Source organism: Nicotiana tabacum, chromosome 19 (assembly GCF_000715075.1).
Source record: "Nicotiana tabacum cultivar K326 chromosome 19, ASM71507v2, whole genome shotgun sequence".
Lineage (NCBI taxonomy): Eukaryota > Viridiplantae > Streptophyta > Magnoliopsida > Solanales > Solanaceae > Nicotiana > Nicotiana tabacum.
The window spans coordinates 135,605,612-135,677,700 of NC_134098.1; the positions used below are offsets into that span (position 1 = coordinate 135,605,612).

Consider the following 72,089-nt stretch of genomic DNA (forward strand, 5'->3'; position numbering starts at 1 on the left):
CTAACGTGAAAGGGTAAGTATACAAACTTAAAATCCCTTTCACATGAGTAGTAATGTCTTCTTCGGGAGACGGGATTACCACTTCTTTGTTCTATCAGTTGCAATCTTTCCTTATCTGTTCGAGATGCCCCTCGGTTATCGAAGACAGATACCTCGATACTGGCTTGCATCGACCGGGAACCGATGAGCCTTTATCGACCTTAAAATCGGAGGTAAGAACACACGCCCTGGGAACACACTCCTCAGGCCGTGACTCCACCAGTGTTTTGTCGGCGGCAGGCTGTGAAGAAGAAGATTTTTCTTTTTGAGGAACGTTTTTTGATGTTCTTACCATTTTGGCTTTGAAGATCGAGAATAGAAATAGATGACAAAGATGTGATGTTTTGAAGAAAGGTTTTGCAGTGAAGACCACAGAAGAAAGATTTTGCAATAAAAATCACAGGCTTGCAGATAAACTCAGAAGATGCGAGAAAGAGCTTAGAAAATTTGAAAACTAGAGATGTAAAAGTGATAAATGGTAAAAAGAGAAGTTATTTATAGATTGGGTAATGACGGTTCAATATCAGCAGTGGCAGACCACCGTCTGACACGCATTTAATGCCTTGGCAAACGGAACCGACGGGACAACTATCACGTATGTCATGGTCGGGTTCGATGCAAACGTTAGTGTATATCTAGACGAGCCATTGGGAAATCATATCGTTTCTCGCCACATCCTTTTCGAGAAACGGGGGGACTATCTGTATACGGTCGAAACCGATTTTGGCCTTCGTACGACTGGTCGAGATGGAAACAAAATGGATCGAAGAGCGTCTTCATAATGTCGGGATAAGATCCGAAGCCGAGTTACCTAGCTTCGAGTTTCAAGTACCGATCAATACCGAGCTCGAAGTCATTATCGAGCTCGAATCCAAATCGAACCATAATGCGAAGCAAAGACCGACCAATGCTGAGCCCGAATCAATATCGGGCCCCGAGTCAAAATCGAGCTCAAATCAATATCGAGCTCGATTCAGTATCGAGCTTAAGTCAATATCGAGCCTATAGACAAGAGCCGTTACAACCACACTAAAGGAGAGAATCTCGGCAGGAAAAAGGAAAAAGTTGATTTATCATAGTTCCCCACTATGTATTTTTAATTATATCTAAAGTAGGATCCCCCACTATAAGAGGGACGTCTATTATCTCTATAAGGGGCCATTGAGACATTAAGATACCATAACTCAGATACTGTGCATATGCTCCATATTGAGAGATTATCATTTTGATCTCTATACACTATTTTCATCTTACTTACTCATAAACCATCCTCCCTTGAACCTTATTTGTATTTTCATTTTTGATAATCAATATTCGATATTTTCGCTTATACAATTTACGTCAATTTATACCGCGTACCCTTAAAATTGCGTATAAAATCAACTTTATCCATTTTTTTGGTTAAATAATGACAACCACTTGAATAGCCACTTGTGATCCATGTATATGCGGTGAAGTTGTGTCCTCGAAGGTTGGACGAGAATGCCTGCCATGTTCATTACAATTAGGAATATTGTCCTATTGAAGATTATTGGAATTGGAATTAGGAAACATTAGTGTTGTGGGAATAGTGGTAGTAGTAATATTTATATTATTATTTGATGATTGGAGTAGTTTTCTGGTGGAGACGGCAGTGGAAGAAAAAGCTACTAGTATGATTAAAGGTAGTATTATGAGAAGAGAAGAGGGAATTATGGTTTTAGTTGCCATTATTTTGTTAGTTAACCCTAATATTTTCTATATAAGTACACTTAGTGTGTACACAAAAAAATACATTAAGCAGTATTTTTTTTCTACGCTTAGTCTTCTCCCACAATTAAAGTATTTGTTTCCTACGCTTAGTCTTCTCCCACAATTAAACTAGGGTTTAGACTGTGTAATTGGGAGTTGCTCTAACACATCGTGACAACCACAGCCGACCAGTAATTCCAGTCGCGATTCATCCATTTTCGCTTTTGCTTCACGAAGAACAAGTAAGTTCTCGTTTTACGATTTACGTGCTATCTAATGTGTTTAGATTATCGCGTATTCCTTCATTGGTATCAGAGCCATAGGCTGGTCCGGATACATATATATATAGAATAGTTCTAAATGTATGTGTAAATCTAGAACATCATATACATGTATTTTTTATTGTGCAATTGAGACAGTTAATATGTTTAACAATTTTTTTATCAGTAGAAATAAGTTTTCAGATCTGATAAATAAATAAATAAATCGTTAGTTGATTTTTTGTATGAATCAATTGCGTTTTTTATCTATGAAATTGTAAATCACGTTTAGACAGTGATTGAAACATGTTGAATCGATGTTGAATCACATCTGGAATTTTATTAAATAAGTTGTTTAAAACACATCTGGAACTTTGTGTTCCATAAGAGTGACGACCGGAACTTTCCAATCTATCTTACTACTGCCGCCACCAGCATTACACCGTCGCCGTTGGTGTTTTTTTTTTCATGCCAAAGAAAAAGTTGAGAGAAGAAAGTCTTCTCCTTTCACTGATAATTACAAATAAAAATGAAGCTTGGTGCTCCATAGCCATGGCAGAAGGAGTAGAAGAAATAAATAAAGTTTTTCTTTCATCCACAAAAGTGACGGCGGCGGTAATGAAAAAGGTGAAGAAGGGACTAGGGTTCTTTCATTTTTTTAAGATCCTAAATTTAAAAAATAAAAAAACAAAAAAAAAAAACAAAAAGGGAAAGTTTCTGAAGAAGTTGGCGGTAGGAAGGAGATGAGGTTCTCCTTTAAAACTTGGTCAATACATAATTTTTAAGAAATTAGGCTTAGAATTTAGAAGTTGTGGGCTTCTTTTTATTAAATGTAAGAGAAACTAATAGAATTGGGCTAAAGGCCCACTTAAATTGGTCTGCAAATTTTATTGGTGTTGGCAGTTTTCATTTTTTTTTGTTGAAACTGGGCTAAAGGCCCATTTTCCATGGCTGATGAAACTATAGGCTTCTCTTTTATGGCAGATACTTAAGACAATGGGCTGAATGCCCACTTTCATATGTCTTGTTTAATTTTATTTTGGGCTAATGGCCTAAATAAAATTTAAATTCAGTTCTGTTATTTTTATAAAATCCAACTTTCGAAAATTAGCCATAGGAGTTAATTTTCAGAATATAAATTTAGTATTTATATTCTTTTATGAAAATTAAAATAATTTTACCATTCCAATTGCTTAAAATATTAATTAGTTTAACATTAAACTTTATTTGTTAATTTATTTAACATGCTTGGAATATTAATTGTTTTAGCATCATTCTTGTTAAATAGTTCAACACATGCTTTATGTTAAATTGTTGAGCATGATATAAATATTAATTGATTTAATATAAGCATCACTTGTTAATTTGTTTAACATGTATGATATGTTAATTAGTTTAACATTAAAGTAAATTCTATGTGAATTTGTATAGCATACAATAAATGTTAATTAGTTTGACATTAGTTTTATGTGTATGCTAATAAAAGTTATTTGTTAAGTTATGATCCACATGGGATTATAGAATCATGGAAGATGATTATGTTGTCTTAAACATGATTAAGACACTTAGCTAGATAATTTAATAGGTTAATTTATATAATATTTTAATTCTTGGACGATGATTAGGAACGTAGTGAACTTTCGACTCCATAATTAATATATGTGTTTATTAACTTAATCAATTGATGCTTAGTGTCATAATATGTATGTATGTAGAACATCGTGCCTTGCGTTAGTTTTTTTATATGATCCTCATGTTATTTTTTTTATTTTGTTAAAGAATGACTACTGCTTCAAAAAAACATTGTTGTTGAGCTCAACAAAGGGTTGAAACTCAATGGTGACAACTATGAAACCTAGAGCTTGAAAGCCTAGTATGTGCTAGAGGAGCAAGAGGCTCTGGAGGCCATCAACAATGTCATGAATGAGCCTGAGGAAGGCAATACTGCTCAGCATAGGCGTGAGCGTGAAGCCTATGACAGTTGGAAGAAAAAGAACTCCATCACTCGCATTATGTTGTTGAGCACCTTAGATGATGGTATTCTAAGGGATTTTAAGGATCACCAAAGAGCTATGGATATTTGGAATGCTTTGAGGAAAAGGTTTGGTACTTGTTTCACTGCAAGGCTGCAATCCTTAACGATCAAATTTGATTCATATAAGAAATGCCCAGAACATTCAATGAAAATACATCTAAGGCAAATGACAAATATGATCGGGGAGTTGAAAGATACTAATCATGTGTTGACTGATGAACAACAAATCCAAGCTGTCATACGCTCTTTACGTAGTTCTTGGGATCATATGAAAATGCATTTGACCCATAATGAAAGAATCACAACTCTGGAAGATGTCCGGAGACACCTTGAGTTAGAGGAGGAACGACTTGAGGCTGCAAAGCCAATAGCTGAGTTGCACTTGGCAACAACCTCCAAAGCCAAGAGTGATTTAAAGAAAAAGAAATGGGGAAAGAAGAGAGGGCCACCTTAAGTTCAGCCTGCTAAAAGAGCTAAGACTGAAAAAGGCAAGAACAGACGTCCCAAACGTGTGAAAGTTGCTAAAGTAAAATGCTATAATTTGACAAGATGGGTCACTATGCCAGAGATTGCTCTGAACCTCCTAGAAAGGTATTTCACGATGCTCGAATTAGTGAACTTTGTGTTTCTAGTTATGTTTTTCTAACTGAATCTAATCTTTTGTGGATTGTAGACTCATGAGCAACGGACAACATAGCCTGGGAACGCAGTGCCTTTGTTGAATTTCGGCGAGTTCCACGTGGAGCAAAGTGGATATATGTAGGCAACAACAATAAAGTTGTTGTTGAAGGGATCGGTACAAGCAAGTTAGTCCTGCGTGGTAGTCGAGACCTAATACTACATGATGTTCTCTTTCACCAACAATTCGCCGGAATATTATTTCGGTTTCAGTTTTGCTTACGTTAGGATTTGACTTGTTTTGTCATGGCAATTTTGCCAAGTTGACTTTTGGTTACTTTATTTGGTTTTGGTCATATGACCGGAGGTTTAATTATTATGTATTTAGATTATGATTCATTTAATAATAATGCTAGTTTTTCTATGTTTGTTTCTTCAATAGTGATGTAAACATATGGTATGCTAGACTTGGTCATATTGGCCAACAAAGAATGCAAAGGTTAGCAAAACAAGGTTTGCTTTCTAGCATTGAACATGTGGAATTGTCCACTTGTGAAAATTGTCTAGCTGAAAAATCTGCAAGAAAACCTTTTGGTCAGGCGACTAGAGCTGAATATCCTTTGCAATTAGTCCATTCAGACATCTGTGGGCCTATGAATGTTAGGGCTAGTCATGGAGCAAGTTATTTCATCACATTTATTGATGACTTTACACGTTTCAGTTATGTCTATTTAATTTCTCACAAATCTGAAGCAATAAGTTATTTCAAACGCTATATGAGCTTAGTGGAAAATCAATTAGACAAGAAGATAAAAGCTCTTCGAACTGACCATGGTCGTGAATACTTATCAACCCAGTTTAATAATTTATGTGATGAAAAGGGAATAGTTCATCAGTTGACTATCTCAAATACTCCACAACAAAATGGTGTTGCGGAGAGAAGAAATAGAACGCTCCTAGAAATGGTTAAGTCAATGATGGCACAAGCTAACCTCCCAATTAGTTACTAGGGTGATGTGTTGCTTACTGCCACCTTTGTACTTAACCGAGTGCCTACAAAATCAGTTACTACTACTCCATATGAGTTATGGACTGGAAGACAACCCAACCTGAGTATATTAAGACCTTGGGGTTGTGCTGCCTATACACATGATTCCTCTCACAAATATGGTAAATTGGGCCCGAAGGGAAAGAAAAGTATCTTTATAAGATACTCTGAAACCTCAAAGGGTAATGTGTTTATAGGTCAGCAAGACAGTGGGAGTGTAACTAAGTTTGAATCACGGGATGTCACATTCTTAGAGGATGAGTTCCCTAAGAAGGGAGAGGTAGGTCAAGACCTAACCTTATTTGAGATAATGGATCAAGAAGTACAAGGATCACTTCATTCAAATGGAAAAATTTTAGCAGATGATGAATTAGTTTCTCATCAAAGACCTCCTTCATCATCAGATGCGAATAAAAGTGATCCTTCTACATTTAGCGGAAGTAACCAAATGGATCTTGTTCCAAGTAGGAGTGAGATGGTCACAGATCTTGTTCCAAGTGGGAGCAGGGTGAATGATCTTGATCCGAGTGGGAGCAATATTGATCCAAATGGGAACAATGATGAATCACAAATAAGACGTGGTTCTCGTAAAAAGATTCCCCGCCGACGATTTGATATTGAAGGCAGCGAACTATTTATGATGCTCCTACAAGAAGAAAACGGGCCTAAAAATGTAAAAGAGGCTCTCTCATGCCCTTCTAAGGATAAATGGACAAAAGCAATGGAAGATGAATTGGAGTCTATGAGAGTCAACAAAGTTTGGGAACTAGTTGACCTCCTTAAAAGACGCAAAGCAATTGGGAGCAAATGGATTCTCAAAATTAAGCTCAAGGCTGATGGTACAGTTGAGAGATATAAGGCTCGACTGGTGGCGAAAGGGTATACACAGCAGAAAGGAATAGACTACGAAGAGACATTCTCGCCTGTTGTACGATTTACCTCAGTTCGCCCGGTTCTAGCTATTGTTGCAAACTTGGATCTTAAATTACAACAGATGGATGTAAAGACTGCCTTTCTCAATGGAGAACTTGATGAAGAAATCTATATAGAACAACCTGAGTATTTCATTGAAAAGGTCCACGAACAAAAGGTTTGTAGACTTTTGAAGTCTACTTATGGCCTCAAACAATCTTCAAGGCAGTGGTATATACGCTTTCAGAATGTTCTTGTAATTAATGCTTTTACCATGATAGATGAAGATCATTGCGTTTATACCAAGAGATCAAGAAACAAACTTGTGATTTTAACATTATATGTAGATGACATACTTATAGCTGGAAATGATAAGGAGTTTATAACTGAGATAAAGTCATGGTTATCATCTCAATTTGAGATGAAAGATATGGGTGAAGCTGCATATATTCATGGAGTTAAGATTTCAAGAGATCGTCCAAAGAAACTATTGTATCTCTCACAATAGAATTACATTAGAAAAGTTCTTGAACGATTCAATATGCAAAATAGTAGCCCAGTTGAAACTCCTATGAGTAAAGGCCATCCCTTGGGAAGTCAAATGTGTCCTAAGACTCCTGAAGAGACAGAAAGAATGAGCCGAGTTCCTTATAGGAGCGCAGTCGGAAGTCTAATGTATGCTATGGTGTGCATTATACCTGATATCTGTCAAGCAGTTGGCTTGGTAAGTAGATATCAAACCGACCCAGGTTTAGCACATTGTCAAGCAGTAAAGAGGATCATGAGATATCTGAAGGGAACTACTGATTATGCCCTTTGTTATCAAGGCGGCAAGGATTTGCGATTAGTTGGATAAAGTGATGCTGATCATGGAGGAGATCTAGACGAGAGGAAGTCTACCTCAGGATATGTTTTCTTACTCAGTGATGGCGCCATATCATGGAGCAGTAAGAAGCAATCATGTGTATCACTATCTACGATGGAAGCCGAATACGTGGCTCTTGCATCAGCAGCACAAGAAGTTATTTGGTTGAAAAGGTTTTTGGAGCACTTGTTGGATATCACTGAAAATACTGAACCCGTATTAGTCTATTGTGACAGTGAGGCTGCAATATCCTCCACCAAGGACCCAAAGTTTCATTGTAAAACCAAACACATAGATATTAAGTATAACTATGCGAGAGACATGGTTAGACGCAAGGTAGTAAATGTGAAGTATGTGTCTACAAAAAATATGTTAGCAGATCCATTGACCAAGCCTTTGTCTAGAGATGTATTTGTGAGACACACTAGGTCTCAAGGCTTGCGTAGACTCTGCGTTACTTTATTTTGTTATTTATTTTCTCGTGTTCACAAAACTGATGTTCTTTGATTATCACTAAAGTTTTTACATACATACATATTTTTATCGTTGAATGTTATGTGCATTCTTTATTTTTTTTTATAAGTATGTCGGGTAGATAAGAGGTTGGCCTTCTCACAAAGAAAACCTCCTCCTTATCTTAGTGATGTGAGGAGATGAGACATGGTTTTATGCAAAATTATCATAAGGATAATTTGAGAGCTATTCGCTTAAAATTAGAATGTCGCTTAAATAATGACATGAGGTCATTAGGGTGAAAAACGTTCACCTAGTCTACTTTGTGAGCCAAATGTGAGTTAAAAATGATATTGTAGATCAAAGAACTCAAAATTAGATACTTATGGTGTCTAAATATCATCTGTACAACATTCTTTATGAGATAAAGACATATGCTCCTTGGGAAAAGGGATAAAATGCTGTAGCACATGTTTCATACCATGTGTGCTAATGTCGACCAATTGGGTTAACATAAGTCCATTCTCAACTTATTGTTGTGTGAGACTCAGAGCCTTTATCATGGCTCAAGAATTTGTACCCTCAGAGACTCCAATCAGATACTTGAGACTTACTGTGATGTTAGCTATCTTAGTGTGTTTCTAAAAGACCATGTACACATATTCGGTCTAGCGGAGCATATCTAGAAAAGCAGTCATACTAATGTTAAGGGAATCGTGAAAAGAGGAAGATCATTGATGGAATCTCATTTATTTGTATTCACTGGTGCACCAATTATAACTTATGAGTTATGATTGTGAATACAAGAAATAATGATATATGAGATTTTGAGACTATATCAAATGTGATTTATATGATCTAGGGTACTGCATACTTTATGATCTACTTGCAGGTTTGCACTCGACGAGAGGCTATATACTCCTAACAGATGTATAACACTTAGGTCTCACAGTATGCTGGTCGTACGGTTTACTTCCCTGTATGAAGGGTTGAGGAGATGAGTTAAGAATATGTTTCTCAGGCTAGATGAGCACTCCCATTATGTGTGAGTGGGAGATGTAGAAAATATTGGGTCCACCCATAAGGGGTACTCTAAAGCCCAATAGGGTTATTAGTTAACCCTAATATTCCCTATATAAGCATTCTTAGTGTGTACACTAAAAAATACACTGAGCAATATTTTTTCCTACGCTTAGTCTTCTCCCACAATTAAACTAGGGTTTAGACTATGTAATTGGGGGTTGCTCCAACACACCGTGACAACCACCGCCGACCAGTAATTCCAGTCGCGGTTCATCCATTTTCGCTTCCGCTTCACGAAGAACAAGTAAGTTTTCGTTTTACGATTTACGCACTATCTAATGTGTTTAGATTATCGCGTGTTCCTTATTTTTTGTTAGAAAAGAAGAGGGAGCTAATACTGTTGTAGCTGCCATTGTACGTTTGCGATTGTAAAAAAAATACATGTAGCTTTGCAGTTCACTAGAATCGTATTATACAGAGGAGACAACAATAGGCTTCCTTCTTTATTTTTTATTGTTTGTGTTGGATTAGGACTTGGTTCTCTCCCTTTTTCTTTCGTTTTCGGCTTCCTAAAATTAGTACTAATATGGTAATCTTAATACCACAAACCTACGGACTTCGATCACTAAATTCAAACAGGACCAAACCAGGTTGTAGACCTTTTAGCTCATATCAGTAATATATATAACAATTTAATTAGTGATACGCTAAATTTGTTAATAGTAGTTGCAGAATCAAATACTTTATTCTTTGATAGTTTTTCAAACATATTTAATTATTTTTAACTATATATTTTGGCATCGGCTTGTTAACAACAAAAAGAATTATTATTATTATTATGCTTCAATTTCAAACAAATTTCGGTTAGCTATATGAATCTTCAATGTCTATGCTACTTCATTCCGTCGAATATAACTTTGAGAATTCATATAATTATCCTAACATATTTAGGATTGAGGTAGTGGTTATTTTGTATAAGGGCTCGTTTGATGCGACGCATAAGGGATAATTAATTTCGATATTAAATTTGAGATGAGTTTATCCCGTGTTTGGTTGGGATAAAATCACGATATAAGTAATTCCGAGATTCTGGTGTTATTTTTATCTGTATGAAAGGATAGGGTAACAATCTCGGGATAATTAATCATGGGATAACTTATTTACAAATCAAACCACCCCTAAAAGTTCTCCTCGCTAGCTTTGTAAAAGAAGAAGAAGAAAGGAAAAACTTAGGCTAAGCCCAAGAACTACATTATGGGGCTCTACCGAGAGGAGAGAATGTCTTATAAAGAAGAGGGCCCAAATAAATGGCTCTTCGGTCAAGCGAATCAATGAGACGATAATCAATGTTTTTGTTCAAATTTGTTTTAAATCCAAATAAGAAGAAGAATTGATACTATATTGACGAAGTAAACATACTAGAGATGCTACTTTTGTCAAGACCCAATTTCACATATAGGTCGTGATAACGTCCAATACTATAGCTAGGCAAGCCAATTAATAAATTAAACACATATCGATGAAATTTCAATCCAAGAAAATAATAAGACACCAAATTCTACCAATGTGTGTGCCAAGACCTGGTGTCACAAGTGTATGAACATCTAGTAGATTATACAAAACTCCAAATACCGTCTAAAATAAAAATAGACAGAATAAAAATAATACAAGAAGAGGTACTGGTAGCTGCAGAACGGCTCAGAAAGGCAGCTCACCACTACGCCTCTGGATAATAAGGATGTGCGATGATAGGTCCTCCACTGGTATCTGTCTCAGATCCTACACAAAAAGTGCAGCAAGTGTAGCATGAGTACGTAAACAACGTATACCCAGTAAGTATCAAGCTTAATCTCGAAGTGGTAGAGACGAGATGACTGACTTTGACACTCATTAAGGGTCAACAATAATAAATGGAATAAATTATAATTATTCAAATCAGCATGATTCACAGAGTTAACAATAATTTTATTCAATTAGCAGAAATAATAAAAATCTTTCAAATGCAACAATTTCCAATCTATTAATTAAATCCTTCAATTTCAATAAAAATTTCCCATTTATCAAAAAGCTTTATAGGCTACAATTCAATCTCAATAACTTTTCAATTTATCAAATAGCTTTACAAGCTACAATAAATTGTCCAAGTATCGTGTAATTTTTATTATTATTAAGCACGATTTCTGTCGAGGTCGTACGACCCGATCCAGAATTTCGTATACACTACCGAGAGACGTGCGGCACGATCCATAGATGCATCTATCCTGCCGAGATATTCGTCTCGATCCACAAGACATGAGGACATTTTCTTATGTACCTCCGGAATAAGAGTATTTATTGTAAAATTTATTCGAGAAGATAACAATCTATTTCAACAATTAATTAATCTAAACAAAAATTTAGCATATGAGAATTTCATCTTTTAATATCCTTATCTAACAATTCACAATATATACATCAAATAATTTAATTAATAAGGAATACAATTTACACAAGTAATTCATGCTCTAAGTCCTAAACTACCCGGACTTTAGCATTTATAGTAGCAACGCACGAACTCTCGTCACCTCGTGCGTATGTAGCCCCCGCAATTAGCAATAATTATTTAATTTAATCCCTATGGGAAAAAATTTCCCTCACAAAATTAGACAAGAGACTTACTCTGTCTCAAATTCCACTTTCCGATTACCACGTCACGTAAAATTCTCGATTCAGCGCCGAAAAATTCGAAACTATCCAAATATTATACAAAATAATTAATATATGCTCAATAATTCGAAATTCATCTATTAAATAAATTACCCTATCCAAAATGGTAAAATCTCTAAAATTCATCCCGGGCCCACGTGCCCGGATTCCGAAAATATTTAGATGAAAACGTTACTCATAATCTCAAGAACTCAAACATATAACTTCTATCCAATTCCATAACCATTTTCGTGGTTAAAATCTCATTTTTATAAAAATCTAAGTTTTTCACCTAAACCCTTGATTTCTATGATTTATTAGTTATAATCTACCCATAATCTATGTATTTAACTCAAGGGGTGTAGAATTAACCTACCTCCGAATTGCTAGTTGAAATCTCCTCTTAAAGAGCTCTGAAATCGTTCAAACATGGAATAAAAATGAATAAAAATGGACTGAGCTTCGTCTATTTTAAGGTTCTGCCCAACAGTGATTTTCGCGTCTGCGAAAATGCCCTCGCAGATGCGGTTTTCCCTTAGCCGGCTTCGCTCGCACCTGCGGTCAGCGGCTCGCTTCTGCGAGTCCCACGTCGCACCTGTGCCATTACCGCACCTACGCTCCTCTTCTTCGCACCTACGCCTTCGCAGGTGCGGTCCTATTTCCGCTCCTGCGATTCTGACAGAGCTAGGGAGCTTCAGCTTGGCTCTAAATTTCTAACCTAGTTCGAGCCTCGTCCGATTAACGCTCCAGGCCCCGCCCGAATATACCAACAAGTTTGAAAATCATAAAACGGACTCGCTAGAACTCTCGAAACGTGTAAAACATCATCAAATCTAAAAATCATACCCCAAACCAAATTGATTCAAATTTAATAACTTCAAGTTCTTCAATTTACTACCAACGCGCCGAAACATACTTAGACTACTCGGAATGACACGAAACTTTGCGTGCAAGTCTTAAATTACTATACGGAACTATTCCCAAACTCGGAATTCCAAACAGACTTCAATTACTCAAAAACCTACTCCAAACCAAATTTAAAGAACTTTAAATCTTTAAATAATTAATTTTTCACTATTAAGCGCCAAAACGCGTCCGGGTTATCCAAAACCCGATTCTAACATACGTCCAAGTCCGAAATCATCATACGAACCTATTGGAACCGTCAAATCACGATTCTGGGGTCGTTTTCTCAAAATGTTGACCGAAGTCAAACTTAGCCTTTTAAGGCTAACTTAAGGAACCAAGTGTTTCGATTTCAACCCAAGCACTTCCAAATTCCGAACCAATTATCCCCGCAAGTCATAAATCAATAAAAGCACATAAGTGAAGTTTTATTTTAGGGAACGAGGTTCTAAAAGTCAAAATGACCGGTTGGGTCATTACAACTTTAAAAATAAAATGGCACATTTTTAAGAAAATAATATATTATATTAAATTTTTGTTTCCACTCGAGTTTATGGTGGAAGCAAGCAGGGACGAAGAGCTAGATTGACAAAAGGATGTTCATTGGATTCTCGTGTTGAAAAATTATAATGTGCAAGTAGAATAAAAAATATTTTATTATTATTATATTATGTCGAGTGTAATATGATGTGTTTTAAATTAATATATGTTATTATATAAAATAAATCTTTGAGTAAACAATTGTACATAAAGAATAACATACAAATTTCTGCGAATGATCTTAATGAATTGACATATAGTAACTTCTTTGCCGAGGTTAATGTAGAACATATAGTGCTTTTTCGTTAGAATGGAGTGTATAGCTAAACTACTCCAATTAATTCACCCTCACATCTAAACATGAGAACAATATTTAAATCGGCTACTAACCATGATTGTTTATAACAAGTGGCGGATGTAGCGCAGTATTAATGGGTTCAACTGAATCCATAACTTTTGATGCGGAGTAAATTTTTATATGTAAAAATTCACTAAAATTACAAAATAGTATGTATGAACCCATAACTTTAAAAATATAATGGGTTCAATGCTAAAAACTTTAAAAGTTGAACCCATAAAATTTAAATCTTGGATCCGCCTCTGTAAAATTATAACAGTAGTGTTCTATCATAAATTATGGTCTGAGTCCCTTAGATCATCATAAACCCTCATGTTCAAACCTCAAAGGGAGACGATATTTTTCACGCGCAAAACACTATTCCTTTTTTTAATTGTAAATTAATGATTATTATCTATTGATTCGGTATTCTTCTTTAAAATAAAAATAGTCTATCTTAATCGTCAATCTTCTTCCGAACCGTTTCCTGAGTATTAATGCTCTTCCATGAACCTGCAAATGTTGTTATTGAAGGCACTTCAAAAAATTGCATAATCATTCAACATAACAATATTAACCGAATAAATTTGTGCATGTCAATGGAGCTAAAAGGAGTATTTATTAGCACCTTCATAGAAAAAATATTAAATATAACAAATAAATTTTATTTTACCAACTTACATGAAACATCTTTACAAAATATAATGTGGCAATTGAAAATCCTAAGTGTATTGAACTGTAGGTGATTAGTACGTGACCATGTCCAACGGTAGTACCTAAAAATGTTAACTATTGCTGAAACAAAGTAAAGACAAATAACAAAGAATGAAAAATGACGTGGGTTTAGAGAATTACTCATTTATGAGACAATGTTTTAGTTGGATACAAATTATCAACAAAAAATAGACTTTACCATCTAGAATGGGAGTTGCATATTTTCTTCAAGAGAACTTCATTATGATGCTTTACATCCCATAATTGGAGCCTAATATAAGTGGTAAGAGTACTTTCTCTACCTCTGACTCTCTTTCTATCTTCATTAGGTGCCCTACCAGTGTTTTGTGAGGAAATGACTATGATAAATAATATTATTGTTGCTTTTGTTTTAAAAATATTCTTGTAGTTCTCCCGGAGAAGATACTCCGAGTCCAGCCAAATGTGAAGAAGCTCTACTTGCTAATTCAGCTAAAGAACGCTACAACAACTAGAGTAAATTACTTAAATGGTCACTCAACTATCTCAAATTATCCGCTAAAATTATTTTTTTAACAACAAAATCATTTAACTATGCCTATAGCACTCAGAAGGTCACTCAACTAGATTTTTCAAATTTTGGATTGCCAAATACCTATTTTACCCTCTAAATTATAAACGTTTATCTTTCTTTTTTTTTAAACTTTTTAATATTATGATTTTCCCTTTTTAATTTATATTACAGACTTACCTATATAATAAATAAATTTTATTTATAAATTAAAAAAATAAAAAGTATTTAAGCATATATAATGCTGGAATAACAAAATAATAAACAGAGTAAAAATTTTAATTAGAATAATTTGTTCGTAATAATTTTAGTGTTAACAACAAAAATTCAAAAAATTATTTACATAATTGAGAATGAAAGAAAATAAAGGTTGTAAAATATATATTCCATGCACGTAATATAAAAATAATTATTTAAATAAAGATATTTTTATAATATACATTATATATTCTTGAAAATTATGCTCAATTATATTATTATTTCGTCATTATATGAGCTGAAAACTAATTTTTTATTTTTTATTTTATAAATAAAATATATTTATTCTGTAGGTAACTCTACAATGTAGATTAAAAAGAGAAAAAAATTATAATATTTAAAAAGTTAAAAAAAAAGATAATTTAGAGGGTAAAATAGGTATTTGACAATCAAAAATTTAAAAATTCTAGTTGAGTGACCTTCTGAGTGCTATAGGCATAGTTAAGTGACTTTGTTGTTACAAACGAAAGAAAAGTAACTTTAGCACATAATTTAAGATAGTTGAGTGACTATTTAAGTAATGGACTCCAACAACGAGGTACATGATAATTCAAGATTATCATAGTTCACTGCTAGTTGTGATCAGTTAAAGAATAGTACTATGTATGTTTTAAGTGCAGGTTATAAAGACAAATCTATTTGGAGTTCTAAGGGACAAGTTGGGTGCCAACCTACATTCCCTTATAAAAGACAAGGTTTTCCCAGTTCCTGGTGATATTGATGGGTTCATCCCATGTGTGATATGACCATTACTTTGGCTTCTATAATAAATTTGTGGACCAAATTTTTATAACATTTGTCATGACATCATATCCACTATTAGACCAAGGATTTCTTGCTATAAATAGAAGAGCTTCTCCTCATTTGAAAACACACCAAAACAAAGAGAAGCAATAGAAGTTAGAGAGACTAATCCACATATTGTAGTCTGTGAGATAAGTAGTGAGTGTCAGTAATATTATAGTGAGGTATTTTAAATAAAGAGTGTTATTTCTTTCAAAATTATAGTAGTCTCTTGACACTACTAAGTTGTAATATTATAATAGTAATATTGCTCCGCTCGGGGTATTGTATTTATCTCATTAAAAAGAATTAATATTATTGTTACTCTCTTGTGTTATTATTATTTATCGTGGATATTATTTCTGTGCGGGATTATTATTTTTCCCAAAAACGTGGTATCAGAGCCATGGCAAATAATGGTACGCTGTCTTTTCAGTACCCTCGTCACACAAAAGATAATTATGACAAATGGTATCTATGTATGGAAGCCATTTTTGTCTCTCGGGATGTGTGGAAAATCGTAGATAGAGGGTATGCAAAATCCGATAATGAGGAAGCTCTGCCTCAAACTGAAAAAAATGTCTTGGCAAAGACAAGAATGATCAACAAGCCCTGACGCTCATTGATCTCGTCCAATTTCACCCCTCTATTTGAGGATATAAAAATGGTCGATGCAATAGTAATACCCAATAAGGAGTCGGGGTCAATTTTCCACAGGAAGCTATGAATGGGTCTTAGGGATATATATTATAGTGTATGAACTTGAATTATCTCAAATTGCACTTCCACAAAATTTGACCGTTTCTAGGTCTAATTTTAAAATTTTAAACTAAGAATTTAAACTAGGAAATTATTTTTGGTTATTTTTCAAATGATATAAAAGGCATAGGGTTATTGTAGCGACCCGATCGGTCATTTTGAGCTCTAGCACGCCATTCAGCGGTTTGAGACTCCGAGCAGCTTTACTTCAGGTATTATGACTTGTACGTATGGTCGGAATTGAATTTCGGAAAGTTCGGAGTTAGTTTGGGAAGAAAATTCTAATTTCGAAAGCTTTAAGTTGGAAGAATTGACTAAGGTTTGATTTTTGAGTAAACGACCTCGGAATCGGGATTGGAAGGTTCCAACATATTCGTATGATAATTTTGGACTTGAGCGTATGTCCGGATCGGGTTTTGGATGACCCGGGAGCGTTTCGACGCCTATTATGGAAGTTGGTATTTTTGGAAGAATTTTTTAAATTTGGGTTGAAGTGCATTTCAATGTTATTGATGTCCGTTTGGGATTCCTAGTCTGGGAATAGCTCCATAAGGCGATTCTGGTATTGGGAGCGCGCCTGGATGTGGATTTGGAGGTCCGTAGGTCATTTTGGGGTGATTTGGTGAAAGTAAGAAACTTAAAGGTTTTTGAGAAGTTTGACCGGGAGTGAACTTTTTGATATCGGGGTCGGATTCTGGTTTTGAAAGTTGGAATAGGTACGTATTGTCGAATGTGACTTGTGTGCAAAATTTGAGGTCAATCGGACGTGATTTGATAGGTTTCAGCATCGAATATAAAAGTTTGTAGTTCTAAAGTTCATTAAGTTTGAATAAGAGGGTGATTCATATTTTTAGCATTGTTTGATGTGACCTAAAGGCTCGACTAAGTTCGCATAATATTTTATGACTTGTTGGAATATTTGGTTGGGGTCCCAGGGCCTCAGGTGAGTTTCGAATGCTTAACGGATCGATTTTTAGACTAAGGAAAATGCTAAGGCAGCTGGTATCTGGTGTAACCGCACCTGCGAGGTTTTGGCTACAGGTGCGGAGCCGCAGAAGCAGCCAAGAGGGTCGTAGAAGCGGTTCTATCTGGGGAAGGCTGGGACCGCAGATGCAGTCAAGTTCTGCAGAAGCAGGATCGCACCTGCGCACGAAGAGCCGCAAAAGCGGAGGCGCAGAAGCGTTGCCGGGCCGCATATGCGGGAAATGTTAGGTTGAGCTTGAACCGCACCTGCGATGGAGTTTCCGCAGGTGCGGAGCCGCAGAAGCGGCTATTGGACCGCATGTGCGAAGATCGTGGCTGGGCAGTGTTTTCTTTAAAACGAGAGTTGGGTTTAATTTCACTTCATTTTGTCCATGGGAGCCGATTTTGGAGTAGGTTTGGAGTGCCATCTTTATCCTCTATCATGGGGGTAAGTGACTTCTTCTTATTTTGGGTTAAATACATGGTTTATATATGGATTTAAACATAGAAATTAGTAAAAATTTGGAATTTTGAAGAAAAATCTAGAAATTGGTATTCTTGGATTGTGATCACGATTTTGGGCATGAAATTGAGAATAAATTATATATTTGAGTTCGTAGTACTATGGGTAGTGTTTGTCTTCGAAAATTTTCAGAATTCGGGCACGTAGGTCTTAGGGTTGTTTTATTGATTTTTCGAACGGAGTTGGAAATTGTTATAAATTGATTAATTATGAGTATTAGAGTATATTTTGATTGGGTTGCATCTTATTTGACTAGTTTTGGATCGGCGGTCACCGGTTTGAGGTGCTAGGACGGTGTTGGAGCCGATTTTCGAACGTCGGAGTGAGGTAAGTCTCATGTCTAACTCTGTGAGGGGGAAACTACCCCTAGGTGGTATATTTGATGTGTACAACTTGTTGCAGGGACTACGTACGCACGAGGTGACGAGAGTTTGTACGTAGTTAGATTCATGTTATTGTCCGGGTAGACTTAGGTTTACACCATGTTGTACTTGTACTATAGGGATTATCCTTGCTTGTTTAATTCCTTATTTTATATTTCTACTTGAGACTAGACTTGCTATTGTAGAGACTTCACGATTTCATGATTAGTCACCGAATAACTTTACTCCTTCTACGGCATGTTTCCGTGATATATATATGTATATACTTCATTGAAAGGTTTTTGTTAAAGAAATTACAACTCACACGTTTATTCGTGAGTGGGTTCAAGGACCCTTCAAAGCTTCTTATTCTAATGGGATCGGTCCGTTCGCCTCGACAGGATTATATATTTCACTCTTATGGGATCGGGTCGTTCGCCTCGACAGGATATTGTATTTCACTCTTATGGGACCGGCCGATCATCTCGGCAGTATTTATGTACCACACTCTCATGGGAGTGGGCCGTTCCCCTCGGCAGTTTAATAGATGTATCTATGGTTTAGGCCATTCGACCCTCGGCAGTGCACAATTTAAATTTTTATGTTGGATAGGGTCGTACGCCTCGGCATTTCCTAAATCATATCCTCATGGATTCGTGCGTAATATTTGGCAAAAAGCTAGTATATCTGTGAGTTTTCCCGATTTGAGTTATGACGATATATCTGATGAGATCCACTATATATATATATATATATATATATATATATATATATATATATATATATATATATATATATATATGCGCTCCGGTTAAGGAGGGAATTTCTAATGGAGAGCTTGAGTTCCTCGTAAAGAGGGGAAATTGTACCACATGATTTATTACTTATTTACCTCATTTATTTACTCTGCCTCATATTTACTTATCTCTTTACTGTACCTGATGTTATTGGACTACTAGTGAGCATCAGAGATAACAAAGTGTAGCGATTTAAGTAAAAGTTTTCTATATGATGAAATGTTTATCCTATTAGTGGTTTAGGGGTTATTATGGAATTATGGTACTCTCATGTATTGGCATGTTAGGTATAGTGAGCGGCATGGGAAATTGGAAGCTGAGGATCAAGGTTGCGGTTCGGTGTTGACAAGAATGTCACGAGCTCGGATGATCACGGAAGAATTTAGATGTTTAGAGTAAGCTGGTATTGTCTTTTGCCTCACCCGAGCTTGGATGATCAGGGAAGAATTTGCTTTACAGCATTAGTGTGGCCGGTTGTATGGATGTGCAGACTTGTTACCTGGTGTGGAAAGTCGTGGGAGCGTATCCCACGGTAAGATTGCATAAGTGTGACATGTAGTCACTTGATTGATTACAGGTTAGAACCAAGTATGGAGATTTGGTACTATCGCTAATGTGAGAATTTATGCCTGAAGGGCGCTCGATTCATTTGGTTGTGGAATGTGAAAGTTTGTTTTGGATTTTACGGCTTTTCTTATGTGTCGTGAATAGGTCATTATGGGCCCTTGAGAGGCTATTCAGCCAAGCATGGTATGATCAGAATCGGTTTGAGGTCCGTGGATGGATCTAAATGTGAATGTGGGCTCTATATCAGGCCGGATGTGCTCATCTCAGCATAGCGTTATTTTCGAAAGGGTCTTCGGGCCTTGGATATTATTTCTATCGTCAACTATCCCGTGTAATCTATATTATACCAGGTAGGTTGTGAGGTGGTTTTATTATTCGCACTCGTATTTAGATCCCGTATAAGTTTGTGATATTATGTGAGCAGGATGGCTCTCGAGATGCAGATCATATAGCGCACCTTAGTTGTGATTGAGTTTTATAGCGCGTGACGCTACCCGTCTCTCAAGGATTTGTATTATGCACTTGGCATGCTTATAGTTGATATTCGGGCATTTTGTGAGTATAAGCGTTACGGCTCGATGTGTGTTTTCTTTAGATTATTATGTGTGGATCGGGTGACACGCCGCTACGGGTATATGGTTGGATCAGGTGGCACGCCACCACGAATATGTTGTTTTGATCGGGTGGCACGCTGCGACGGGTATCATGGTTGGATTGGGTTGCATGCCGCAACGGTATCATGTGTGGATCGGGTTGCATGCCACAACAGTGTGTTATTGAGTACAGTTTCCCATATCTATTATTGCGTGTTTTGCTTCTCATTTCCTGAGGAAAGTTAATAACATCCTTTCAGTTGTTTAATTATTTACGTGGGTTGAGTAGTTCTTTCCATAATTCATTTTTCTTATGTATCACATTCGAGTTTGTAGCTTGTTGGCACATTGTGGCATCAAACGAGATTTTGGCAGTGTCTGAGGTGGCTTATTGCCTGAGCAGCTTGTACTGGGTGAGACGAGATTATTGGACCTGGGATCAGTGCGATCAGATTTATATGAAGCATATTAAAGAGTAAGTATTGTTATTCAGTCCAGAATGAGGTAATGGTTCTTGTCGGGAGGAGAGACTCCATAAATTGTGATTCGGCGGGTGGTTATGAGTTCTATACATCTTCTCTGTCGTGGCAGTATTGCGAGAGTGAAAGCAAGGATTAATTGGTCATGAGGTACACCACGAGCTTCGGGTCAGTGGAAATTTAGCTGTTATGCCTTGGAAAGATTGCCTTAGGCAAATGAGTTACGCGGTGCATGGTAAGGATTCAGTAAGGGTATACAATCATGTGTTGGTACATCATGTAGTGATGGATACGGTGTTCGTATGTTAGAAACAGGCCTGGTAGAGAATTTTAGATGTTGGAATTTGGCTCTAAGGCTTATTTGACTAGATAAAAGGGAGAATTTTCAGGTTTGCTTGACCAAATGTGCTCAACTGGGTTGTGGTAGCACGGGTAGGTGCACGAGGTGTTAAACAATGATTTCGGACAACTCCAGAGCAGTTCTTAGCACGTTCGAGGACGAACGTATGTTTAAGTGGGAGAGAATGTAACGACCCGACCGGTCATTTTGAGCTCTAGCGCGTCATTCAGCGGTTTGAGACCCCGAGCAGCTTCACTTCAGGTATTATGACTTGTACGTATGGTCGGATTTAAATTTGGGGAAGTTCGGAGTTAGTTTGGGAAGAAAATTCTAATTTTGGAAGCTTTAAGCTGGAGGAATTGACCAAGGTTTGATTTTTTAGTAAACGACCTCGGAATCGGGATTGGAAGGTTCCAATAGGTTCGTATGATGATTTTGGACTTGGGCGTATGTCCGGATTAGGTTTTGGATGACCCGGGAGCGTTTCAGCGTCTATTATGGAAGTTGGCATTTTTGGAAGAATTTCCTAAATTTGGGTTGAAGTGCATTTCAATGTTATTGATGTCCATTTGGGATTGCGAGTCCGAGAATAGCTCCGTAAGGCGATTCTGGTATTGGGAGCGCGTCCGGATGTAAATTTGGAAGTGCGTAGGTCATTTTGGGATCATTTGGCGAAAGTTAGAAATTTGAAGGTTGTAGAAAATTGATATCGGGGTTAGATTCCGATTTCGAAAGTTGGAGTAGGTCCGTAATATCGAATGTGACTTGTGTGCAAAATTTAAGGTTAATCGGACGTGATTTGATAGGTTTCGGCATCGAATATAGAAGTTTGAAATTCTAAATTTCATTAAGTTGGAATTGGAGGGTGATTCGTGTTTTTAGCATTGTTTGATGTGACCTAAAGGCTCGAATAAGTTTGCATGATGTTTTAGGACTTGTTGGAATGTTTGGTTGGGGTCCCGGTTTCCTATGAACACAAGTCGTTCACAACCCACTTCGTCTAGCCAAGATCACAAGCCGATCTTGCACATTAATTCCTGCCTAGGGGTGGCTAGTGGGCCGGTTAGGACCGGGACCGGCCCAGGACCGCGAGCCCACATGGGCGGTGGTCCTAAACGGTCCTAACCGGATAGGACCGGGACCGTGGGGTGGTGGGCCGGTCTCATAGAGGAGGCCCGCAAGATCGGGACCGTTTAGGATCGGGACCGGCTCAGAAGTAGGCCGGTTCAAGCGGTCCTGAACGGTCCTAAACGGGCCCAACGGATAATTTTTTTTTAAAAAAAAATTTGACCGTTTGGCCATTTAAAAACTAGCAGTTTGGTCTGCCAAAATAGCCATTTAACCCCCCAAATTTTGTTTTAACCCCAAACTTTTTATAATTACACTTTTTCCCTATTTTTAACTATAAATACCCCCTCATTCTTTTATTTTTCTCACAAAATCATCAATCTCTCTCTAATATTCTTCTATAATTGCTTACTTAATTGTTACAATTTGTGCAAAATTGTGAAGTTGGTGAATTGAAGTCTTCAAGTCTTCAACGATAATTATTTTTCAACAAGTTGTTCGTCAATTCGGTAAACTCGTTCCAACTCTTAAGTTTTAATATTATAGTTTTGTTTGTTTTATTTACTTTGCTTGATTAATTAAGATGGCTTATTCCCTAAAAAAATATTTAGTAAAAATAAGGAAAAATCCAAGAGTGGTGAATCTAGTGGTCAATCTGTTCCTCCTCCACTTCCCCCGGCTCCCCGGCCGAAACCTGTTACCCGTCCTACACCTGCTATTCTTGATAGCGATAATAGTTTATTATAATTTATCGAGAGTTAATTTTGCTACAATATTGCACCCGGTGAACAATTAAACCATGAATATATGAATGGTCTTTATGGTAATCCAACTATTGATGAAAATGATGATGAAGAAGTAGATTTTGATGAAACGCAACCGGATGACGATACACCCACTAGTCCTGCTCCTGAAGTTAACCCAACTAATAATAATCCAAATGATCCCCCGTCTGACCCTCCTGTTACTGCCCCTACTTTTTCTAGACAACCTTCTAAACGGGCAGAAACATCTCTTGTTTGGCCATTTTTTACTCAACTAAGAGAAAAAAATAGGGCTAAGTGTAAAACTTGTGGCAAAGAGTTAGTTTTTAAATATGTTGGAAGTCGGGGGGGACGGGAAGTTTGACTAGACATATACTAGACATATATTGCTACACCCTCAAGATAAAGCTAGATATTTTCGTATGAAAGCTTTGGCCGAGGGGACAAGTGCACCTAGTATGGCTGACCTTAGTACCGGGTCAAATCAATTTCAACCGGGAATTAATACTGTTACCGTGGTATTTTATATTATTATCCAAAAAAAGATCGGGAAGAATTGGCAAAAATGGTTACTGTTATGTGCTTACCCTATAGTTTTCCTTCTAACCCTCACTTTGTGCATTATATTAGAAAAGTTTATAATCCTACTTATAAAGGTTTTCCTCTCACAACCGTAAAGAGTGATATTTATAAATATAAACATGAATATGAACAATATTTGCGCTATTTATTTACTCATATAAATTGTCGTGTTGCTATTACAACTGATATTGGTAGAAGTGGTAATGACTGTGATTACCTTACTGTTACCAGTCATTGGATTGATGAGGATTGGATAATGCAAAAGCGCATTATTGCTTATAGAATAATTAATTCACGTCACACAGGGCAGTTTATTTCTAGCACGATTACGGATATTTGTAGATATTTTTGCATTAGTGATAAAATAATGTCAGTTTCAATGGATAATGCTACTAGTAACACAAATATTGTAGCCTTGCTTACCACTACACTAAGTCCTGCATTTAGTAACATTTTTTTATGTTAGATGTATTTGTCATATTTACCATTTAATTGTGGGTGATGGTATGCGAATTTTAAATGTTGAAATTGAAAAGGTTAAAATGGCTCTGAATTGGCTTTTTTATTCAAACCGTAGAAGTAGACTTAGAGAATATTTTAAAAGATGTGATGAATTTGGCCTAAGAGAAAGAAAGATTCCTAAACCTTGTCTAACTAGATGGAATTACATGTATGAAAGTTTAGTTGTTGCATATGAATATAGAAACCCCATAAACTCAATGTTTAATGCTCATGTAAGTGATAATGATGAGCACCTTACAAATGCGGATTGGGCTAATGTTAAAATGCTTGTAGATTTTTTAGAAAAATTTTATATTGCTACAAATAAATTTTCTGGGCAATATTATCCTACTATTTCTAACTGTTTAGTTTATATTGCAGAACTTGCAAATTTGTTTGATCATTTTTTAGAGGGTGGGGAAATTTATCAACTTGCTATTGATTCCATGAGAAAAAAATTTAAAAAATATTTTTTCCCTATTCCCCCTATTTATGGTGTTGCTGCATTGTTAAATCCTACTATGAAATTAGGAGGTCCTCAATTTTTGTATGAAACTGTTTATAATGGTTTAGCACTTGAAGATGAGAAGTTGTCTACACTTGCGGACGCAATAGCCTCAATTAAAATAAATGTTCAAACTATTTATAATGCTTATCAAGTTGCATTAGTCATGCTAGACCAAATATTCCAACTCCTTCTTCTTCTAGTTCTCAATCATCTAAAAGAACTGCGGGAGTAAGAGCACTTAGTGCTTGGGCAGGGTTCAGGGGTTCTCAAGGTTCTAGTACTAGTGATTTTTCACAACTAAATGAGCTTGAAGTTTATTTGTCACAGGGAATTGAGGAAGTGAATCCCGATGGCTCCTTTAATATTTTGGAATGGTGGAAGGACAAAGAAAAACACTTTCCGATTCTTTCAAGGATGGCCCGAGACATTTTAACTATTCAAGCTTCAACAGTGGCATCAGAGAGCGCTTTCAGTCAAGCACGACTTCAACTCGGTGATTATAGAGTGTCTATGAGGGAGAGCTTGGAAAAATCAGTACTTTTCAGAGATTGGATCCGTTCGGAAAGAAGAAATTTTGGACTTGCTGAATCACAACCAGAGGTAGACGAAGCTTATGAAGAAATGCTAGCTGAACTTGCGGGGATGATGCTTTGCCTGGAAGCGGTGATGACCAAGCTTCATTTCCGCCACCACCAACGAAAATTCCTCCGGACCTTGAAGGATTTATAAAATTTGTAAGAGATACCATGTAAATTAATATGTAACTTGTATTTTGGAACATCTTGATTAGTTTCTTTTTCTTCTCAATGGTGGTATTAGCACCTTGTTGTGCTCATTCCATAGGGGGGAGGAAGACTAAGAAAGATATTGCCATGATTTTTTAATGCTATAATAAAAATATAACGCATTGCTTTGAATATCTCTTTACAATATTTTTGTCTTTTTATATACCTTAAGCTATACATATAGTATAATATAGTATATACTATATATATACACTATATATACATCTTACTATATACATAGTATATAAGCCATATTCGATAGTATACATCTTACGATATACTATATATACATCTTAATATAGTAAGATGTATATATATATATATATATATATATATATATATATATATATATATATATATATAAGATGTATATATAGTATAGTATATATATAAGCTATATTCGATATATATATTTATATACTATCGAATATGGCTTAATAACTTATCGAATATAGCTTATATATATATACTATACTATATATACATCTTTACAATATTTTTGTCTTTTTATATACCTTAAGCTATACATATAGTATAATATAGTATATAAGCCATATTCGATAGTATACATCTTACGATATACTATATATACATCTTAATATAGTAAGATGTATATATAGTATAGTATATATATAGATAGATAGATATATATCTTAAGCCATATTCGATAGTATATAAATATATATATCGAATATAGCTTATATATATACTATACTATATATACATCTTAAGATATATATATATATATATATATATATATATATACATATATACTTTATGGTATATCATTATTGGTAAAATAAAAAACTATATATATATAGTATATATATATCTCTCTCTCTCTCTCTCTCTCTATATATATATATATATATATATATATAGAGAGAGAGAGAGAGAGAGAGAGAGAGAGAGATATCTTAAGCCATATATATATAGTATATATATATATATCTTAAGATGTATATATAGTATATAAATCAAATATTAATGTATAAATCTTAAGATGTATATATAGTAAATCGAATATAGCTTATATATCTTAAGATGTATATATAGTATAGTATAGTATATATATATATATATATTATAACGCATTGCTTTGAATATCTCTTTACAATATTTTTGTCTTTAAATTTGAATTAAAAAATTTAGGTGACAATTCTAAAATATAATTTACTAGAAATTGCCTTAGATATTTTTATTATCATTTTTTTTCTCTAACTTGTATAAAAATAATTTTAAAAATAGAAAGTTTCCGTTGGGCCCACTTGGGCTCGCTTAGGACCGTTTGGGCCCGGGACCGGCCCACTTAACACGGGACCGCTAGTTCGTGGTCCCGGTCCTGGACCGGTTCCAACGAGAAGCCCGCGAAGACCGGGACCGCTTAGGACCGGCCCGCCCAGGACCGGGCCCGCAAAGCCCACTTAGGACCAGGCCCGACCCACATGCCACCCCTAGTGTAACCGCATCTGCGAGATTTTGGCCGCAGGTGCGGAGCTGCAGAAGCGGCCAAGAGGGTCGCAGAAGCGGTTCTAGATGGGGAAGGATGGGAATGCAGATGCGGTCAAGTTCCGCAGAAGCGGGACAACACCTGCGCACGAAGAGCCGCAGAAGCGGAGGCGCAGAAGCGCTACCGGGCCGCAGATGCGGGAAATGTTGGGCTGAGCTTGAACCGCACCTGCGATAGAATTTCTGCAGGTGCGGAGCCGCAAAAGCGGCTATTGGACCACAGGTGCGAAGATTGTGGCTGGGCGCTTCATCCCTCAGTACGAGAGTTGGGTTCAATTTCACTTTATTTTTTCCATGGGAGCCGATTTTGGAGCAGGTTTGGAGTGCCATCTTCATCCTCTATTATGGGGTAAGTGAATTCTTCTCATTTTGGGTTAAATACATGGTTTATATATGGATTTAAACATGAAAATTAGTAGAAATTTGGGATTTTAAAGAAAAACCTAGAAATTGGTATTCTTGAATTTTGATCACGATTTTGGGCATGAAATTGAGAATAAATTATATATTTGAGTTCGTAGTGCTATGGTTAGTGTTTGTCTTCGAACATTTTCGGAATCCGGACACGTGGTCCCGAGGGTTGCTTTATCGATTTTTCGAGTGGAGTTAGAAATTGTTATAAATTTATTAATTATGAGTATTAGAGTATATTTTTATTGGGTTGCATCTTATTTGACTAGTTTTGGATCGATGGTCATCGGTTTGAGGTGTTAGGGCGGCGTTGGAGCTGGTTTTGGAACGTCAGAGTGAGGTAAGTCTCCTGTTTAACGCTGTGAGGAGGAAACTACCCCTAGGTGGTATATTTGATATGTACAACTTGTTGCGGGGACTACGTACGCATGAGGTGACGAGAGTCCGTACGTAGTTAGATTCATGTTATTGTCCGGGTACACTTAGGTTTACACCATGCTGTACTTGTACTATAGGGATTATCCTTGCTTGTTTAATTCATTATTTTATATTTCTAATTGAGACTAGACTTGCTATTGTAGAGACTTCACGATTTCATGATTAGTCACCGAATAACTTTACACCTCCTACGACATATTTTCGTGATATATATATATGTATATACTTCATTGAAATGTTTTTGTTAAAGAAATTATAACTCACACGTTTATTCATGAGTGGGGTCCAAGGACCCTTCAAAGCTTCTTATTCTAATGGGATCGGGCCGTTTGCCTCGACAAGATTATGTATTTCACTCTTATGGGATCGGGCCGTTCGCCTTGGTAGGATATTGTATTTCACTCTTATGGGATCGTGCCGATCGTCTCGGCAGAATTTATGTACCACACTCTCATGGGAGTGGGCCGTTCTCCTCGACAGTTTAATAGATGTATCTATGGTTCGGGCCGTTCGACCCTCGGCAATGCACAATTTAAATTTTTATGTTGGATCGGGCCCTACGCCTCGGCATTTCCTATATCATATCCTCATGGATTCGTGCGTAATATTTGGGGAAAACCCAGTATATCTGTGAGTTTTTTCGATTTGAGTTATGACGATATATCTGATGAGATCCACTATATATATATATATATATATATATATATATATGCTCCGGTTAAGGAGGAATTTCTAATGGAGAGCTTGAGTTCCTCGTAAAGAGGGAAAATTTGTACCACGTGGTTTATTACTTGTTTACCTCATTTATTTACTGTGCCTCTTATTTACTTATCTTTTTACTGTACCTGATGTTATTGGACCACTAGTGAGTGTCTGTGTCGACCACTCGTCACTACTCCTCCGGGGTTAGGCTAGATATTTACTGGATACACGTTGATTACGTACTCATGCTACACCTGCTGCACATTTTTGTGCAGGTACATATGTGACTAGTGGCCTTGTGAGAGCAGAGGCGTATATGCATGCGGGGACTTACGTGAGCTGCATTCCACTTTACGACCCTCAGCCGACAGAGTCTCCCTTAGAGTATTTATATTTCTCCTGTCCAAATTTATATTCCGGACAAATGCTGTATTTTATTTTACATTCATAGTTGATACTCATGTACTTGTGACATCGGGTTTTGGGGTGATTATGAATTGTTCTGTATTGAAATTTTTAAAAGTATTATCATTTACTCTATAAATTCCATCTTCTACTATTTAATGGATGGAAGAATATGATTTCAAAATATTAAAACGAGAACCAAATTGAGTATTTATTGTTGGCTTGCCTGACAGCAGTGTCCGACGCCAATCACGACCTTTAATAGATTTTGGGTCGTGACAACTATGGCCTTCACCTAGGTGTTCACTTAATGGGTTGTAAGCCTTAAACCTTGTTTTATTGGTCGGGGTGTATTATAGCCATCAGCACTCAAATATCCACTCAATACCTCTCACAATTTAGCAACTCCAATAGTCCAAGTTGAAGACACAGATAATTACTCATATTGTTTGGCAGCAATTCTAGCCATTTGTCCATAGTGTTTCCCATTTTTCAGTAGTGCTTCCCATTTAGCACAACCAATCATTACAAGAAGAACTATGACAAAATTAAGGCATAGTAAAATTTTTATTAATGAGAATGCCAGAGGGGTGGTGAAGCGGGTCACTAAGTATAATCGCTCATGTTATGACAGTATGAAGGGAGAAATTTGGCCAATTAAAGATAGACATGGAGAAAGTATATGGCAGAATGTCCTGGACCTTCATTTCAGCAGTAATGAGAAAGTTTGGTTTTTCTGAAATCTGGATTGATATTGTTTGGAGCTTGATATCAAATGTATGGTACTCCGTCATTATTAATGGCACACGAAAAAGTTTCTTCACATCTGCCCAAGGCTTGAAACAAGGGGACCCTCTTTCCCATTATTGTTCATTCTTGGTTCAGAAGTTCTTTCCAGAATGCTGAATAGATTGCACAATATGGATAACTTCACACCATTCTCTATGAATAGCAGAGGCCCTCAGATCAATCACCTTGCCTATGCAGATGATATTATTATCTTTAGTGCTAGGAATAATAATACTATCAAGCTAATTATGGAGAAAATTCATATTTATGAGAAAGCATCAGGGCAGAGAATGAATACTAACAAAAGCTTTTTCATAGTTGTTCCTAATATAAAATCTGGTAGAATTAACAGAATTAGAAACTCCACTGGTTTTATGGATAAAAACTTTAGTTTCACTTATTTGGGGTGTCTTATCTATGTGGGGAGAAAAAGAATATGTTACTTTGATGATATGGTTGTAAAGATTGTTAAAAGATTAGGTGGATGGCAAGGAAAGATGTTATCTTACGAGGGAAAAGTGGTTCTTATTAAATCTCTCCCTATATATACACTTTCTGCTATGAGTCCCCCTAAGACTACTTTGAAGCCGATTGAGAAACATTCTGCTAGATTTCTGTGGGGCTCAGTTGGTGTCAAATCTAACTACCACTGGAACTCATGAAAAAATTTATGCTTCCCAAAAGAAGAAGGAAGGATTGGCATTAGAAGTATGGAGGAAGTCAATGATGTTGTGCAGTACAGAGGTGGTGGAGATTCAGGACATGTCCATCCTTATGGGCAAGTTTTCTCAAAGCTAAATAATGTGTGAGATCTCATGTTGTTTCTAAATATTGGGCATCTGAAAATTCAAACCTTTGAATAGGTCTTATCCAAATCAGAGAGAAGACTGAAAACAACAATAAATGAGTAGTGAATTCTGGTAATTGCAGCTTTTGGTGGCATGATTGGACTGGTAAAGGTCCGTTGGCTTTCACTACATATGCCACTGTTAGACCGGGTTAAACTTTGGTGTCTGAATTCTTTTCTGATAGTTGCTGGAATTTGGATAAATTAGCTAATCTTGTGCCTGCTGATGTGGTTCAACATATTTAAAGTATACCAAGAGGCAATCGTGAGCAAAATGACTATGCCATATGGAACTTGTCTGAGGATGGTATTTATTCCAACAATTCAGCTTGGCATTTGGTTAGGGCAACTAAATCTAAAGATGATTTTATTAACTCGATTTGGCATTCAGTTTTGGCATAACTCGATTCCTTTTAAACAATCTTTCTTGTGCTGGAGAATGGTTAAAAAAGTTGCCTTTTGATGATACTATTAACAGATTTGGGAATCACATTGTGTCTAAATGTCTTTGCTGCAGAGATCATAATTGTGAAACCTTAAAACATGTATTCTTTGATAGTGAGGTTGCTATTAGACTGTGGAAGTACTTTGGAAATCCTCAGTGGTATACTGATACCATTAGAGGGATTCTTACTCAATGGTGGCATAGGAAACCAAAGAACATGATCCACAAAATAGTGTTATATATTATTCCAAATTGTATTATCTGGGAAATATGGAGAAGCTATATTGCATGTAAATATGGTGAAAACACTAGATATTATCTATACAAGATGATCAATCAAAGTCTCTGGAATGTCAAGGAAGCTGTATCCAGATCTTATCCAAACCTTACCATTCATCTTCCTTGGTCCAAAGCTTGTGAGATGATTGAAAGGTTATAACCATATGTTAAATGGATGCAAGTTCAATGGGAGACGCTAGAAGTTGGTAACTTGAAAGTAAACATAGATGGTAGCTTCTTCAAGGATACCAGGCATTAGAGGAATAGTTAGAAATGAGCATGGTGATTTTATCATGGCATTCTCTGTTCCTTTACAATGCAACAATAGCAACATGGATGAAATGAAAGCTATTAAGTTTGCTGATAAATGGTGTATAAACCAAAGGATTCCCAATTTTATATTGGAGATGGAAGAAGATATCATTAGCTACACCGACAATGATCATATTATAATTAACCACTTCCTAAGAAAAGCAAACCAAGTGGCGGACTGGTTGGCCAAAGCTGCTTCTAATCTAACTGAGGGAACCATTTACTCGTCCTTTCAACATTTGCCTAAGATAAAGGACTTTTCCTTATGGTTGCAAATGCCCACTTTTAGAATTAGATATGAAAAATATAATTTTTTTGTTAGTTAAATATATCAATCTGTATTTTTTGTCCATAAACCCCCTCCTCATCTATATCTTACTAGTTAAGTTTACAGTATGCATTGTAATTGGAGGTTAGGCCAATCCCCCCTCCAAACTTGGTTTTGTTGGAAGTTAAATATATCCCAACCAAGATATTGATGGGCATATTTATAAAAAAAATGCTAGCTTTGCCTTAATCTCTTATATCAACATTAAAGTAATGTAGCTTAATTAATTTGATCTCCCTTGATTGTTGGATCTTGATTTATTTCATTTCTAATATCCTTTCATGATTTTTTTTTGTAATTTGCGCCTTAAGGAGACACTGCCTTTTATTTCATAACAAAACAGAGGTTACAACAAAACAGAGGTTAGGACTAACCCCTGCCGCTTTTCAAAGCTAGCATATACAGGGAGAAAAACATTAACAGTTCAAAAACTCCCAAAAAGATTATTAGACAAGCATATTCCTTCTTTGTTTGTGCCTTATGGAGGTCGTATCTTTGTATATCTAGAAAATATGCACCAGCAGCCTCCTTAGGAAGATCCTTAACATCATAAAATCACCTCTCATGTTCTTCTATGCTCCATTTTTCCAATGCATTTGCAATCTGATTCGCCTCTCTGTAACAATGTTGAACTATATTGGTTGTCTGAGATAGCATTTGAGTAATAACATCTATAGAATTTTGAAGTTGCCAAGCAGTGTTGCTCTTTCCCTTTATCATGTTTACAATAGTCAGAGAGTCACTTTCCAAGATAATGCTTTGGAATCTATGCGAGATACACCATTGTAAACCATAGATTATTGCCTTTGCTTAAGCTAGATTACTGATGCCAATTCCTACATATTTAGCAAAGGCCATTATAATTTTTTTCATTGTTGTCTCTTATAATTCCTCCTGCTCCAATAGAGTCTACTGAATTGTGACTTCCATCTGTATTGAGCTTTATCCATCCCATTGGAGGTCTGATCCACTTCACTATAATACATTCAATCTTGTGTGAGCTACTCGTAATTTGTTTGGTGAGTTCCTGCCATTTCCATATCCATTGAATGGTTGAGTTGGTCTTTGATACTATCCACTTTATATGGTAGAAGATGTGGTGAATAACTTTGACTTTAGATACTTTTTTCTTCCCATATCTGTTGGCACATCTAGCCTTCCATATCTCCCATAAAATAAATATAGGAATAATTTTGAGAAGATCTTTGTGTAAGCCATTTTTAGGCTTTACAGTCCACCATTTTATCATTTGAGTTCTGATGGAACCTGGTTCCCATGGAATTCCAAGAGGGATTCCAAAAACGTTCCATATAATTCTGGCCAAGTTTCCATCAAGGAAGGTGTGATGAATAGTTTCATCTTTGGCATCAGCACAACAACAACAACACTTGGTATCCACCTCAATGCCAATTCTAGTAATGATATTATAAAATGGAAGCTTGTTCTTTAGCATTTTCAACACTAAGAAAAACATATTGAAAGGTGTAGATTTGTGCCAAATATTATAAATAAAATGGTCTGGTTCCTTGTGTTGTCTGGTGATATCCCATGCTGAAGAAGTAGAGAAATTTTCATTAGTAGTAGGCATACAAATAGGTGTGTCAGGACAATGTGGATTCCCAATTGGTATGCTAAGAATAATTTCAGCTAAATATTCAGGTAAGTGTAGGTGATCAATATTCCAGTGTCCATTATCAATTAGATCTTTGACAATTTGATGTCTGTTGGTGCCATTGTGATTTATGACAAGAGCAATCGCTCCAAAACTTGTCCAGTTGTCCCATATTAGGCTTGAAGAACCTGAGTTAACCTTGCGCATTATTTGCTCCTCAACTTTATCCTTAACTGCCAAAATGCTTTGCCATCCATGAGATAAACCTGCTCTCCATTTTCTGTCCACGGGATAAGCCAATCTACAGTTTTTTTGTTTTGAGAAAGTTGGCCCAAATAGAGTTACCAGTTCTGAATCTCCACCATCTTTTCATGGCCAATGCATCACTAATATCTTTTAGTCTTCTGAAACCAAGTCCACCTTCTTCAATTGGATAGAACATTTTTGCCCATGAACTCCAATGATGTCTATTCTTTTCATCACTTGATCACCAGAAGAATCTAGTCATACATCTTTCAATTTTGGAGAAAAATTTCATTGGGAGGTGTCATAGCAGCTAGAAGGTAAATTGGTTGAGATTGTAGTACATGTTTGATAAGAATGGCTTTCGCACCAGCTGATAATAGTTTACCTTGCCAACTTGATATTTTTCTAACCACTTTAATATCAGTAACATTGAAGGTAGATATTAGTTTCCTACCAACATATATATAGGACATCCAAGAAAAATGAAGGGAAATTCTTTGTGCTTATATCTGGAGATATTTTTTATCCTGGATACTTCCTCTGGATTAGTATTAGGACTAACAAGAAAAAAGCTCTTGCCATCATTAATCGTCTTCCCAGAACATTTGGAATAATTATTTAAAACATGCTTAACCAGGTTAAGAGAAAGTTGATCCCCATAAGTGAATATGATAAGAACATCCGCATAAGCAAGATGTGATATTTGAGGTCCAAATCTTGGCATTGAGAAGCCTGTATACATGTGATTTTCCTCGAGACCATTTAACATTCTTGATAATACCTCAACACCTAAAATAAATAGGGCTGGGGATAAGGGATCACCTTGTTTCAGGCCTTCAGTAGAGTGAAAAAAAGCCTTTTTCTGGTGTCATTGATCATAATAGAATACCAAATATTTGAGATAGATGTCACGTCCTTAGTTGTTAATTAAGCACACGTGTGGCACTTGACAACTCGCTCATGATCTTGCACAACATGCTCACGTTTTTGCTGTACCAAGTCAGTCTTACCACACTCAAGATCGCTCAGGAAATATTAGAATATAAGAGAATTGCCAAAGAAAACTTTTATATTAGAGATAACTTGATTGTTTTGCTTGTTGAGTTATAAATATTCCCCATATTTATACTAATCACCTAGGAGCTAGTATGCAAATAATAATTATTTCACAAGTCCTTCCATATTTACAAATAACTACACCTTCTAGAATTTTTTACATGACTAGAATATTCCAAGGCTTTCCAAAGAGTCTTCCTACCAAGTCCATAAATATCTAGAGCTTTCCCAAGGAAATTCTCCATAGTTCTAGAATATTCCACCAAGAGCTAGTCCCTAACTTATGTAACCTTTCTATATGGCAAAAATATATGCCAAGTAGCACGTACATGGCATGATGAAATGGCAGGCCATGACGCTCTCCCCCACCCAATTTTGTACCTCCCTTGGCATAAAGCATCGACACGTATGCGCGCACCTCACCTTAGCGTCAGTGGAAATCTTTGTCCATTAGCCATGATGCCCTGTGGGGCAATTTGCCTTCCTATGTCACAATGTACCGGTCACCTTTCTTCTTTCCCCGTTTGTACTTTGGACAGCTAGCAATGATGGCCTCGATCCTCCGCCCATCGGATGCCTCTCCTTGTTCTTGGACTAAATCTCCCCAGGACTCAACCATGTCTAGCAGCTTCTCAAGCATCGGGTACATGCTTCCACTCCCTATTTGATTGCCCTCTGTGATCCCAACCTTGCAAGCAAACTTGCCCCCTCTACTTGGTGCATCGTCTATGTTCGATAGCGTGCCATCACTTTGTAACTTGCCATCCTCTTCAACTATGTCCGCCTAACTTTTCTTGCTACCACCATGCTCTATTTGCATGGCGCCAAGATAGGCTTTGGAATCCTCTACTTTCGGCTTAGATTCCAATCGCATCCCCTTAATGCAGGCGGTCCCTCCTGTATCACCCTTGTGTGCCTGAGTAAAGTTCCCGATCATTGCTGCAAGCCTCCCCAAATCTGGGCATTCACTTGCCCGATGTGATCCTTTACAGAAGTAGCACCCTCCCTTAGGCATATACTCTGTGATGACTCAAAAGGTCATTACTTGTTTCTCTTGGACCCATGTCCATTAAGGGATGGCCCCTTGCAATTACCCTTGTATACCTTGGCTATGACTTTCTCATTGTCCTTGTCATGATCTCCCTCACCCATCTCGGCGTTGCCTTCTTTGGACTTGGAAGGCTCCATCTTGAAGTCAACAAGCAACTCGGCTACTGCTATGGCCTCGTCCATATTGGCTACTTGATGTCTTCTTAACTCCTACTTTGCCCAATTTTGCAACCCATCCATGAAGTAGAAGAGGGAATCTTCCTCAGACAACGACGGGATTTGCAACATTAAGGTAGTGAACTCGCACACATACTGCCAAATTGCTTCTTCAACTCCTTCTTGAACTGCTCCTACGTCTCAATCTTGCATAGCCCCTTCTCTATGTCGGCACACTTTCGATGCCACCATAATGCGACAATCTTTGAGAGGTACAACAAAACAGTGTTGATCTTGGCCTCATCGTATCTCACTTTGTCATGCCTGAAGTAGTTCTCCAAGTGCCAAAGGAAGTTCTCCACTTCTTGTGCATCACGAACACCTTTGAACACCGGCAGTTTGGGAGCCTTAATCTTGGCCTCCCTCGTCACAACAACATTATTTTCTGCCTCGGTCATGCTAGCATCAATACGCTCCTCGAGTGGCTTTATCTTAGCCTTCATGGCATCGATAGTGCTCTCCGCCTCCATGAGTCTACACTCCAAGGTAGTGATGGTTTGTCTTAGCTCCATCTCGACCTGCATGCGCCCTTCCAAGTCATTTCGGATACTCTCAATCTCCTCAAGAGTGTGTCCCTCAAGAACGCTAAGGGTGCCTTTCACCTTCCCCAAGCATTGGCCAAAGATCTCGACGCCATCCATCCCCTCGTTCACCTTCATCACCCACTCTTTACCGAACGAGATGTCCTCTGGCAGGACCTCTACTTCTTTCTCGCTTGCCACAATGGCAGATGGTTCTCGGGATGTAATCCCCTCGTTTGGCACAATCTAGGGCGGCACCTCCTAGCTCTTGCTGGAGGCGTTCCTCTTTTTGTTACGGCCACTCTTGCCAGCAGCATCCTGGATGACGTTGGCTTGGGTGTTGGCAGCGTTAATTTCTCTGTTGTTCGTCATTCCCTTAGTTGCAACCTTTGCTCTGATACCATATTGTCATGTCCTTAGTTGTTAATTAAGTACAAGTGCGGCACTTGACAACTCGCTCACGATCTTACACAACCTGCTCATTCTTGCTATGCCAAGTCAGCCTTACCACACTCAAGATCACTCAGGGAATGTTAGAATATAAGAGAATTGCCAAAGGAAGCTTTTGTATTAGAGAGAACTTGATTGTTTTGCTTGTTAAGTTATAAATGAATGCCTCCTATTTATACTAATCACCTAGGGGCTAGTGTATAAATAATAATTGTTCCACATGTCCTTCCATATTTACAAATAACTACACCCTTTAGAATTTTCTACATGACTAGAATATTCCAAGGCTTTCCAAAAGAGTCTTCCTGCCAAGTCCATAAATATCTAGAGCTTTCCCAAGGAAATTCTCCATAGTTCTAGAATATTCCACCAAGAGCTAGTCCCTAACTTATGTAACCCTTCTATATGGCAATAATATATGCCAAGTGGCACTTACATGGCATGATGATGTGGCGGACCATGACATAGATCTCCAAATCAGGTCTACCCATATTTCGAAGAACCCATATCTCCTCAATATAACCATAATGAATTGCCAATTAACTTTGTCATAGGCCTTTGACATGTCTAATTTGATAATCACATTTTCACCCTCTTTTTTGTTCCTGATACCATGTGCTATCTCTTGAGCAAGTATAACATTTTCAGTAATCAGCCTTCCATAGACAAAACCTGATTGATTCTCTGATATGAGCCTTGGAAGTATAGATGCCAATCTATTGCTCAAAATTTTGGAAATAACCTTGTGAGAAAAATTGGAGAGACTGATTGATCTCATTTCAGAGTAGGAAGAGGGGTTTTCCACTTTAGGAATGAGAACTATACATGTGCTAGAAAAGAATTTTATAAGTTGAGATCCTCAAAAGAACATATGGATCAGCTCCATGAGGTCTTTTTTTAATAGCCCAGCAATTTTGATAAAAGTGTCCATTGAAACCATCGGGACTAGGAGCACTATTAGGATTAAGTCCGAACAGTGCTTGTTTAATCTCTTCGTCAGTGAGAATAACAGTGAGGGAGTCATTTTCCTCTAGAGTGATAACTTGATTAGTACAATTCAGATATTGTAGATGTGGGCTTCCATCTTCTTTGAAAAACGTTTCAAAGTGTCTAACAACTTCTTCCCCAATGTTCTCCACTTAACCAATGGCCCTCTTGGTCTTTGATTCTATGTAAAGTAAGCCTCCTATTTTTATCATTGATAATAGAATGAAAATATTTGGTGTTTGAGTCCCCTTCATCTAGCCACCTTAGGTTAGCCTTCTGTCTCAATAAAGAATCCTCACATTTAAGCCACTTGGTGTACATTGATTGAGCTTTATGCATTTCTTCTCTTGACTCAATCTTGTTGTCATCAATGTATTGTTCTTCCAAAGTCTGCATCTTGTTTTCCCATTCTTTGACATGATTGTGAATATTCCCAATTTGTTCTCTGGACCAATTGCTGAGAATTTTGCTAAGAATTTTCAATTTCTGATGGAATTTCCACATGGAGTTGCCATGAACAATCTCCTGCCAACTTTCTTCCACAATGGCTCTGAAATGAGGTTGTTATGTCCAAAAATTAAGAAAATTGAAATATTTTATACCTTGAAATTCAGTATTAGAACATCTAACTAGAATTGTTGTATGATTAGATCCTGTGCTTGCTAGATGTTCTACACTGATTCTTGGAAACTTTGCAGTCCACTCTTGATTGATTAGAACTCTATCCAATCTTTTTCATATTCTGTGTCTTTTGTCCCGTGCATTACACCATGTAAATCTTGGACCTGAGAAACCGGCATCCACCATTTCACATTCGTCCATACTGTTAATGAAGTCCCAGCTTTTCTGCATTCTATGAGGATTTCCTCCTTTCTTCTCTTCAGCATTCATAATAACATTAAAGTCTCCAGATAAACACCAAGGGCCATTAATTATATGGCTACAGATTTATAAACTTTCCCATAGAGGTCTTCTCAAGAGTTCTTTGTTTTTGGCATATACAAAGGTCATCCAGAAAGATTCAGAATTATTCTTATGTTTGAGTTCCATAGTAACCTGTTGAGAGTCAATGGAGATCTCTGAAGCCTCAAATAAAGAGGTCCAGAAGATCCAAATCTTACCATTTATATCGGTGCAGCAGTTATCCATACTTATCCATCTTTTGTGTAGATTAATGCAGTCTTTATCAATAAAAGGTTCCAAAATTGCAATAATTTGAAGCTTGTGCATTTTGGTGAGAAACTTGAGTCTTTCAAAAGCCCCTCTGGACTTTACCCCTCTAATATTCCATGTAATTGTATCAATCATGGGACACATTTGATGTTGAGGCACTGCTTTTGGATGCCTTTAGTTTTGCCCTTGTTAAAGGGCCAGTGAAAATTTTTTGTTTCCCAAATCTGTTGGACCTGCTTCTAGGAGATAGATTTCCTCGCATAATAATGTCATTTGTATGTTGGAAGCCTGCATCATCAGCTTCAGTGTGTAGCCATGAAGTACTGGGAGCAAATTCTTATCAATTCCTCTTCATCGGTAGAATTACACTCTTCATATTCATCATCTTCCTCCTCTTCTTCAATATATTTACCATCCTCACTGCTTTCTGCAACCACTTTTGTATCATCCTTGTGGATTCCATGTTGAGCATGAGAAACATGAAATTGAAAAGGGCCTTGAGATGTAGAAGCTGGTGGAGCAGACTTGTTGTGAGCATTGCACCATAATTGAACAGCTAAACTAATTGTCTTTTGACTTTTAGCTTTCTCCACAATTTCTGAGTCTGAGATCATAGTGCCGCATTCCACAGTATCTAAATTCATGAGCTTTGATGGAGAACTGGGCTTAGATATGTTATGTGAAGCTTGTACTATATCAGTTGATCCAGGAGCAATAGTAATCTTGCTGTTAATAAATTCAGACATAACAGGGCTATGATAAAAATTTGAAGGCTTGGACTGAGGTATTGGAGAGACTAGCTGGGTTCTATGAGCCTGACTCTGAGGCTCCTCTTGTAGCTGATTCAAATGTTGAAAAGAGTTTTTAACTGAAATGGTTGTAGCATGAGGAACTGAGATGATCGGATTTATTTGTTCAACCATATTTTCAGTTTCCTCAATATGTCCAGTTCTTCGAGAATCGATAGTAGCAGTTGTGTTAGAGTTTAAAAGTTGTTTGAGTTGTTCATGTTTTTCAGCTTGAGCAATAGGATTGAGAGTTTTCGCTCTCCATTGCATAACATTTTTCTTAGCAAGCTTTGCTCTTATGCCATTTTGGATATTGTGCCTTTTCTTGTTCTTACCCTTCCTTGGATCAGGATCATTTCTTGAGGGGAGCAACAGTGCTTTTCAGAACTTGAGCAGCATTCTTAGTAATGGTCCAAGGCTTTTCGTATGGTATGTTACCATTCTATATTGGGGCTTTTGGTTTGTTGTCATTCTGAGCCAAATTTTGTGGCCTATTAGCAATCCTATTAGCATTCTGATTGGATTGTTGGGCTATATTGCCATCCTCCTTTTGATTTTGAGCCCCGATTTTTATTTGAACATCTCTGTCTCCTCTACAAGTTATCTTCAAAGTGTCCTTGATGTTTACATCTAAAGTAGTAGTTAGACAAATTCATATTCAATAGGTTGATGGAAACCACCACATTCCATTCCCTCGTCATTTCTGATTCCAACCCAAATTGAATCTCTCATGTGCTTAGAAAGATCAATTTCGACAAGTACTTTAGCAAAATTTGATCTAGATTTGATTTCTGTGGTTTTATATATTTTCAACAGAGTACCCAAAGGGTAGGTGATTCTCAATAGTGCATCCCAATTGTAATAGTGCCATTTAAGCTCCGGGAGGTGAATCCAGACCGGGGTTAAGGGGGTTTCTTCTTCAGGATTAAAATCGATAGTCCAAGTAACTAAACGCATAAGAGAGCCCAAAACCATAAGTTTCCTTCTAGAATAGATATTCAGATAGTCCTCTTCTAGACTGAAATCCATAAAGATATGTTTCAAATTACAATGCCCAATTTGTACCTGTCCTTTAAGAGTAAACCTAGCAGTGAAATCGCTTCGGATATCTTTGATTGAGGGTCTTCCATGAGAGAATTTCCCGATTAGTGTGAATTTACAATCTTTAGCAAGCTCTACCTCTTCATTAATGGTGAAATATACTGCCGATTTTCCCTTGTGAATTTTCGGTGGCCTGTGGATGAGCTTCGTTCTTGACAATGGAATTAACTTCGAATTTAGAGCATTTGCGTAGTTATACTCACTAATTCCGATGGGTTGGTTGCCGGAAGGGCCGGCGGTGGCCCTAATTCTATCATGGTTAACCACTGGATTCATGTCGGAAAGGTACAAAATATAGCCGTTATAGCTTCACCTGGTAACAATGACTTTACCTTTCATGATTGATTTTAGCAGTTCTGATCTTCCTTATTTTATAAAATACTACTCTCTCCGTTTTATATTAAATGAGGTTGTTTGACTGGGCACGAAATTTAATAAATAAGAGTAGATTATTGCCAAATTACCTTAAGTACCAATTTTACCCTTAAGGGCCCACATGCTAGCTTTTTAATGAAAATTATTATAAAGTAGATACTAAATCAAATGTGACCCACATATCCCATCTTCTCTGCCACATTAACTAAGTCAAAAAACTTTTCCTTCAATTCTCGTAGTCTACTAGCTACTCTAGACTACTAGCTACCGGCTATTCTTATAAATTTCTTCAATTCTTGTGGCGCTAAAAAAATGTCTTTCATTCTTGTGGCGCCAAAACTTCTCTTTTTTAATTAGGTGATAAGCTTGTCTATTTATGTAGAGAAATTTGAGATTATTCACTTATGCTTTCAGTGTTTCTCTTCATAATCCTATTTTTTCTCCTAGTGTTTCTAATTTTCTCTTACATTCTGATTATTTCCTTTAATCCTATTTTATCTAGCATATGAGATTAATTATACACAAATGAGTGACTCGCAATTAGACTCAACTATTAGAAAAAGACGACTAAAAATTGAGGATCGCCATGCTATTGCCGAATGGCTTTTGAAGGAAAGCAAAAATGGAGTTGTTAAACATGGGTCTTTAAACCAAGCTGTGATTTTATTTAATACTTCAAGGAGTACTGTGGAAAGAATTTAGCAACAGACAAAATTAAGTGTCGCTAACGGTACTCCATTAAATGTGTCTCCGCATATTGTAGGCAGAGTTGGGAGAAAACGAATTCATGTCGACATTAATATGGTAAAGGAAATTTCTCTTTGTCGCCGAACAAATATTCGATCTTTGGCATGTGCTATGGATATGTCAACGTCAACTATTTTTCGACGCATCAAAGAAGGAGTTATAAGGCCACATACTAATGCCATAAAGCCTCATTTGACGGAGGAAAATAAGAAGGCAAGACTTCAATTTTGTCTGTCAATGATTGAGTCTGGTACGTTAAATTCAAATCCTATATTTTCAGACATGTTTAATTATGTTCATATAGATGAAAATGGTTCTTTTTGTCGAAAAAATCTGAAAAGTTTTATCTTCTCCCTGAAGAACAAGAGCCAAACCCATATAGATCTTGCAAAAGTAAAAATTTCATAACAAAAGTTATGTTTATGGCTGCTGTTGCGCGCCCTAGGCTTGCTGAAGATGGAATTGAGTTATTTTCAGGAAAAATAGGAATATTTCCTTTTGTGTTCAAGGAACCCGCCAAAAGGAATAGCAAAAACAGAGTAGCTGGAACTTTAGAAACAAAGCCTATTTTATCAGTCACTAAAGATGTCACTAGGACTTGTTTAATTGAAAAAGTTCTTCCGGCGATTCGATCAAAATGGCCACTTTCGCAGTCAAATGCTCCTATTTTTATCCAACAAGATAATGCGAGACCTCACCTTAGTGTTAATGACTTGCAATTTACCGAAGCTGCTCAGCAAGATGGATTTGATATTAGGCTTTGCTTTCAACCTCCTAACAGTCCAGATTTAAATGTTTTGGACCTCGGATTCTCCAGAGCTATTCAATCTCTTCAACATCAAATGGCTCCGAAAACTATTGACGAGTTAGTAAATGCAGTCGAGAAATCGTTTAATGACATGAAAGTTGAACGGCTGAATCACGTGTTTCTGACTCTACAATCTTGCATGGTTGAAGTGATGAAAGATAAAGGTGGAAACAATTACAAAGTGCCACATACGAAAAAAGACATGCTAGAACGACATGGAACTCTTCCTACTCAAGTTTGTTGCGATATTGGTATTGTTAATGAAACTCTAGCTCTGCTTTAAGCTAGAGTGATAGATCAAGGTTATCTGCAACTTATTTTTGTAAAGTTCGTCACGGCAGTATTTGTGATCGATTATCTAGTGACTTTCACTGCTAAAAATCCGCTAAAAACCGACCAAATATTTTCGACCAACGTTGGTCGGTCAAACAAAGCGACCAAAAACCGTCCAGCTTGGACGGAAACTGGAAAAAAAGAATTTATAATTTTTTAAAACTAAATACCGACCAACGTTGGTAGGTAAATTGGTCAACGAATTGACCCAGCTAGTCAGACACGAAAATTTTGGATTACCGACCAACATTGGTGGGTAATCTGGACCCAATTTTTTAAATTTTAATAATTATTTTATTATTTAAAATATTTTATAATATTTAAGAATTTATATTTAAATTTACCGACCAACGTTGGTCGGTTAATGCAGGGGAAGCATTTACCGACCAACTTTGGTCGGTAATTGTTATTTTCTGCAAAATAACCGACCAAAGTTGGTCGGTTATTACGTCAACATTGGTCAAACTTTCGAATTACTTTTATATTTACTATCTAAATAATATAAATGTAATTCGTTAACACTTTTGTAATACAAATAATGAATACACTAACATATACTATATATAACATGCTATTTGTAAATTGATTCATCGACTTATAACTTACTTAGATGCATCGATAAATATTAAAAACAAAACGTTTGACCTATATCGAGTTATATATATAGTTAAAGTATTACAATAAAATGTGTGTGTGTGTGTGTGTGTGTGTGTGTGTGTGTGTGTGTGTGTAGAGGTTATAAGAACACGAAGCGCTAGGACCACGGGGTCGGGTCCTTTTAGGGATAGACTTATGAAGATCCTAATTAGTATATATATTTTATCATCAAATATATCTATTTGTAAATTGATTCATCGACTTATAACTTACTTAGATGCATCGATGAATATTAAAAATAAAACGTTTGACCTATATCGACAAATAGTAAAAACAAAACGTCTCGACCTATATCGATTAATCTATGTCATGCATTATTAGTGATGAATGAATGAAAAATAGAAGAATTAATATAGGTCGAGACGTTTTGTTTTTACTATTTAAATAAACAAAAGAAGTTATTAGTATTAAGTAAACGAGTTAAATTAATATGTCAAACATGGTCAAACTTTAACAAGCTATATATATACACACTAACATATACTATAACAAGCTATATATATAATTAAAGTATTACAGTGAAGTGTGTTTTGTGTGTGTGTGTGTGTGTGTGTATATATATATATATATATATATATATATATATATATATATATATATATATATATATATATATATATATATAGCCGTATATATATAAGAACACGAAGCGCTAGGACCACAGAGTCGGGTTCTTTTAGGGATAGACTTGGGAAGATACTAATTAGTATATATACTTTATCATCAAATATATCTATTTGTAAACTGATTCATCGACTTATAACTTACTTAGATGTATCGATGAATATTAATCAATGATTCATCAAAACGTCTCGACCTATATATCGATTAATCTATGTCATGCATTATTAGTGATGAACGAATGAAAAAAGAAGTTATTAGCATCAATTACAATATAGTGTATGTGTGTGTGAGAGAAATTACTCACATACTTAATTATAACTTAGAAAATTTACTTAGATAGATGCTATTATAATTTATTAAAAGTAAATAGTTAATATAATTATTTATAAAGATTATGCTTATAGTTTATAATTATTTATAATAATTGTATAGTTAAATAAAATAAATACTTATAGTTTATAATATTTTTTATAGTTTATAATATTTTAAGAAAAAAAACACAAAAAAAAGAATTTAATTTTTGTTTTTTAAAAAAAGACCAAAGTTGGTCGGTTTTTGGTCAAACGGTCAACACTTAATGTACCGACCAAAATTACCGACCAACTTTGGTCGGTAATTCTGAAATCAGAATTGAAAAACGGGAGAACCCCCATTTCTCTCTTATCTTCCCCTCTCCCTCTCTATTCCCCTCACTCAATACCTTCCCTTCTCCTTCTCTATTTCCCTCACATAAATCCCATTCCCCACCCCCGCGTCGCCACCGCCCATCCCCCGCCGTCGCCGCGTCGTCGCCGTCGCCACTGCCGCCCCTCTCCATCTCCATCTCCTAAAAATTTTAGGTTTGAATTACAACCCATTTATTTATTATTTCTAGGTTTTGTTAATTAGTTATGAATTAGTTTCAGTTGATTAGTGTTTCAATTATTTGAACATTGCATTTTTGTCATGACCCGAAATTCCCACCTTCGGACCGTGATGGCGTCTAACATTTCACTTGCTAGGCAAGCCAACGTTAGAATAATATTATTCATTTTTAAAATAATTTTAAATTTATTAATAACAAGAAAACAAATGCGGAAGCAAAATTTAAAATATAGTGAAATAATTCATCAAACAACGGTGTCTAAATACTATCCCAGAATTGGTGTCACAAGTGCACGAGCTTCTAGAATAAATATAAATAATGATCTGAATAATATAAAGCTGTCTGAAAATAAATACACAACTAAAGTACAATAGACGGGGACTTCAGAACTGCGGACGCCATGCAGTTATACCTCAAGTCTCCGCTGATAGTTGAAATCCGAGCAAGTCTATGGTACGCCGCTGTGACCAACTCCAAAATCTGCACAAGAAGTGCAGAGTGTAGTATTAGTACAACCGACCCCATGTACTGGTAAGTGCTGAGCCTAACCTCGACGAAGTAGTGACGAGGCTAAGGCGGTTCACTTACATTAACATGTATGCAATATTAGTAATAACAACAATAATAGGAATAAATCAGGTAATTCATTTATAATAATTGAATCCAACTCATCAGTCGTAACCAATTATCATTTCTATTATTTCTGTTGCAGCGTGCAACTCGCTCTCACAATATATCCACATTCAGTTCTATTGCGGCGTGCAACTCGCTCCTCCAACATATTCATTTAATCTAGTCCGTTGCGGCGTGCAACCCGATCTTCCAATATTGACTTTTAATAAGTCTGTTGCGGCGTGCAACCCGATCCTCCAATATTGACTTTTAATAAGTCTGTTGCGGCGTGCAACCTGATCCTCCAATATTGACTTTTAATAAGTCTGTTGCGGCGTGCAACCCGATCCTCCAATATATTCATTATAATCAATCATGTTGCGGCGTGCAACCCACTCCTCCAACATTTTCGTTTACCAATTCTTATAGAAGAAATTTTTCCCAATAAATATAATAATTAGTATAAAATTATGAGACAACAAGCATACAATAATTATGGTTTAATTATGAAGAAAACAATGACAAATAGCAAATTATTATGGAAATCGGGGAGCAAATAGGCAGTTTAATATTTATTATGCTAAATGTCAAAAAACAATTAAGGCACATAATTCAAATAGCATGTAACAATTAATGCAGGAATTCAAAAATTTATATTTGCAAAGAATAAGAGAGAAATAATTATTATAATAATTAATTTATGATTAAAAATAATTTATGATTTTTCAAGTAAGCAGGCAAATAATTAATTTGACGACGTATAGACACTCTTCACCTCGCCTATACGTCGTTTACATGCAATTCACATAACAAAATATTTAAGGGTTCTATTCCCTCAAGTCAAGGTTAACCCCGACACTTATCTCGCTTTGCAAATTCCAATCAATTATTCAACCACAACTTTTCCTTTTAAATTTGCCTCCGAAAGCTTCAAATCTATTCACAAATAATTCAATATATTCAATACGAATCATAGGAATTAATTCCATATGAATTTATAAATTTTTCGGATAAAAATCCGAAATTCATTAAGATATTTAGCAGTGGGACCCACGTCTCAAATCCCGGAAAACTCACAAAATCCGAACACCCGTTCCGATACGAGTTCAACCATACCAAATTTGTCCAATTCCGATATCAAATAGACCTTCAAATCTTAGTTTTTCGTTTTTTGGAAAGTTTTACAAAAATTCCAATTTCTTCCATCTAAATCCAAAATAAATGATGAATATAACATGGCTTTGTGAAATACAATCACTACATGATAAAGAACACTTACCCAGTTCAAAGTCGTGAAAATCCCCCTTGAAATCGCCCAAATCCGAGACTTAAAATTCAAAAATGAGTAAAAATGGCTAAGACCCGATTTTATGTATTCTGCCCAGCATTTTAGCATTGCGGGCTATATTTTCGCACCTGCGGTCTCGCATTTGCTAGACAAAGCTCGCATTTGCGAAGTAGGGCTGCCAGGCGAGGTTCCGCACCTGCAGACAAAGTGTCGCACCTGCGACGTCCGCTTCTGCGCAAAAGGGCCGCACATGCGAAGACCGCATCTGCGATGGAAGTCTCGCTTCTGTGAGCTCGCACCTGCGGTCAAAATTCCGCAGGTGCGATTACACCAGAACTCAAAATTTCAGATTTTTCTAAAGTCCCATTCTTGTTCCGATTTCGATCCGTTTCACTCTCGGGGTACTCGGGATCCCGCTCGAATATACCAATAAGTCCTGTAACATAATACGAACTGACTCGGGGTCTAAAATCACGTCAAACAACACTGAAATTACAATTCACACCCCGATTCGAACTTTGAGTTTTAAACTTTTAATTTGCAAATCTCGTGCCAAAACATATTAAATGAATCCGGAATGACTTCAAATTTGGCACACAAGTCATAAATGACATAACGGAGCTGTTCAAATTTCCAGAATCGGATTCCGGCTCCGATATCAAAAAGTCAACCTCGTGGTCAAACTTGGAATATTTAGCCTTTAAATTGCTAATTCCGTTAAATGGTCATAACTTGAGCTAGGGACCTCCAAATTAAATTTCGGGCATACGCCCAAGTCCCAAATCACGATACGGACCTATCGGAAATTTCAAAATACTGATCCGGATCCGTTTGCTCAAAATGTTGACCAAAGTCAACTTAGTTGAGTTTTAAAGCTCTATTTCCCATTTTAATCCATTTTTCACATGAAACAACAACAACAACCCAGTAAAATCCCACTAATGGGGTTTGGGGAGGGTAATGTGTACGCAGACCTTACCCCTACCCCGAATGAGTAGAGAGGCTATTTCCGAAAGACCCTCGGCTCAAAAAACAAAAAAGATAAAAGGACAAAAAGGGAGACAATATTAGTATCACAACAACAATCATAGGATAAATAGGAACACCATGAAATCCAGAAGAAAGATGCAAAGCAAAGGAAGACAATATTAGTAATTATTAGCATCACCACAACAGTCATAAGAAAAATAGGAACACCATGAAATCTAGAAGAAAGATGCAAAGCAAAAGCGATAGCTAGTAAATAGGACCTGCACTGAAAAGCGAAATAGTAAGCCACAACATTCCCACTAGATATCTTAGACAAAAACCCTATATGGCTAGTCCCACCATGGTATGAAGTAAGGCACGACTTAACTACCTCCTAACCTACAACCCTAATACTCGACCTCCACATCTTCCTATCAAGTGTCATGTCCTCGGAAATCTAGAGCCTCGCCATATCCTGCCTGATCACCTCTCCCCAATACTTCTTAGGCCGCCCTCTACATCTTCTCGTGCCCTCCACAACCAGCTGCTCACACCTCCGTACCGGAGCATCTAGGCTTCTCCTCTGAACATGTCCGAACCATCTAAGCCTCGCTTCCCGCATCTTGTCATCAATGGGAGCCACATGCACCTTCTCCCGAATATCATCATTCCTAATCTTATCTATCCTAGTGTGCCCGCACATCCACCGCAACATCCTCATTTCTGCTACTTTCATCTTCTGGATATGTGAGTTCTTAACGGGCCAACACTCAGCCCCATACATCATGGCCGGTCTAACCACCGCTTTATAAAACTTACCTTTGAGTATCGGTGGCACTCTCTTGTCACACAGGACTCCAGATGCTAACCTCCACTTCATCCATCCTACCCCAATACGGTGTGTGACATCCTCGTCGATCTCCCCTCCCCCTGGATAATCGAACCAAGGTACTTGAAGCTGCCTCTACTCGGGATGCCCTGCGAATCAAGCCTCACATCCACGCCCACTTCCCTTGGCTCAGCGCTGAACTTACACTCCAGGTATTCCGTCTTCGTCCTGCTCAGCTTGAAACCCTTAGACTCAAGAGCTTGTCTCCAAACCTCCAGCCTCTCGTTAACACCGGCTCGCGACTCATCAATCAGAACTATGTCATCGGCGAATAGCATGCACCATGGTACATCCCCTTGAATATGGTGTGTTAACGCGTCCATCACCAGGGCGAATAAGAACGGACTGAGCGCAGAACCTTGGTGTAACCCCATTACAACCGGAAAATGCTCAGAGTCGCCTCCTACTGTCCTAACCCGAGTCTTAGCCCCATCATACATGTCCTTAATCGCCATAATGTAGGGAACCGACACACCTTTTGCCTCCAGGCATCTCCAGAGAATTTTTCTAGGAACCTTGTCATACGCTTTCTCTAGGTCAATAAACACCATGTGCAGATCCTTCTTCCTCTCTCTGTATAGTTACACCAACCTTCTAACAAGGTGTATAGCTTCTGTAGTCGAACGACCCGGCATGAACCCGAACTGGTTGTCGGAATTTTTCACATAAAAACTTTCCGAAAAATTTTACGGACTGCGCATGCAAGTCGAGGAATGATAAATGGTGCTTTTTCGAGGTCTTAGAACACAAAATTACTTATTAAATTTAAAGATGACATTTTGGGTCATCACATTCTCCACCTCTAAAACAAACATTCGTCCTCGAACGGAGTTAGAAAAAGTACCTGAGCTAGAGAAAACGTGTGGATATTTACTCCACATGTCCAACTCGGACTCCCAGGTAGATGCCTCTACCGGCTGACCTCTCCATTGCACCCGAACTGAAGGATAACTCTTTGACCTCAACTGTCGGACCTACCGGGCTAGAATAGCCACCGGCTCCTCCTCGTAAGTCAAATCTTTGTCCAATTGGACTGAGTTGAAATCTAACACATGGGACAGATCACCATGATATTTTCGGAGCATAGACACATGGAACACCGGATGAACCGCTAATAAACTAGGAGTTAATGCAAGCATGTAGGCTACTTCACCCACCCTTTCAAGAATTTCAAAGGGTCCGATATACCTAGGGCTCAACTTGCCCTTCTTTCCGAACCTCATAACACCTTTCATAGGTGAAACCCGAAGCAATATTCGTTCTCCAACCATGAATGCAATATCACGAACTTTACGGTCGGCATAACTCTTTTGCCTAGACTGAGCTGTGCGAAGTCGATCCTGAATAATCTTGACCTTATCCAAGGCATCCTGTACCAAATCGGTACCCAACAACCAAGCCTCTCCCGGTTCAAAACAACCAACTGGTGATCGGCATCACCTTCCGTATAATGCCTCATATGGAGCCATCTGAATGCTCGACTGGTAGCTATTATTATAAGCAAACTCTGCAGGTGGCAAGAAATAATCCCAAGAACCTCCAAAGTCTATAACACAAGCGCGAAGCATATCTTCCAATATCTAAATAGTGCGCTCTGACTGTCCGTCTGTCTGTGGATGAAATACTATACTCAACTCCACCCGTGTGCCTAACTCACGCTGTATAGCCCTCCAGAAATATGAGGTAAACTGCGTACCTCGATCTGAAATAATAGACACAGGCATACCGTGAAGGCGGACAATCTCACGAATGTAAATTTCAGCTAACCTCTCTGAAGAATAGGTAACTGCCACTGGAATAAAATGGGCTCACTTGGTCAACCTGTCCACAATGACCCAAACTGCATCAAATTTTCTCTGAGTCCGTGGGAGCCCAACAACAAAATCCATTGTGATACGCTCCCACTTCCACTTAGGAATTTCTAACTTCTGAAACAAACCACCAGGTCTCTGATGCTCGTACTTAACTTGCTGACAATTCAGACACCTAGCTACATGTGCAACTATATCCTTTTTCATTCTCCTCCACCAATAATGTTGCCGCAAATCTTGATACATTTTTGCGGTACCTGGATGAATTGAATACCTGGAATTGTGTGCCTCTTCAAGAATTAATTCACGAAGCCCATCCACATTAGCCACACAAGTACGGCCCTGCATTCTCAGAACTCCATCTTCCCCCATAGCAACATATTTAGCATCATCGTGCCGCACCATGTCCTTAAGGACAAGTAAATGAGGATCATCATACTACCTCTCTCTGATGTGCTCATATAAAGAAGATCGAGCGACTGTACAAGCTAGAACCCGACCGGGTTCTAAAACATCTAAACTCACGAACTGATTAGCCAAAGTCTGAACATCTGCAGCTAATGGCCTCTCACCAACCAGAATATATGCAAGACTGCCCATACTCATAACCTTTCTACTCAAAGCATCAGTCACCACATTGGTCTTTTTGGGGTGATACAAAATGGTGATATCATAGTCTTTCAACAACTCCAACCATCTTCTCTGCCTCAAATTAAGATCTTTTTGTTTGAACAGATACTGAAGGCTACGATGATCAGTAAATACCTCACACGAGACACCGTAGAGGTAATGCCTCCAAATCTTCAGCGCATGAACAGTGGCTGCCAATTCTAAGTCATGAACAGGATAATTCTTCTTGTGAACTTTCAACTGCCGCGATGCATATGCAATTACCTTGCTATTTTGCATTAATACTACACTAAGCCCAATGTGAGATGCGTCACAATATACCGTATACGATCCTGAACCTGTGGGTAATACCAATACTGGCGCCGTAGTCAAAGCGGTCTTGAGCTTCTGAAAGCTCAACTCACACTCGTCTGACCATCTGAATGGAACACCCTTCTGGGTTAGTCTGGTCAATGTGCTTGCTATAGATGAAAACCCTTCCACGAACTGACGATAATAACCTGCCAAACCCAGGAAACTCCGAATCTCTGTAACCGAAGTAGGTCTAGGCTAATTCTGAACAGACTCAATCTTCTTAGGATCCTTCTGTCGATACAACATGTCCCAAAAAGGCAACTGAGTCTAACCAAAACTCACATTTTGAAAATTTGGCATGTAACTGATTATTCTTCAAGGTTTGAAGCACACTTTGAAGATGCTGCTCATGGTCCTCTCGACTACTAGAGTAAATCAAGATATCATCAATGAATACAACCACAAAAGAATCCAAATAAGGCTTGAACACCTAATTCATCAAATCCATAAATGTTGCTGGAGCATTTGTCAACCCAAATGACATCACTAGGAACTCGTAATGCCCATACCGAGTCCGAAAATCTGTCTTAGGGACATCAGATGCCCTAATCTTCAACTGATGGTAACCAGATCTCAAATCAATTTTCAAAAATACCTTGGCACTCTGAAGCTGATCAAATAAGTCATCAATTATTGGCAGCGGATATTTGTTTTTGATAGTGGCCTTGTTCAACTACCGATAATCTATACACATCCGCATCAAGCCATCTTTCTTCTTTACAAATAATACTGGTGCACCCCAGGGCGAGATACTGGGTCTAATGAATCCCTGATCAAGTAAGGCTTGTAACTGCTCTTTCAATTCTTTCAACTCTGGTGGGGCCATACGGTATGGTGGAATAGAAATGGGCTGAGTGCCCGGAGCCAAATCAATACAAAAGTCAATATCTCTGTCGGGTGGCATCCCTGGCAGATCTACAGGAAATACTTCTGAAAATTCACGAACAGCTGGTACTGAGTCCATAGAAGGGACATCTGCACTGGGATCGCGAATATAAACTAAATAGGCTAGACACCCTTTCTCTACCATACGTCGAGCTTTCATATAAGTAATAAGCCTGCTGGCAGAATGGCCAGGAGTTCCTTTTCACTCTAATCGAGGTAACCCCAACATAGCTAGGGTCACTGTCTTGGCATGACAGTCCAATATAGCATGATAAGGAGACAACCAATCCATACCCAAGATGACATCAAAATCTACCATATCAAGAAGTAGAAGATCCACACTAGTTTCAAGATTACCAATAGTAACCACACACGAACGGTGGACATGATCTACTACCACAGAGTCTCCCACCGGTGTAGATACACACATAGAAGCACTCAGAGAATCACAAGGCACAACCAAATATGAAGCAAAGTTGGAGGACACATAGGAATAAGTAGATCCTGGATCAAATAGAACTGAAGCATCTCTATGGCAAACTGGAATAATACCTGTGATCATAGCATCAGATGACTCGTCCTCATGCCTAGCTGAAAAAGCATAAAATTGAGGCTGGGCCCCACCACTCTGAACTGCATCTCAGGGATGGCCTCTAACTTGCTGGCCTCTACCTCTAACGGTCTGACCTCCACCTCTAATGGCCTGACCTCCACCTCTAACTGCCTGACCCCTACCTCTAGCTGGCTGAGCAGGCGGTGAAGCAACCGGTGCCGGTATGATGGCACGAGAATCTTGCCGAGATCTGTTACTCGCCAATCTAGGGCAATACCTCCTGATGTGACCAATGTTCCTACACTCATAACACCCATCCTGATGCCGTGGCTGCTGAAGCTGAAGTTGACCCAGATGGGCCGGATAACCACTGTAGTAACTCTGGAATGGTGGTGCACTGATAGGAGCGGAATGTGCACTGAATACTGACTGCCCAGAGTAAGGCATAATAGGACTGTGACTCCCTGAAGCACCGGGAGATACATGAAGGGCTGAATAAAACAGTCTGGGAGGATGACCCTTACCAAGATTACCCCGGCCTCCAGATGAGGCACCACTGTAACCACCAAATTGACGAGGCCTCTTATCAGACCTCTGCCCTCTTTCCTGTGCAAGAACCATCTCGATCCTCCTTGCGACATTAGCAGCCGCCTGAAAAGAAATCTCACCTCCGGTCTCCTTGGCCATCTGAAGTCTGATAGGGTGTATGAGTCCCTCAATGAACCTCCTCACTCTCTCTCCCTCCGTAGGTAGTAAAAGGAGAGCATGACGGGCCAAATCCACAAAACGGGACTCATACTGAGTAACAGTCATACTACCCTGCTGTAGACGCTCAAATTGCTTGCGGAATTCCTCTCTCAGTGTGATAGGGAGGCACTTCTCTAGAAATAGCTAAGAGAATTGCTCCCAGGTAAGTGCAGGTGATCCGACTGGTCGGGTCAATGTGTAATCTCTCCACCACCTCTTGGCAGAACCTGTCATCTGGAATACAGCAAAATCAACCCCATTGGTCTTAACTATACCCATGTTCCGCAACACCTCATGGCAGCTTTCAAGATAATCCTGTGGGTCCTCAGAAGGTGTACCACTGAAGTGAACTGGAAAGAGCTTAGTGAACTTATCCAGTCTCAATAAGGCCTCAAAAGACATGGCGGGCCTATCACCGGTCTGTGCCGCAACAACTGGCTGAACTACCCCAACTGGTGGGGCTGCTGGAGCCTGATTCTGGAGAGCCATCTACTCCGGAGTGGGAGTAGTGGGAGTTTGTGCTCTTCCCCTAGCCTGTGAGATGGCTGGTGCCACTGGAAATGTACCATTCTGGGCCACACCCTCCATAAGACTCACCAATCGGACTAGAGCGTCCTGAAGCACTGGAGTGGCTATGAATCCTTCCGGCACCTGAACTGGTCCAACTGGTACATTCTGAACTGGGACCTCCTCCTGAAGGTCTACCTGAGGTTCTACAACAGGTGCAGTTGCTCGAGCTCTGGACTGAGCTCTACCTCGGCCTCTGCCTCGGCCTCTAGCACTACCTCGGCCTCGACCTCTACCCCTGGCCATAGTTGCCATCGGGGGTTCTGGTCCCTGTCCATCGGTAGAAGTATTACGTGTTCTCACCATCTGCGAGAGAATAAGAGTAGAATGGTTCAATCATTGATGATAGAATAAAATCGCACTACAAAATAAGAAAAAAGTGATATTGTTCCTAAACTTCATAGCCTCTGAGAGATAAGTACAGACGTCTCCGTACCGATCCTTCAGACTCTACTAAGCTTGCTCGTGACTCGTGAGACCTATGTAACCTAGTTCTCTAATACCAACTGTCACGACCCGAAATTCCCACCTTCGGACCGTGATGGTGCCTAACATTTCACTTGCTAGGCAAGCCAACGTTAGAATAATATTATCCATTTTTAAAACAATTTTAAATTTATTAATAACAAGGAAACAAATGCGGAAGCAAAGTTTGAAATATAGTGAAATAATCCATCAAACAACGGTGTCTAAATACCATCCTAGAATTGGTGTCACAAGTACACGAGCTTCTCGAATAAATACAAATAAAGGTCTGAATAATATAAAGCTAACTGGAAATAAATACACAGCTAAAGTACAATAGACGAGGACTTCAGAACTTCGGACGCCATGCAGTTATACCTCAAGTCTCCTCTGATAGCTGAAATCCGAGCAAGTATATGATACGCCGCTGGGACCAACTCCAAAATCTGCACAAGAAGTGCAGAGTGTTAGTATCAGTACAACCGACCCCATGTACTGTAAGTGGTGAGCCTAACCTCAACGAAGTAGTGACGAGGCTAAGGCGGTTCACTTACATTAACCTGTACGCAATATTAGTAACAATAACAATAATAGGAATAAATCAGGTAATTTATTTATAATAATTGAAGGCAACTCAGCAGTCGTAACCAATTATCATTTCCATTATTTCTGTTGCAGTGTGCAACCCGCTCTCACAATATATCCACATTCAATTCTATTGCGGCGTGCAACCCGCTCTTCCAGCATATTCATTTTAATCTAGTCCATTGCGGCGTACAACCCGATCCTCCAATATTAACTTTTTAACAAGTCTGTTACGGCGTGCAACCCGATCCTCCAATATTGACTTTTAATAAGTCTGTTGCGGCGTGAAACCCGATCCTCCAATATTGACTTTTAATAAGTCTGTTGCGGCGTGCAACCCAATCCTCCAGTATTGACTTTTAATAAGTCTGTTGCGGCATGCAACCCGATCCTCCAATATATTCATTATAATCAATCATGTTGTGGCGTGCAACCTGCTCCTCCAACATTTTCGTTTACCAATTCTCTATAGAAGAAATTTTCCCGATAAATACAATAATTAATATAAAACTATAAGACAACAAGCATACAATAATTATGATTTAATTATGAAACAAACAATGATAAATAGCAAATTATTATAGAAATCAGGGAGAAAATAGGCAGTTTAATATTTAATATGCTAAATGTCAAATAACAATTAAAACACATAATTCAAATAGCATAATTAATGCGGGAATTCAAGAATTAATATGTGACAAAGAATAAGAGAAAAATAATTATTATAATAATTAATTTATGATTAAAAATAATTTATGATTTTTCAAGTAAGCAGGCAAACAATTAATTTGACGACGTATAGACACTCGTCACCTCGCCTATACGTCGTTCACATGCAATTCACATAACAAAAAATTTAAGGGTTCTATTCCCTCAAGTCAAGGTTAACCCCGACACTTACCTCGCTTTGCAAATTCCAATCAATTATTCAACCACAACTTTTCCTTTTAAATTTGCCTCCGAAAGCTTCAAATCTATTCACAAACAATTCAATATATTCAATACGAATCATAGGAATTAATTCCATATGAATTTACAAATTTTTCAGATAAAAATCTGAAATTCATTAAGATATTCAGCAGTGGGACCCACGTCTCAAATCCTGGAAAAACTCACGAAATCCGAACACCCGTTCCGATACGAGTTCAACCATACCAAATTTGTCCAATTCCGATATCAAATGGACCTTCAAATCCTAATTTTTCGTTTTTTGTAAAGTTTTACAAAAATTCCAATTTCTTCCATCTAAATCCGAAATAAATGATGAATATAGACATGGATTTGTGAAATACAATCACTACATGATAAAGAACACTTAACCAGTTCAAAGTCATAAAAATCCCCCTTGAAATCGCCCAAATCCGAGACTTAAAACTCAAAAATGAGTAAAAATGGCTAAGACCCGATTTTATGTATTCTGCCCAGCATTTTCGCATTCGCGGGCTATATTTTCGCACCTGCGGTCTCGCATTTACTAGACAAAGCTCGCATTTGCGAAGTAGGGCTGCCAGGCGAGGTTCCGCACCTGCGGACAAAATGTCGCACCTGCGACGTCCGCTTCTGCGCAAAAGTGCCTCACAAGCGAAGACTGCATCTACGATGGAAGTCTCGCTTCTGCGAGCTGGCACCTGCGGTCAAAATTCCGCAGGTGCGATTATACCAGAACTCAAAATTTCAGATTTTGCTAAAGTCCAATTCTTGTTCCGATTTCGATCCGTTTCACTATCGGGGTACTCGGGATCCCGCTCGAATATACCAACAAGTCCCGTAACATAATACGAACTGACTCAGGCTCTAAAATCACGTCAAACAATACTGAAATTACAATTCACACCCCGATTCGAACTTTGAGTTTTAAACTTTTAATTTGCAAATCTCGTGCCAAAACATATTAAATGAATCCGGAATGACTTTAAATTTGGCACACAAGTCATAAATGACATAACGGAGCTGTTCAAATTTTCAGAATCGGATTCCGGCTCCGATATCAAAAAGTCAACCCCATGGTCAAACTTGGAATATTTAGCCTTTAAATTGCTAATTCCGTTAAATGGTCATAACTTGAGGTAGGGACCTCCAAATTAAATTTCGGGCATACGCCCAAGTCCCAAATCACGATACGGACCTACCGGAATTTTCAAAACACTGATCCAGATCCGTTTTCTCAAAATGTTGACCAAAGTCAACTTAGTTAAGTTTTAAAGCTCTATTTTCCATTTTAATTCATTTTTCACATGAAAACTTTCCGAAAAATTTTACGGACTGCGCACGCAAGTCGAGGAATGATAAATGGTGCTTTTACGAGGTCTTAGAACATAAAATTACTTATTAAATTTAAAGATGACATTTTGGGTCATCACAATTTTATTGAGGATTAGGGTTTAGGTCTTGTTTTAATTAGTTTTGTTAATTAGTTTTATTAACTAATTAGTTTTGTTAATTAGTCAATTAGTTATGAATTAGTTTTAATTGATGAGTGTTTCAATTTTGAGTTTGTATTGTCTTGAATAGTTTAGTTAGAATTGAATTATTAACTTTGTATTGTCTTGAATAGTTTAGTTAGAATCTAGGGTTTATGATTTGTTCTTGTGAATCGAACTTTTAGGGTATGGGTTGAATTTCTTTAGTTTAGTTAGTTTATGTTTATACTCGTAGGATATGAATTGAAATTTTAGTTTTTAGGATTTGTTATTGTGAATTGAACTTTTAGGATATGAATTGAACTTTTAAGATATGAATTGGACCTTTTGGATATGAATTGAATTTTTAGGATATAAATTGGTGTAATTAGGAAAAAATAATTATCTTGAATTAACAAAAAAAGATATAATTAATTTATAATTATAGAATAAATTAATTTATTCTTGTGAATCAAACTTTTAGGGTATGGCTTGAATTTCTTTAGTTTAGTTAGTTTATGTTTAAACTCGTAGGATATGAATTGAAATTTTAGTTTTTAGGATTTGTTCTTGTGAATTGAACTTTTAGGATATGAATTGAACTTTTAGGTTATGAATTGGACCTTTTGGATATGAATTGAACTTTTAGGATATAAATTGGTGTAATTAGGTGTCACGACCCCAAATTCCCTCCGTAGGATGCCGTGATGGTACCTAGTCTCTAAAACTAGGTAAGCCTAATAATGCGGAGTAATAATAAATATCCGAAATAAATAAACTATAATTCAAACAATTTTAACTCCCAAAACCCGGTAGAAATAAATCACAAGCTTCTAAGAATTTATTCTCAATGTCTCTATATATCAAGGTCTAAATAAAATATAAGGAAGCAACATAAAATGATAGAAGGGGACTCCGGAGTTTGCGGACGCTGGCAGATATACCTCGAAATCTCCGTGCGCAGGTAATTCACTGACGTCTAGGCTGATAAGATGTACCTGGATTTGCACAAAAAGATGTGCAGAAGCATAGTATGAGTACACCACAACGGTACCCAGTAAGTGCCAAGCCTAACCTCAGTAGAATAGTGACAAGGTCAGGTGAGGCCCTACTGGAATATAATAATGGAATGATAAAATATTTAACAATATAGTAAAATAAAATGACACGGAAAATGAATCAAATAGTATGTCACATTTAATGATACCAAATAATTGCAAATAATATCTCGTGGAATCAAAACAGAATTTCCTTCAACTTTATGAAAATCACAAAAATAAATCGAAGGCAACTATGACCATAAATCAATATCAACTAGGGCACTACCGAGGTACCGTCTCATAGTCCCAAATTATAAATAATTTCAAAATATCTCATTTTCTTATATTACCGCGGGATCCTTCACGATTTATTTAAAGAAAATATTTTTCCCGAAATAGCATCCCACGTTTTAGCCAACCTTATCACACCGCATGACTTCTAGTAGTCACCCCTACTAGCCACGCGTATCAAGCCACCCTTATCTCACCGCATGCATTTCAATACCCAGACCTTATACCACCGCATGCGTATTAATATCATAATATATCATAATTTGCACCTCAAGTGCCCAATATTTTAATTTTCCACAATAAATCAACAACAATATTTTTTCAATAATAAAGAGCTCACGGCTCATGCCAGAATAATCCAACAATAATATTTTTTTCTACAATAAAGAGCTCACGGCTCCATCACAATGAGTACCAAAAAATCTTACGAAAATAGTCAAGAATAAATAATTCAGGAAAATAATATTTCAAAATTTTAATACGTTGCTTCAATATCAAATTTAAAAATGTCAAATACTTCGTATTAATAATATTTAATTTAAAGAAAATCAACCTTCAAATAATGCACAGTATAAGAGAAATCAAGTTTCAATTAAACAGGTAAAACAATTAGCAGGAAAAGGTCAAACAAATTTAAAATATATATCTCAGATCAATGATGAAGAATATAACAAGATAAAATAATTTAATAAATGCGCAACAATGATCTACACAATTTAAAAATATAATCTTTCACATTTATCCCGTGTACACACTCGTCACCTCGTGTACACGACTTTCAATACATTTCAATAATCACATTAATATCAATTCTAGGGGAAATTTCCCCCACACAAGGTTAGATAAGTCGCTTACCTCAACTTGCTCCAATTTAACCAAGTATTATGCTTTTTCCTCGATTTTCCGACTCCAATCGACTCATATCTAGTCATAATTAATTCGATACAGTCAACAAAAATTATAGAAATCAATTTCATAAGAAAATATTACATTTTTCAATGAAATTCGAAATTAGCTCAAAAATTGCCCGTGGGGCCCACATCTCGGAATCCGGCGAAACTTACAAAATCCGATAACCCATTCAATTACGAGTCCAACCATACCAGTTTCACTCGGATCGACACCGAAATCTCAAAAATTCATTTTTATGAGATTTCTAAAATTTCCCAAATGTCAATCTCAAAACACTAATTAAATGGTGAAAACAATGATATATTCGTGTATATTGACCAAATCCAAGCTAGAATCACTTACCCAAATGTTTTTCCTTGAAAATATATCAAAATCGCCTCTCCTCAAGCTCCAATTCGTCAAAAAGGCAAATGGGACGAAGTCCCCTGTTTTTATAACTTACAGATTTGTCAGGGAGCTCGATTTTGTGAGGGAGCTCGATTTATGAGGGAGCTCGATTTTGTCGGAGAGCTCGATTTTGTCAGGGAGCTCAATTTTGTCAGGGAGCTCGATTTGTCAGGGAGCTCGATTTTGTCAGGGAGCTCGATTTTGACAGGGAGCTCAATTTTGACAACATTTCTAGCAGAAAAATTGCAGCAGCTAAGTCCCACTTTTGATCCGTTAACCATCCGAAACTCACCCGAGGCCCTCGGGACCTCAACCCAATACACCAACAAGTCCTAAAACATTATACGAACTTATTTGAAACCTCAAATCACATCAAACAACGCTAAAATCACGAATCACACATAGATTCAAGCCTAATGAACTTTGAAACTTTCAATTTCTACAAACAACACCGGAACCTATCAAATCAAGTCCGATTGACCTCAAATTTTGTATGCAAGTCATAAATGACATAACGGAGCTATGAAAATTTTTAGAATCGGATTTCGACCCCGATGTCAAAAAGTCAACCCCTTGGACAAAATTCCCAAAAATTCAACTTTCAGCATTTCAAGCCTAATTCCACAACTGATCCCAAGCACCCCCAAAATCTATCACACACGCACGAAATATATCCTCCAGTATCTGAATAGTGCATTCGGACTGCCCGTCCGTCTGAGGGTGAAATGTTGTACTCAACTCTACCCGAGTACCCAACTCACGTTGTACTGCCCTCCAAAATCGTGAGGTAAATTGTGTACCCCGGTCAGAGATGATAGATACCAGTACACCGTGAAGTCTGACAATATCGCGAATATATACCTGAACCAGCTGCTCTGAAGAGTAAGTAGTAATCACAGGAATGAAATGAGTTGATTTGGTCAGCCTATCCACAATCACCCAAACTGCATCAAACTTCCGCTGAGTCCGTGGGAGCCCAACAACGAAATCCATAGTGATCCCATTTCCATTCTGGAATCTCTAACTTCTGAAGTAATCCACCCGGTCGCTGGTGCTCATATTTCACATGTTGACAATTTAGACACCGATATACATACCCCACTATGTCTTTCTTCATCCGCCTCCACCAATAGTGTTGTCTCAAGTCCTGATACATCTTTGCAGCACCCGGATGAATGGAGTGCCGGGAACTGTGAGCCTCCTGGAGAATCAACTCACACAAGCCATCCACATTAGGCACACATGGCCTGCCCCGCATCCGTAATACATCATCATCTCCAATAGTGACTTCCTTGGCATCACCGTGCTGAACTGTATCCTTAAGGACAAGCAGATGGGGGTCATCATACTGGCGTTCCCTGATACGATCATAAAGAGAAGACTGAGAAACCACGCAAGCCAATACTCGGCTCGGCTCGGAAACATCCAATCTAACAAACTGGTTGGCCAAGGCTTGAACATCCAAGGCCAAAGGCCTCTCTGCTACCGGTAAATATGCAAAGCTGCCCAAACTCTCCGCCTTACGACTCAAGGCATCGGCCACCATATTGGCCTTCCCAGGATGATAGAGAATGGTGATATCATAATCCTTAAGCAACTCCAACCACCTCCGCTTCCGCAAATTAAGATCCTTCTATTTAAACAGATGCTGTAGACTCCGATGATCGGTGTAGATCTCACAATGGACACCATACAAATAATGCCGCAAAATTTTAAGGCATGAACAATAGCTGCTAACTCCAGGTCATGTACAGGATAATTCTTCTCATGCACCTTTAACTGTCTGGATGCGTAGGCAATCACCCTACCATCTTGCATCAACACTACGCCGAGGCCAATAAGCGATGCGTCACAATACACAGTATAAGATCCTGTACCTGTAGGTAATACCAATACTGGGGGTGTAGTCAAAGCTGTCTTGAGCTTTTGGAAGCTCTCCTCACATTCCTCGGTCCACCTGAATGGAGCACCCTTCTGGATCAATTTGGTCATAGATGCAGCAATAGTAGAGAAACCCTTTACAAATCGGCGATAATACCCAGCCAAACCAAGAAAACTCCGAATTTCCGTAATTGAGGACGATATGGACCAACTCTGCACTGCTTCAATCTTCTTTGGATCTACCTTGATCCCCTCGCACGAAACTATATGACCCAAAAATCCCACTGAATCAAGCCAGAATTCACACTTTGAAAATTTTGCATATAACTTCCTTTCTCTCAAAATCTGAAGTATAGTCCTCAGGTGTTGTTCATGATCTTCCCGACTCCGGGAATACACCAGAATGTCGTCAATAAACACAATGACGAAGGAATCAAGATAGGGTTGAAATACACTATTCATTAAGTGCATAAATGCAGCTGGGGTGTTGGTCAGCCCAAAAGACATCACAAGGAACTCATAATGACCGTACCGAGTCCTGAAAGTAGTCTTCGGAATATCTGGCTCCCGAATCTTCAACTGATGATAGCCTGAACGTAAGTCAATTTTAGAGAATACCATGGCACCCTGAAGCTGATCAAATAAGTCATTAATACGTGGCAATGGATACCTGTTATTCACTGTAACCTTGTTCAACTGGCGATAATCAATACACATCCGCATAGAACTATCCTTCTTCTTTACAAATAAGATAAGAGCACCCTACGACGATACACTAGACCGAATGAAACCCTTATCAAGAAATTCCTGTAACTGTTCTTTTAATTCTTTCAACTCTGTTGGGGCCATACGGTATGGTGGAATAGAAATGGGCTGAGTAACGGTAATAAATCAATACCAAAATCAATATCCCTATCGGGTGGCATACCCGGAAGATCTACCAGAAATACATCAGGAAAATCCCTTACTACAGGAACTGACTCTACAGTAGGAGTATCAATACTAACATCTTTCACATAGGCCAGATATGCATCACACCCCTTCTCAACCATTCGTTGAGCTTTAAGAAATGAAACAACCCTGCTAGGAACATGATCCGAGGTACCTCTCCACTCTAGCTGCGGTAGACCCGGCATAGCCAATGTTACCGTCTTGGCGTAACAATCAAAAATAGCGTGATAGGGCGACAACCAGTCCATGCCCAAAATAATATCGAAATCCACCATACTGAGCAATAATAAATCAGCTTTGGTCTCAAAACCACTGATAACAATTAAACATGACCGATACACACGATCCACAATAATGGATTCACCCACGGGTGTAGATACATAAACAGAAGAACTCAAGTAATCATGTGATACGCCCAAATATGGGGCAAAATAAGATGACACATAAGAATAAGTGGAGCCTGGATCAAATAAAACTGATGCATCTCTATGATAGACCGGAATAATACCCGTGATAACAGAATCGGATGCAACGGCATCTGTCCTAGCAGGAAGGGCATAATATCTGGCCTGGCCTCCCCCTCTAGGGCGACCTCTACTTGCTCGACCTCCACCTCTAGCTGGCTATGCAGGTGGAGTGGCAACTGGTGCAGTAATCATGGCCTGAGAAGCCTGAGGACCATGTGGAATAGGTGGGGCCTGAGAAATCCGTGGAGGTGCACCCCTCCTAAATCTGGGGCAATCTCTCATAATATGACGAGTGTCACCACACTCAAAATAAGCCCTCAGAGGACGTGGCTGTTGGGACTGGCTCGAGCCTGATCGACTAGACTGTCTGCTGAAAGCACCCCGTATAGGAGGTACAGAAGACACTGGTGGTGCATAATATGGAATCTGAGGTCTGGGAGTAGTCGGAATACCACTGGAAGCAGGAAGTGCTGAATGAATAGGATGGCTCACATAACCTCTACCATGACGGGCTGCAACTGGGGCACGAGAATTATTATATGTTCCAGAATCTCGGGGTCTCTTAGCTTCCCTCTCTTCCCTCTCCCGAGTCCGCATACCTTCCAATCTTCAAGAAATTGACACCACCTATTGGTATGTGCTGTCCATCTCTAGCTCTCGGGCCATACTGTATCTGATACTAGGGTGAAGACCCTCAATAAATCTGTGAACCCGCTCTCGAACAGTAGCAACTAAGGCTGGTGAATGCCTAGCCAAATCACTGAATCAGACCACATACTCTACACGGTCATAGAACCCTGGCGCAACTGCTCAAACTCTGTGCGCCATGCGTCCCTAATATGCAAGACAGGGGGATCTCCCGGAATACGTCCGTAGTCCCAATTTAAATATGCAGTGCTGGGGGATCTCCGGGAATACGTCCGTAGTCTCAATTTAAATATGCAGCGCAAACAACAGAGATAACAACTATAACACGACAGAAACATCGTACATCACCACAGCAAGTGCAAACGCAACAATGACAGAGATGCAAAGTATGGCAAACAAATCAACTCAAGAACTTAAATCACAAGAACGGTGGAACTCATTCACAAGGAATAACCACAGTAAAGAATGCTAGGCACAAGGAGAACAACTTAAGAAGGGAAAACAAAAACAAAATGTAGCAACGATTCCACAATATTCAAGTCAACAATAAGAAGCCAACACGAGTCAAATAATATCAAATAATGGCAAGTCAACTAGGATATAGGTTACCTAAACTCCTTTTGAGGTTGAGCAATTATGAGGAATATTCAACAATTCAAGTAAGTATTTAGGCACGACAATTATATGATTAAATATATACCAACAATTACCCAATTTATCACACAATATGCTCAGAACTTTAACTCAATAAACTTTACACATATAAGCCAAGTACGTACTCGTCACCTCGCATAAATGGTTTTGAATTACACAAATTGCACATAAGACTCAATGCCTAAGGGGTAATTCTCCCACTCGAGGTTAAGCAAGACACTTACCTCTTTGAAGTTATGCCGATATTCCAAAATCGCCTTCTTACTTGAATTGACCTCCGAGCCGTTCAAATCTATCCAAATTTATTATATAACTTCATTAAAATTCATCGGAAACAATTTCGGATAATAATACGTCGACTTAAAAATTTATTCCAAAAAGTCAACAAAAGTCAACGCGGGGCCCACCCCTCGGAACCCGACAAAATTTTCATGAAATCCGAACACCCATTCCGATATGAGTTCAACCATACCAATTTTATCGAATTCCAATAACAACTCGACCTCCAAATCTTAATTTTTCGTTTTCAAATCCCTAAGTTCAAACCCCCGATTTACACCTCAAAAAGATGTAATCTAATCGGATTATTCGATGATAATTCAATATTATGGAGTAGAAATGATCACAAGGGACTTACCTCAAGTTTTCCCGTGAAAACCTTGCTCAAAAATCGCCCAACCCGAGCTTGAAATGCCCAAAAATGGCAAAAGCTTGGAACCCCTCTGTTTTTGTATTGCCCAGGGATTTTCTCATCCGCGGTGATTTCTTCGCACCTGTGGTAAATTTTTCGCACCCGCGGCTTTTGCATCCGCGGCGACTTTTTTGCACCCGCGGCAAATTTTTTGCACTCGTGGCCTTTGCATCCGCGGCCAATATTTCGCACCCGCGGCCTTCACATCCGCGAAAATTTTTTCGCATCCGCGGCCAATTTTTCGCACCCGCGAGCTTGCACCTGCGGCCCTTTTTCGCGCAGGTACGATCACACCAACAACCCAGCTACTTCAGCTCCTCCTCCAAATCCAAATTCGATCCGTTAAGCATCTGAAACTCACCCGAGGCCCTCGGGACCCCGTCCGAACATACCAACAAGTTCCATAACATAACACAGACCTACTCTAGGCCTCAAATCATATCAAACAATATCAAAACGATGAATCGCACCTCAAATCAAAATCTATGAACTTTGAACTGTCAAATTCTATATCTTGTACCAAAACATATCAAATCAATCCGGAATGACTTTAAATTTTGCACACAAGTCATAAATGACATAACGAAGCTATTCAAATTTTCAGAATAATATTTCGACCCCGATATCAAAAAGTCAACCTCCCTGTCAAACTTCCCAAAAATTCAACTTTCGGCATTTCAAGCTTAATTCCACTACAGACCTCCAAATAATTTTTCCCGACACGCTCCTAAGTCCAAAATCACCATACGGAGCTATTGACATCATCAAAATTTCATTCCGGAGTCGTTTTCTCAAAAGTCAACTCTCCGGTCAACTCTTTCCATTTAAGCTTCAAATTAAGGATTGTTCGTTTAATTAAATTCCAAATCTTTAGTAAATCAAACTCGACCACACCCGCAGGTCATAATACATATTGCGAAGCTACGCGAGACCTTAAGTCATTGAACAGGGTGTAAATTCTTAAAACGACAAGTCAGATCGTTACATTCTCTACCTCTTAAACAAACGTTCGTCCTCGAACGTGCTAAGAATCTTTCTGAGGACTTTAAATTACTGAGTATATTCTTGCACACATACTTGTGGGTGATTCTACATTCCCGAAATTTAACACGGGTCCGACAACACCATCTCAATTGAGATTATTTCTTTTCTCCATTCTTATAAGCTTTAGAGCAAAAATCCCTAACTCTCCATTCATTTCCAAAATACCTGATTTTCACTTCGACGCACGGTATTAGTCTCAACTGGCTATAGCAACTCATGCCTATGCACACATCAACTTTTCTGGGGTATTTCATTCTTCCCCGCTTAGGATCATTCGCCCTCAAACACACAACATAACTTATCTCATTTTTCTCACATCTCAATCCCCCAAATTATTTTTTTCTAACTCCCAATTGTTTTTAAACAAATTTCGGTTGAGTCTCCCCTGTAATTAGGTCTATTCACCTGCCAGAGTAATACCCAAACAACTCCTAACAACATATCCACAACCCAACAAAATACCACAGGGTATATATCAATAACATTAATCTCGGCATCACAAGCACTGCATTACCATAATGATATTAGGACATGAAGCACATCATATGTATGCTCATCACCACATCTCTGGTCTTAAAAGTTGTTCATAATTAGTTCCAGCATCATCAATTAATCTCATATTAACCACCACCTCATTTCAAATTTTCACAACGCTGACAACGGAATGTGAGGCATGAAGACCTCATGATTACTTACTCGGATTAATGAGTCACATTTAACGCCACCTGGGCACTCACCTCAAAGGCTAAAACTCAATATTTACAGCACGAAAATGGCTGAATATAAACAGAAAAAAATACACAAGAATTATCAAATAAGACTAACAGGCATGACTCCCTATTAATATTATTGTACAAATTAATTTCATAAAGGGATAATTTTAAACTCATAAATATTTCACCACAAGGACCTCGTCCTTATATAACTTCCATCGTGGCTTGCAGCCCGATTTAAATATTCCACATCATGTAAAAATGCGAGGATCTCGTCCTCAAATCCAAATCACAATTATGTCGCACATTGTGCCAACTGAAATTTTCAATTTCCTTTATTTCTTCCTTTCAATACATTTCATAAACAATTTTCACAACATATAATGAACCCTCATACCGGTAAGGTGTATAATTCATAAAAATTGGAATCAATTATTCCGAAACACATTAAACCTATTGTAATGAATAATAAAAATTATTTTTGGACTTATAGCCCTCAGTGGTGTACAGAAATAAAATAACAGACATGGACTCACATCTTTAAATCTCCCAATAGGGATAAACATATAAGTGGGTCACAAATTTACGAAGCTCACCATAAGTGGAGCATAATAGGAGGACTCGCCTCATTATTCAGAACCGAATCAATTTAAGGAAAATATCCTTTTATAATAAAAATCAGGATTGTAACTGCAACGACACCATCTGGTGTATTGGCCTCAGCCAAATCATAGTGATTAAATCAACGGGTCGGGCCTCCACCTCTTAGGCGCCCACTACCCGCCTGTCCTCCACCTTTAGCTGACTGTGCATGTGGAGTATCAACTAGAATAAAGCTTGTAGCTGGAGTGTTCTGATGAAATCCACCCCTCCTAAGTCTGGGACAATCTCTCCTGATATGCCTAGTATCACCACAGTCATAACAACCCCTCTGAGGTCACGGCTGCTCGTACTGAGTCTATGCCGGATAACTGGAATAACCACTATAAGAATCTTATCGGTGGTGAACCGTACACTGGAGCACTCCGAGTAATCTGATGTGCGGACTGAGCTGACCGACTGCTCAAGCCTCCGCTATAATGGGTTATAGCTGAAGAGTAAAATCCACTGAACCCTCTAGATCTTCTAGACCTTTTGGCCCCCTTAGACTCCATTTCCTCGCCTAAAACACCCTCAATCTTCCTTGAAATCTCCACTACTTGTTGAAATGAAAGCATCAGTTTGCAATTCTTGAGCCATGCATATTTTAATATCATAATCGAGCCCCTTAATGAATCTGCGGACCCGTTCTCTGATTGTAGGAACTAAGATAGGTACATGATGGGCTAACTCACTGAACCTGATAGCATATTCTGACACTGTGATAGTGCCCTGATGTAACCGTTCAAACTCTATGCACCACGCATCTCTGAGAGTCTGGGGAACAAACTCTTTCAAGAACATTTCCGAAAATTGAGCCCAAGTTGGTGGTGTGGCATCGGCTGGTCTACCTTCTTCATAGATTTTCCACCACCGATACGCTGCGCATGACAGTTGAAATGTAGTAATGGCAACTCCACTCACTTCCACAATACCCATGGTGCGGAGAATACGGTGACAATATTCTAGAAATTCTTGGGCATCTTCTGTAGCTGTGCCACTGAAAGTTGGTGGATCGTATTTCCTAAACCTTTCAAGTTGATGCCTCGGGCCTGACCTCAGGCCGAACCGGAATAACAGGTTGTTCCGGTACTACACCCGAAACCTGACCAACGTGAACCTGCTGCTCTGGAGTTGTGGTAGGAGTCTGAGCTACTCCCCCAATCTGCGGAATGTTTTGGTGCAACAGAGATCAATCCCGCCTGAGTTAATGTACCAAACATACTCAGGAACTGTGCCAAAGTCTCCAGAAGTCCGGGGGTAACAACAGGTGCTTCTGGTACCTGTCCCCCAACTGGAGCTACTGGTGGCTCCTCAACTGTTGTTCTAACAGGTGCTCTAGTCGCAGCACATGCCCTTCCTCGGCCTCTAACTCGGTCTCGGCCTCTTGTAGCCCTAGCATTATGTGCGGATGCCTGCTCAGCTAACCCAGTAGCACGTGTCCTCACCATCTGTGAGAGAATGGAGATACAAAGGTTCAAATTTCAAATTCAACAAATTCCGCACGACATGAATGAAAGAAATGGAAATTTCCTAACAGTTATGTAGCCTCTCGAAGATAAGTACCGACGTCTCCGTACTGATACGCAAGACTCTACTAGACTCGTTCGTGACTCGTAGAACCTATAAACCTAGAGCTCTGATACCAACTTGTCACGACCCAAAATCCCACCACATGAGTCGTGATGGCACCTAGTCTCTAAGGCTAGGTAAGCCGATTTCCATTGCATTTTTGAAGCCTTTTTGTTTTTGCATTAAATAAATAATTAAAACTAACAGCGGAAATAATTATAATATAGAACCTCCCAAGACTGGTAGTACTGAGTCACTAACTCTAACTGAATACATAGAATGATCACGAGGACCGAATATACAATACTATTTGATTACAAATTAATAGTACAATGAAATGAAACGACTCCAAGGGACTGCGACAACCAAGCAACTCTACCTTGAATCCTTACGACCCCGCTTTAACTCTGCTCAAGTCTGTTATCTTCAATACCTGGATCTGCACAAAAATATGCAGAAGTGTAGAGTGAGCACACCACAGCGGTGCCCAGTATGTATCAAGACTAACCTCAATGGAGTAGATACGAGGTACAGTCAAGACACTCACTATTCTAATAACATGTGCAATATAATATACAAAATAATAGGAAACAAATAATAATAAGGGTAGGATAAAACAACCAGTGATATGTACAACAGACAACAAGAATACCATTAATATCACTCAACAATACACAATTACACCCAATTAAATCAAGTCCTTCAAATAAATGTCTTTCACATATAATTCTTCCAGATAACTCTCTTTCAAATATAATTTTCTCAAATTATTATTATTATTTTCAAATATAATTCTTTCAATAAATCTTTTCAAATATAATTTTTTCAAATAAATATCTTTCAAATACAATTCTTTCATGATAAAAACCTTTCAAATATAAACTTTTCAAATAATTAGCCTTCAAACATAGTTCTTTCAAGATAAATACTTTTCAAGTATAACCCCTTTCAATTAAATATCCTTCAAACATAGTTCCTTTAAGATAAATACTTTTCAAATATAAACTTTTCAAGTAATATCCTTCGAGTATAAGTCACCCTGTGACACCTAAGCATGGAAGATTAGCAGCTCCGAACACAGATATAACCACAGGGGAATCTACCGGGATACCGTCCCATAGTCCCGAATTAATTATGCAGTATGAGGGGGATCTCCCGGAATACGTCCGTGGTCCCAAAATAAATATGCAGTGCTGGGGGATCTCCCGACATACGTCCATAGTTCCAAAATAAATATGTAAGATAGGGGGATCTCCCGGAATACGTCCGTAGTCCCAATTTAAATATGCAGTGCTTGGGGATCTCCCGAAATACGTCCGTAGTCCCAAAATAAATATGCAAGACAGGGGGATCTCCCGAAATGCGTCCGTAGTCCCAATTTAAATATGCAGTGCTGGGGGATCTCCCGGAATACGTCCGTAGTCCCAAAATAAATATGCAAGACAGGGGGATCTCCTGGAATACGTCCGTAGTCCCAATTTAAATATGCAAGACAGGGGGATCTCCCGGAATATGTCCGTAGTCCCAATTTGAATATACAACGCAAACAACAGAGATAACAACTATAACACGACAGAAACCTTGTACATCACCACAGCAAGTGCAAAAGCAACAATGATAGAGATGCAAAGTACAGCGAACAAATCAACTCAAGAACTTAAATCACAAGAACGGTGGAACTCATTCACAAGGAATAACCATAGTAAAGAATGCTAGGCACAAGGAGAACAGCTTAACAAGGGAAAACAAAACAAAATGTAGCAACGATTCCACAATATTCAAGTCAACAATAAGAAGCCAACACGAGTCAAATAATATCAAATAATGGCAAGTCAACTAGGATATAGGTTATCTAAACTCCTTTCGAGGTTGAGCAATTACGAGGAATTATCAACAATTCAAGTAAGTATTTAGGCACGACAATTAGATGATTAAATATATACCAACAATTACCCAATTTAGCACACAATATGCTCAAGACTTTAACTCAATAAACTTTACACATATAAGCCAAGTACGTACT

At 38.0% G+C, this 72,089-nt stretch overlaps 3 protein-coding genes across 3 annotated transcripts; 1 reads left to right on the forward strand and 2 right to left on the reverse strand.

The window, feature by feature from the left end:
* Positions 1-32,657: 32,657 nt before the first annotated feature.
* LOC142173737 (uncharacterized) lies at positions 32,658-35,960 on the reverse strand. Its single transcript, XM_075239378.1, has 2 exons — positions 35,773-35,960; positions 32,658-33,726 (listed from the first exon to the last, which is right to left on the reverse strand). The coding sequence occupies exons 1-2, from the start codon at positions 35,958-35,960 to the stop codon at positions 32,658-32,660; spliced, it is 1,257 nt and encodes a 418-aa protein (XP_075095479.1).
* Positions 35,961-40,554: 4,594 nt separating this feature from the next.
* On the reverse strand, positions 40,555-41,289 carry LOC142173738 (uncharacterized). The gene has a single exon (XM_075239379.1). The coding sequence runs from the start codon at positions 41,287-41,289 to the stop codon at positions 40,555-40,557; it is 735 nt and encodes a 244-aa protein (XP_075095480.1).
* A 900-nt stretch (positions 41,290-42,189) lies between these two features.
* On the forward strand, positions 42,190-43,226 carry LOC107818270 (uncharacterized). Its single transcript, XM_016644255.2, has 2 exons — positions 42,190-42,385; positions 42,496-43,226. Exons 1-2 carry the CDS (start codon positions 42,190-42,192, stop codon positions 43,224-43,226), a joined length of 927 nt encoding a protein of 308 aa, XP_016499741.2.
* Positions 43,227-72,089: the final 28,863 nt, after the last annotated feature.

Bases quoted from the DNA above. Each gene is read 5' to 3' on its own strand.
- LOC142173738 (XM_075239379.1), bottom strand. From the start codon at position 41,289: ATGAATCCAGTGGTTAACCATGATAGAATTAGGGCCACCGCCGGCCCT.
- LOC107818270 (XM_016644255.2), top strand. From the start codon at position 42,190: ATGGTAAAGGAAATTTCTCTTTGTCGCCGAACAAATATTCGATCTTTG. The intron at 42,386-42,495 runs GTACGTTAAATT...TTCTCCCTGAAG, and splicing joins TCTGTCAATGATTGAGTCTG to AACAAGAGCCAAACCCATAT.
- LOC142173737 (XM_075239378.1), bottom strand. From the start codon at position 35,960: ATGGACGAGGCCATAGCAGTAGCCGAGTTGCTTGTTGACTTCAAGATG. The intron at 33,727-35,772 runs GTAATGACCTTT...AAAAAACTGTAG, and splicing joins CATGGGTCCAAGAGAAACAA to ATTGGCTTATCCCGTGGACA.